The sequence below is a fragment of the Lissotriton vulgaris genome, chromosome 10, assembly GCF_964263255.1.
Source record: "Lissotriton vulgaris chromosome 10, aLisVul1.2, whole genome shotgun sequence".
In the NCBI taxonomy this organism is placed as follows: domain Eukaryota; kingdom Metazoa; phylum Chordata; class Amphibia; order Caudata; family Salamandridae; genus Lissotriton; species Lissotriton vulgaris.
The window spans coordinates 555,563,447-555,635,535 of NC_141698.1; positions in this window are offsets into that span (position 1 = coordinate 555,563,447).

The following is a 72,089-nucleotide window of genomic DNA, read 5'->3' on the forward strand; positions in this document are numbered from 1 at the left end:
GGCCCCTCTAACCCAGCCAAAACCTAACCACATCCCTCCTCAGGACCATCTATCCAGGCACCTGGGTACCTACCTGAGGATGGGGAACTCGCAATATACAAGCTCAAATTATCAGAAACACCACTAAATCTATAGGGATACTAAGAATACTCACTGATAACTAAGGACATCCATGCCCTACACCACACTCATACCTTATAGTCTCGCGACCACATGGGTCCAGACTAATCTACCCTGGGGCAGTTCTGATTATCTACCATTTACACACCAGTATCCTACCTGATGTTCTCATTACACACATTAGTCTGCAGTCCCAGTGCTCTCATTTATACCCGGTCTGCAATCCAGCAGACCTACACATCCCTCCATCTTGGGTGCTCTCATTTACACACGGCTTACAATCTGGCAAGCCTCCGCACCGTATTCCTCCGGTGCTCTCATTTACACAAGCCACAATCCTGTGGGTATACACACTGACTGTAATCAGTGCTCTCACTAACGCCACTTACCAATGACGACCACTTTCCTATGAACACCTTCAGTTTTCTGTCTCTTCACTAAGGGTCTGCTACTACAATAATATTATGGGATAGCCGAATTACTTAGTGTCAACAATTCCCTAGCTCAAGGGCTCCCTGTTCTCCCTATTTATTCAGACTTACCGGAACATCTGACTAGGAGAAAAAGATTACCTATGCTTTGGAACAGAAGACGCTGTTTACAGGATTATGGGAGGGTGTACTAACTTTGTCCCTTAGTTGCAGGTCTCCTATCTCCCTAATTATTCACTATTACTTACCTGATCAGGGGTAGCATCTGTTCAAACAGTAATACCTGACTAGGAAAGGGGATTACCCTCACTGTATGGGGACAAAGATATACACACTATGTGATTGAGTTATTCCTTGATTTAAGCGCTCCTACTCCCTTCTGAAGACAGGCTAGCTTTATAATAAACACACTCATACACACTAGTTCACTAATTAAATGGGATCACTTTATTGTAACAATGATAAAGACACATACACAGATCTGTATTATAATGGACACATCCACATGTAACTGACAAAGACTATAGATAGAACACACCGCTGCAAGGAAAAGGATTAGCAATACAAAAGCCTAGGGAATAAAGATAAGATTAAGATGTAAGTGTGATTAGTTCAGACTACCTCACCTATTAGAAGGAAGATTTCTCTCTGCCTCTGGTGGGATTTGGGCTCTCTCTGTCTCCCCCTCCTTCACCACATCATCACGCCTCTGGTTCAATTGCTCCAGCTGACAGCCTTCTTTGATGCTCTCTGCACTGCTCTCTCTCCTCATCTTCAGCACTGCTCTCTCTCCTCATCTTCAGCAATCATCTGCCTTCTTTCTCCATTCCAGAACTGCACTCTATTCTGCAGCTCCAGCAGACATCCTGTTCTCTCCTCTGCAAAGATAGTACTCTGCTCTGACTCCAAGCTGAGCTGACCTCCAAGCTGCGCTGCACACAAGCTGGACTGAACTCCAAGCTGAACTGAACACAAGCTGGAATGAACTCCAAGCTGAACTGAACACAAGCTGGAATGAACTCCAAGCTGAACTGAACACAAGCTGGAATGAACTCCAAGCTGAACTGAACACAAGCTGGAATGAACACTCCTCCTCTCCTGTAGCTCGCTAATATGGAAGCTTGTCCTTTCATGGAAAGTTACGGCCAGTAACCTGCCGCCCACCAAATTCTTGTACCTCCCCGTACCAAGGACACGTTCCCAGCTGGCCAGCCTGAAGTTGTGTCTTCGGAGTGGAGAAAAATACATTCCTTCGATAAGGGCCAGCCTGAGCCGGTTCTCTCCAAGCGAACAACAGCTTTAACTATAAACTTTACCTTTACTCTAAAAAGCCTCTCAGCTCCATCAAGATGGAGTCCCTCTAGTTCTAGGCCTGTAGGCCTGAAAAGGATGAAATACCCCTTAGCTCTGTCAGAGTACCTACATAAACCATCTACTATAAGCAAGAATGTCAAAGCCAATAGGCAATAGACAGATTAGAGTCAAGAATAAGGGATCTATCATCATATTAAGCAGCTATCCTCTTCTAGGTCTGGAAAAAGGGCTTAAAAGGGCCAACACAAGCTAAGAATACCTATCCTAGATGTGAGCAAGATTAAAGTCTATATCACTGCTAAATAGAGCCAAAAACCCTGCCATTACATTCCACCCTTAGATCTTTATCTTGCGAACATCTATAAACAACAACATCCATATAAACAAACATCAACACAATCTATCAACAAATCAAAAACCAAAAAACTCTCTAAAATGAATGACAACTTAAAGAAATTCCACCTGAAACTTAATATAGGGAATACAAATCTAACAACCAACTGAAAACAAATCAAAGCACCCTTGACTTGAATGCTGAAACATATCTAAGATTTGAACTGATAAGAACAGAAACTATCCAAAGCATCCTCAAACTAAATGTGCCTCAACTTCTAGTGATAACTGGTGAAATCTAGTGATGTAGGGACTTATGTGTTGAATGAAAACAGCAAGGGGCCTAAACGGGGCCTACCTACTTCGGACAACTTAAGAACTAAATGTGTTTCAACTTCTAATGATAAAACAACAAAAGGGCCTAAATGAGGCCTACCTACTATGGTCAATTTAAGCTAATGATAACTCATGAAATCTATTGGTGTAGGGCCTTGTTTGTGGAATAAGAATAACAATGGGCCTAAATGAGGCCTACTGACATTGGTCAACTTAAGGAAACATTTGGTGAAATCTGAGAAGTAAACATGACAAACGATTCTCAAGGTCTGGGCAAACATTAATACATAATCATACTAAAAGACACACCTCCCAGGACAACCTAAAGTCTAGGGTAACCACCCTTTGATCAATCAAAGTGAAAGTGTAATAACAGGAAAATAAAGACAACCCCATTCCTACAAGAAAGCTGATGTGGCACTAAGCATTGATATATATATATATATAAATGTGGACTATATGTAAAAGCACAATATCATAAAACAGTTAGCACTTAGTTTTCATCACACTGTGGAACACATGTGTGTACCACCATTTAAAAATTCAAAAACTGTTTTGCAGAAAACAGGAAAACTATAATAGGTGACTGCATCCTAAAAAGCAAAGATAGTACTTCATAAACATCAAAACCATGAAAACATTTCTTTTTGTTTAAAAGTGGGGCCTGTTCGTAGTGATTGCAAAGAAAAACATGGGAATAATGCAGGCCAAGTAATTCTATAACAAAATCCTTTTGCGGGAAACATTATCAAAATCCAAGAAGAGAATATTATTGGCTTTGTCAAAAATATATCCAAAGTTATAATCTGGGGTTTAAACCTGACCGCTGAGGCAGCCAATATAGAATATAATTAACCCCTTCCAGGCTCATGACGAGCTCAGTCAGTGTTCAGCACAGGGGAAATTTGGGCAGTAATAGTCAATCTTTGGGGAATCAGTGTAGGTCACCACCCTGCGTCAGCATAAGCGTGGGCGGAAAATCCGTTCCGCTCGCGGATTTTGCGGATTTTCGGGAAATCCGCAATCCGCGAGATTTGCGGATTTCCCGCAAAATCCGCAAATTCGCACAGAGCGGATTTTTTTGGCGGCGCGCGGCGTTGGTGATACAATTTTTGCGGCGCGCGGCGTTTATCATCGTTTGCCGAGTTGTTTTTCTCGATATTTTGCGAGTGCTGCGCCATTTTGGATCTTGCTGTGTGATCCCGCGGGAATTTGGCGAGCGCGATTACGTCATCGCGGCTTGCCAAGTTGCACAGCGAGAGTTTGTCAACGCGAGTACGGCGAGATCACGTCTCGCGGTACTTCGCAATTGCGAGATTTGAGATGCGGCGAGCGAAAATATAAATTTGCAATTCTGCACAAGAAATCCACCAGCAAGCAGCATAAACCTTCTAGAAATGATGATTTTTATGTGAATAACTCCTTAGTTTGACATTTGCCTGCACTTTTTTAGCGAGGAGTCCATTTTGGGGAGGGGGCAGGGGGGTGGGAGGAAGGAAGTGCCCCATAGTCTTCAACTTCCTGTTCCTGTTCAGCAGGCTCCTCCCAGTGCTTTGTCCATCTCCTGGTCACTTTTCATTTGGAGGTGGACCTGGAAGGATTACTTTTTGTGGATGCTGCTGGATCTTTGGATTTGAGGCCTTTTTGACTTTGTTTGGATCACTGTTCGATTAGAAATTTTACAAGTAAGTTTGTTTGGGGCATTACAGTTGCTGCAACTAAAATTTTGGGATTTTCGATTTTTGGGCTGTTTTGGGGCCTTTTGCCCAGGGGTACTCAGTGGTGGGTGGACTGATTCTTTCTGTGGGTTGTCTTGAACTTAAACATCATGGAGGCCATAGATGAATTGGGATTGTGCTGATTTTTCTGTGTTTTTCGATTTTTTTTTTTTGTAAAATTTTGTGTTTTTCGATTTTTGACCTGTTGTTGGGGCCTTGACCAGGGGTAGTGAGTGGTGCATGGGCCTAGTCTTTCTGTGGGCTGTCTTGAACTTAAACATCATGGAGGCCATGGATGGAATGGGATTGTGCTGATTTTGCAGTGTTTTTCGATTTTTGGGCCTGTACTTGTGGCCTTTTCACCAGGGGTATTTGAGTCTAGCATGGGCCTAGTCTTTCTGTGGGCTGTCTTGAATTTAAACATCATGGAGGCCATGGATGGAATGGGATTGTGCTGATTTTGCAGTGTTTTTCGATTTTTGGGGGTGTTCATGGGGAGGGACATGCCATGTGGCTGGTGGCCATTTTGAGTGCAGCTACAGGCACTGGCCATGTGCTGGCAGGCAAGTGGCCATTTTGAATGCAGGCTTTGTTGTTAGGCCTCCAACCATTTTGCCTACTTTTCAACCTTTATTTATGCCCAGGGGTAGTGAGTCTTGCATGGGCCTAGTATTTCTGTGGGTTGTCTTGAATTTAAACATCATGGAGGCCATGGATTGAATGGGATTGTGCTGATTTTGCAGTGTTTTTCGATTTTTGGGCCTGTACTTGTGGCCTTTTCACCAGGGGTATTTGAGTCTAGCATGGGCCTAGTCTTTCTGTGGGCTGTCTTGAATTTAAACATCATGGAGGCCATGGATGGAATAGGATTGTGCTGATTTTGCAGTGTTTTTCGATTTTTGGGCCTGTACTTGTGGCCTTTTCACCAGGGGTATTTGAGTCTAGCATGGGCCTAGTCTTTCTGTGGGTTGTCTTGAATTTAAACATCATGGAGGCCATGGATTGAATGGGATTGTGCTGATTTTGCAGTGTTTTTCGATTTTTGGGGGTGTTCATGGGGAGGGACATGCCATGTGGCTGGTGGCCATTTTGAGTGCAGCTACAGGCACTGGCCATGTGCTGGCAGGCAAGTGGCCATTTTGAATGCAGGCTTTGTTGTTAGGCCTCCAACCATTTTGCCTACTTTTCAACCTTTATTTATGCCCAGGGGTAGTGAGTCTTGCATGGGCCTAGTATTTCTGTGGGTTGTCTTGAATTTAAACATCATGGAGGCCATGGATTGAATGGGATTGTGCTGATTTTGCAGTGTTTTTCGATTTTTGGGCCTGTACTTGTGGCCTTTTCACCAGGGGTATTTGAGTCTAGCATGGGCCTAGTCTTTCTGTGGGCTGTCTTGAATTTAAACATCATGGAGGCCATGGATGGAATAGGATTGTGCTGATTTTGCAGTGTTTTTCGATTTTTGGGCCTGTACTTGTGGCCTTTTCACCAGGGGTATTTGAGTCTAGCATGGGCCTAGTCTTTCTGTGGGTTGTCTTGAATTTAAACATCATGGAGGCCATGGATTGAATGGGATTGTGCTGATTTTGCAGTGTTTTTCGATTTTTGGGGGTGTTCATGGGGAGGGACATGCCATGTGGCTGGTGGCCATTTTGAGTGCAGCTACAGGCACTGGCCATGTGCTGGCAGGCAAGTGGCCATTTTGAATGCAGGCTTTGTTGTTAGGCCTCCAACCATTTTGCCTACTTTTCAACCTTTATTTATGCCCAGGGGTAGTGAGTCTTGCATGGGCCTAGTATTTCTGTGGGTTGTCTTGAATTTAAACATCATGGAGGCCATGGATTGAATGGGATTGTGCTGATTTTGCAGTGTTTTTCGATTTTTGGGCCTGTACTTGTGGCCTTTTCACCAGGGGTATTTGAGTCTAGCATGGGCCTAGTCTTTCTGTGGGCTGTCTTGAATTTAAACATCATGGAGGCCATGGATGGAATAGGATTGTGCTGATTTTGCAGTGTTTTTCGATTTTTGGGCCTGTACTTGTGGCCTTTTCACCAGGGGTATTTGAGTCTAGCATGGGCCTAGTCTTTCTGTGGGTTGTCTTGAATTTAAACATCATGGAGGCCATGGATTGAATGGGATTGTGCTGATTTTGCAGTGTTTTTCGATTTTTGGGGGTGTTCATGGGGAGGGACATGCCATGTGGCTGGTGGCCATTTTGAGTGCAGCTACAGGCACTGGCCATGTGCTGGCAGGCAAGTGGCCATTTTGAATGCAGGCTTTGTTGTTAGGCCTCCAGCCATTTTGCCTACTTTTCAACCTTTATTTATGCCCAGGGGTAGTGAGTCTTGCATGGGCCTAGTATTTCTGTGGGTTGTCTTGAATTTAAACATCATGGAGGCCATGGATTGAATGGGATTGTGCTGATTTTGCAGTGTTTTTCGATTTTTGGGCCTGTACTTGTGGCCTTTTCACCAGGGGTATTTGAGTCTAGCATGGGCCTAGTCTTTCTGTGGGCTGTCTTGAATTTAAACATCATGGAGGCCATGGATGGAATAGGATTGTGCTGATTTTGCAGTGTTTTTCGATTTTTGGGCCTGTACTTGTGGCCTTTTCACCAGGGGTATTTGAGTCTAGCATGGGCCTAGTCTTTCTGTGGGTTGTCTTGAATTTAAACATCATGGAGGCCATGGATTGAATGGGATTGTGCTGATTTTGCAGTGTTTTTCGATTTTTGGGGGTGTTCATGGGGAGGGACATGCCATGTGGCTGGTGGCCATTTTGAGTGCAGCTACAGGCACTGGCCATGTGCTGGCAGGCAAGTGGCCATTTTGAATGCAGGCTTTGTTGTTAGGCCTCCAACCATTTTGCCTACTTTTCAACCTTTATTTATGCCCAGGGGTAGTGAGTCTTGCATGGGCCTAGTCTTTCTGTGGGTTGTCTTGAATTTAAACATTATGGAGGGCATGGATGGATTGGGATTGTGCTGATTTTGCAGTGTTTTTCGATTTTTTTGTGCTCTATAACTGAACTGATGTTCCTCTGTCTTCCATTTTTTTTAGGTGCACAAGACTCAAGAGAACCACCAGTGCCAGGAAGAAGTCCTGCAGCGGTGTGTGTGTGCAGCATAACGTCACGCGACGTCACGTCTGGCCTCAGACAACTCTACAATTCGTGCAACTGCGGCCTGCTGTCTGACCTGCTCTGAAGAAGATGGCCCCGCCCCCAAAGAAAGTTCTCCGTAGCTCCTCTAGCAAGAAAGTTGCTAGTAAGGAGCAGAAGAAGCAAGTTACCAAGGAGGCTGGTGTGCCACCCGCCACTTTTTTTGGGAGCAAAAAAAAAAGTACGCCTGCAGCAGCAGGATCTGCTGGGGACCAACCTGAGAGCAGCACCCCTGCTCCATTGGGTTCAGTGCCTCCACCACCAAGGCAACTTAAGTCAAAGCCCTTGAGTGCTTCAGAGGCAGTCAGTGTACTTCTCCAATCACCATCGACCAGTGATGTTGGCTCATCGCAAGAAAGTAGCAGCAATGTCCCTGAATCAACACAGGTTGTTGTAACTCATCTGACAAGTGTTGAACAACCACAGCCGCAACAACACCATGTGCAAGTACACGCCCAAGTACATGTGGAAGGAGAGGCAGCAAAAGGAGATGCGCAAGCAAAGGTGCATGGAGGTTCACAAGTGCCCACAATAGTTGTTCCTCCCGAAGTAGGGGCACATTTGGAAATCGACATTGAAGCTGAGGTATCATTGGAAGCCACTCCTCCTGATGATCATTCATTGTCTTCCACATCCCTAGCAAGGAAAAGATCAAGGGGGGTGTCTACATCTTCTTCAAGCCCACCTCGTTCTGGTGCAAGTGATCTGTCTTGGGAACCACAACTGCGGTCTGACAGTGAGGCAGAGGCACACCATGATCTGACACCGGCACCTAAGCGTAAAAGGAAGGTCGTCCAAAAACTCAAACCTATGGAGTGTGATGAGGCTCAACAAGAAGTGACAGATACTGCTGGTGATGAAGCCTCTCACGATGACGACGAGCCAGTCATCACAAAGGTCACTGCAGCCCCACCGGGCATGCAGCAAAGAGACATTTTGACCCTATCCCGAGAAGCTGCTGAGCGTGATGATGATGTCGGCGAGGAGGCAATGGAAATGGAATCATTAGATTTGGAGTTAAGTAGTACACCAAAACCTACCGCTTCCATATTTCTTCGCAAGAAGGTACCCACCTCGTCCTCGACCTCAATTCGTGGTGGTGAAAGTGCAAAACGTACTGAAGTTCGGCAATCCACATCCTCCACTTCATCTGTCATTAGCAGCAGGACCACCACCACCAGTATCGCCGCCTCCTCCGGCCCCCGAAGACATTTCAAGTCTCCAGTTTGGGACTTCTTTAGTGTTTGCCCAAAAAAGGAAAACATAGCCATTTGTAGCCTTTGTAAGCTTCGATTTAGTCGTGGTAAGCTTGGTTCTAACTATGGTACCGGAGGCCAGAGAGGTCATCTTGAGAGAAGGCACGCTGTCGAATGGTTTCCGCACCTAGAGGCGGTCAAGAAAGCCGGAATTGCACGTAATGAAAACGTTGATTTGTCATCTGCTGATGACGAGGAGGTAGAAGAAGACGATCCAAACACTTCACTTACACCCAGTTCCCATGTCAGCAGCACACCCCATGGGAGCCACACTAAGAGTGTGGGAGAGAGTGAGACATCAATGCGGAAAAGTTCATCAGCGAGCGTAACTGGGTCGAAGAGATCATCATCATCCCGTAAATCATTGGTCCAGGGCAACATTAAAAAGATGTTGTTTACAGAAGCGCAATATGAACGCAACCACCCAATGACCCGTCTGTATAACACTAAGCTGGCTAAAATGCTAGCTCTGGACCTTCTCCCTTTTTCTTTTGTAGAAGGGGTTGGTTTTCTAGAATTAGTGACAGCGCTCTGCCCCAAATGGAAGGTTCCTAGCCGGTTCTATTTTGCCCGAGTTGCGGTTCCAGCACTACATGAAGATGTTCTGAAGGTGATTGGGGCAGCTTTGCAGAAGAGTGCTGTTCACACTATACATCTGACAACAGACATGTGGACCAGTGGCGCAGGCGCTGATTACATGTGCATCACTGCACACTGGGTCTCTTTTTCAGGGGCTAAAGCAAAGCTAAACTCAGGTGTTGACACTAACATTGTTTTTAAAGGTGCTCGGAAACATGCAACACTAGCCATGTTTGGTTTGGAGAAACGTCACACAGCAGAAAACATTTTGGATGTCTTTAACACAAAGGTCCTTAACTGTCTGTCCCCACTAAAACGCAAGGTTGGTTATGTTTCCACGGACAATGGCTCCAATATAGTTAAGGCCATGAGGGACGGTTACTATTTCAGAGTGCCGTGTTTGGCGCACTGTATAAACCTGGTTGTCCAAAAATTCTTGGGTAATAAACGCAGTGCAGCGTACAGTGTATTGGAGAACTGCCGAAAAATTTGCAAGCATTTCAGGCTTTCTTTTAAGGCCCGCAAGCAGCTGAGGAGCATGCTATATCAATGTCAAATGCCAGTGAAAGCACTCATCCAGGAGGTGGTAACACGTTGGAACTCAACCTTCTACATGCTTGAGCGTCTGTATGAGCAGTATACGCAACTCGATCAATATTTCTTGAAAGAGGGTATAGAGGAGCTGAGGATGGGTGGGCCGCAATGGAACATAGTTGAAAGCCTAACACGCATGCTTCGTCCTTTTGAGGTCTTCACGCGTGCAGTCAGCAAGGAGGACTCTAATTTGGGAAAAGCTATCCCATTGTTGTACATGCTGGAGGACCAACTGAAGGAGGTGTGTTCTGTGTTTCGAAAAGATGACAAAAAGAAAGACTCTTTGCTTCTGGCTGAGCAATTATTAGAGCTCCTACAAGGTGATGAACGTCTTAAAAAGATCCACTCAGAACAGCATTACATTTGTGCTACTATTCTGGATCCACGCTACAAAAAGGCGCTGGCAGGCAGAGCATTCTTTCCTTTTGCTGATGAAGATGTTACAAAGTACAAACGTTGGCTAGCCTTGTCAGCCAAGAAGTTTGAAACAGAACGGCTGGAAATTGAAGGAAATTGCAGTACATCAGCAGGCCATCCCCAGTCAAAACAATCCACTTCTGCACCTGTGGCTGTGGCACAAGTGACCTCTCAGCCGTTAAAGACCCGGCAACCGGATCATCTGCACGAAAGACAACAGAAACATTGGAGGCTGAAGAGGATTGGCTAGCTCTGCGTGGGTTTGGTTCTCAAAAGGTCAGAGGCACAGCAAGAGCTACGCAAAGTGGAGGAACCTTGGAGGAGGACCTTGAGTCGATGGTGAAGGACTATCTGAATGACTCCACAGAGGTCTATGTTAATTCTGACCCATTGGCGTATTGGCATGGGAAAAAAGAATTGTGGCCACAGCTCACCAACCTGGCTTTAAACTACTTGTCTTGCCCACTCGCAAGTGTGTCTTCTGAACGGGTTTTCAGTGCGGCTGGTGGGATTGTAACTCCCAAACGGAGCCGCCTCTCGCCCAAAAATGTGGAGAGGTTAACAATGATCAAGATGAATCAGCACCTCATACCACCAGATATAAGAGTACGAGAGAGCGTGCCGGATGAAGAGGAGGTGGCCAGCACCATAGATGAGGGAATTTCTACTCTGTCAGGTGGCACTGACCTCACCCTGGCTGAATTCGCAGAGTATGATGACGAAGCCTTATTCTTATTCCTGGACCGTGATACCGACTTCGAGCCCTGAAAATGAGACAACGAATCAATAACTTTCTTTTTCATCCTTATTCACTTTTATTCCTGTGTGTCTGTCTTTCTTTGTTGTGCACAGTTAATATAATTCAAACTTTAATCAGATAATCACAAAAACAAGCCCATCAGCAGAACTGTCTTCACTTGTTTGCTAATTTATTTGAAGGTGCCGCAGTCTGCATTCCTCAGGTTCACAAGTTCAGAAGAACATGCTTCTCTATCCTCCTCCTCCAGACTCCTATTTCCATCAAAGCAGAGGGCTGGTTTACGCCCAATGAAGAAAGACTCAGCACTTGTGGGGGTGTTGTTCTACCTCTTTGCAGGTGAGTTGACGGGTCTGGGGCCATTGCTGGGAAGCACTAAAAGTGGTTTGTGCCAAATTCGAGGCGGAAAATTTTTTGTGTTTTTGATGACTTGCTTGCCTTTGAGGTGCTCTTAGGGGGGGTTCCGTCTGTTTGTGGGTGAGGTTCGTGGTCTGAGAGCATTGCTGGGACACTCTAATCTTGATTGCATTTGCTTTTCAGGAAATCCGTCGTGCCAACCCCGACTTATGGCCTAGCTACGCAGCGCGTTTGGACCGAAGGCCCAGAAATATTGCAAGTATGAGATTTTGCTTTTGGCCTGTTTGGGGGTGTTATGCTTCTTGGCGGGTGGGTTGCCGGGTCTTGGGGCATTCCTGGGAAGGTCTAATACCGGGTAGAAGTGGTTGGGACAAAATCCAGGCCGATTTTTTTTTGGGCTATTTCTGACATTTTGCTCTATGTAGCGTTTTCGGGGGCCTGTTTGGGGGGCTTCCTGGTGTTTGTGGGTGAGTTTCGTGGTCTGGGAGCACTGCTGGGACACTCTAATCTTGATTGCATTTGCTTTTCAGGAAATCCGTCGTGCCAACCCCGACTTATGGCCTAGCTACGCAGCGCGTTTGGACCGAAGGCCCAGAAATATTGCAAGTATGAGATTTTGCTTTTGGCCTGTTTGGGGGTGTTATGCTTCTTGGCGGGTGGGTTGCCGGGTCTTGGGGCATTCCTGGGAAGGTCTAATACCGGGTAGAAGTGGTTGGGACAAAATCCAGGCCGATTTTTTTTTGGGCTATTTCTGACATTTTGCTCGATGTAGCGTTTTCGGGGGCCTGTTTGGGGGGCTTCCTGGTGTTTGTGGGTGAGTTTCGTGGTCTGGGAGCACTGCTGGGACACTCTAATCTTGATTGCATTTGCTTTTCAGGAAATCCGTCGTGCCAACCCCGACTTATGGCCTAGCTACGCAGCGCGTTTGGACCGAAGGCCCAGAAATATTGCAAGTATGAGATTTTGCTTTTGGCCTGTTTGGGGGTGTTATGCTTCTTGGCGGGTGGGTTGCCGGGTCTTGGGGCATTCCTGGGAAGGTCTAATACCGGGTAGAAGTGGTTGGGACAAAATCCAGGCCGATTTTTTTTTGGGCTATTTCTGACATTTTGCTCTATGTAGCGTTTTCGGGGGCCTGTTTGGGGGGCTTCCTGGTGTTTGTGGGTGAGTTTCGTGGTCTGGGAGCACTGCTGGGACACTCTAATCTTGATTGCATTTGCTTTTCAGGAAATCCGTCGTGCCAACCCCGACTTATGGCCTAGCTACGCAGCGCGTTTGGACCGAAGGCCCAGAAATATTGCAAGTATGAGATTTTGCTTTTGGCCTGTTTGGGGGTGTTATGCTTCTTGGCGGGTGGGTTGCCGGGTCTTGGGGCATTCCTGGGAAGGTCTAATACCGGGTAGAAGTGGTTGGGACAAAATCCAGGCCGATTTTTTTTTGGGCTATTTCTGACATTTTGCTCGATGTAGCGTTTTCGGGGGCCTGTTTGGGGGGCTTCCTGGTGTTTGTGGGTGAGTTTCGTGGTCTGGGAGCACTGCTGGGACACTCTAATCTTGATTGCATTTGCTTTTCAGGAAATCCGTCGTGCCAACCCCGACTTATGGCCTAGCTACGCAGCGCGTTTGGACCGAAGGCCCAGAAATATTGCAAGTATGAGATTTTGCTTTTGGCCTGTTTGGGGGTGTTATGCTTCTTGGCGGGTGGGTTGCCGGGTCTTGGGGCATTCCTGGGAAGGTCTAATACCGGGTAGAAGTGGTTGGGACAAAATCCAGGCCGATTTTTTTTTGGGCTATTTCTGACATTTTGCTCTATGTAGCGTTTTCGGGGGCCTGTTTGGGGGGCTTCCTGGTGTTTGTGGGTGAGTTTCGTGGTCTGGGAGCACTGCTGGGACACTCTAATCTTGATTGCATTTGCTTTTCAGGAAATCCGTCGTGCCAACCCCGACTTATGGCCTAGCTACGCAGCGCGTTTGGACCGAAGGCCCAGAAATATTGCAAGTATGAGATTTTGCTTTTGGCCTGTTTGGGGGTGTTATGCTTCTTGGCGGGTGGGTTGCCAGGTCTTGGGGCATTCCTGGGAAGGTCTAATACCGGGTAGAAGTGGTTGGGACAAAATCCAGGCCGATTTTTTTTTGGGCTATTTCTGACATTTTGCTCGATGTAGCGTTTTCGGGGGCCTGTTTGGGGGGCTTCCTGGTGTTTGTGGGTGAGTTTCGTGGTCTGGGAGCACTGCTGGGACACTCTAATCTTGATTGCATTTGCTTTTCAGGAAATCCGTCGTGCCAACCCCGACTTATGGCCTAGCTACGCAGCGCGTTTGGACCGAAGGCCCAGAAATATTGCAAGTATGAGATTTTGCCTTTGGCCTGTTTGGGGGTGTTATGCTTCTTGGCGGGTGGGTTGCCGGGTCTTGGGGCATTCCTGGGAAGGTCTAATACCGGGTAGAAGTGGTTGGGACAAAATCCAGGCCGATTTTTTTTTGGGCTATTTCTGACATTTTGCTCTATGTAGCGTTTTCGGGGGCCTGTTTGGGGGGCTTCCTGGTGTTTGTGGGTGAGTTTCGTGGTGTGGGAGCACTGCTGGCTATATATACTTTACTTTGCAAGAGGTTTGAAGCAAATCCATGGTGGCTGAGGGGACTTAGGGCCTAGCTGCAGAGCGCGCGCGGAGTGATTTGGGAAATTTGTGAAAAAGTGACAAAGTCCCCATTTTTGTACTTTTGCTCTTTGGCTGTTTGGGGGTCTTCTACTCGTTTTCTCCTGGGTTGACGGCTCTGGGGCCATTGCTGGGAAGCTCTAATACCGGATAAAAGTGTTTTGGACCAAATCCCAGGCGGAATTTTTTTTGTGTTTTTGATGACTTGCTTGCCTTTGAGGTGCTCTTAGGGGGGGTTCCGTCTGTTTGCGGGTGAGTTTCGTGGTCTGGGAGCACTGCTGGGACACTCTAATCTTGATTGCATTTGCTTTTCAGGAAATCCGTCATGCCAACCCCGACTTATGGCCTAGCTACGCAGCGCGTTTGGACCGAAGGCCCAGAAATATTGCAAGTATGAGATTTTGCTTTTGGCCTGTTTGGGGGTGTTACGCTTCTTGGCGGGTGGGTTGCCGGGTCTTGGGGCATTCCTGGGAAGGTCTAATACCGGGTAGAAGTGGTTGGGACAAAATCCGCGCGGAAAAGCCTTTAGTTTTGGCACTTTTTGTAACTTAGGGTTCGTTAGGGTTAGCCCTAGCAGCAGGATTGCATGTGTTTCGGGGTGTTCTAGATTTTTCAAACTGAGTTCTGGGGTCTTAGAGCACTCGTGAGAATGTGTAATTTTGGTTGCAAGTCATTTGAAGAAAATCCATGGTGGGAAAGGGGGGATTTGGCATAGTTAAAGAAAGCCTTTGCCACTATTCTTAACTTAGGGTTCGTTAGGGTTAGCAGTATTTCTATTGCATGTGTTTGAGTGGGGGGGATTTCGAGTCTTGGAGCGATGCTGGCTATGGCTACTTTTGCTTGGTTGCTTGCAAGTGGTTTGAATGCAATCCACGGTGGGTAATGGGTAATTAGGGTACTTCGGCCTACTTTTACTTTCAAAGTAAGTTTTGTCACCAGTTTTCTGCTAGGCCTCGTTTTTTGAGATTTGATTGGGGGTCTTCTACATTTTTGCGACTGGCTTTAGTAAGGGTCTGGGTGGGAGCACTGCTAGGAAGATCTAATTTTGTTCTAAAACACAGTTTACAGCCTACATACCTTATATTTATTTATCAGTGGTGTTGTAATATTATATCACTTCCTGTTTTTCGTTGAATAATTACAGGCCGGGTTTCAGTCTCTGCAATGGGGAAAAAAGGATGGAGTCAGGCTTCACAGTAGCGAGCCACAATTCAGCATCAGGCAGGCAGTGGACAGGGTGTCTTCTGGTGACCAACATCGATGGACGAAGCGTCGGCTGCAATGGAGGAGTGCCGCTAATAGGAGGATTTTTTTTCTGCGGGCAACTTACTTACCACTTCCAACAGGACCACTACAACCACATAGATACAGTATCCCTTGCCTTTTTCTCTGACTGTGACTGCATTTCTTGGCTCTCTCTCTGCTTCTACATTGATCCCTTAACACATCACTTAGTCCACTCCACTATCACATCTGCACCACACATAGTCATTTGTAAGTGCTCCTACGTAATTCGCAAGTCGCAGCACGCCCCAGGCCGTAGAGGACTGGGATGGCCCCAATGATGAAGCATGTCACCAAGGGGCAACCCTGGTGAGTGAGGGGACACCTAGAAAAAAAGCAATTTCTCCTTTTCTATCTACTATACCTTCTGTCAGGTTACGCAGCCCCTAAGCGCCTACCGTACTATGAAACTACATTTCCCATGAGTAGGCGGGAGACTTGCAGACTATTTAGTGAGACTATATGAGAGTACCCTTGTATGTTAGGACAGCACTTCACTGATGCCTGTCTTGTCTTCTGTTACAGGTATCCTTTCCCTGCTGACCCTACCTTTACCCATCCCACATTTTTTATTTTAGTTTGTTATTTTTCTCCCCCGCCTAATGCCTCGAACACCCTGTGTTTACACTTCTGGGTGTTGGTGACATTTGGAGGTGGAACCATATTTGCATCGACTGGATCACGGGGAGTAAACCTGACACCTTCCAGACCAACCCCATTGAGTGTTGTTGTGAATGGATTTATAGTGACCAGCAAGGCTCTCAGGTATCTGGCTACAGAGACCTTATGTTGAATATAGTTATCAATATTTCCACCCACGCCCTGTACTGTCGCATTCTTTCTTCCACAGTTGTCGAAAGTACTAATTACTTTTAACTGACATGCATGCAGTTACAGTAGTGTATGCACTTTCAAAGATTGATGGATAGGTTTGTACCCAAAGATTTGTTTATGTTCACAATTGTTCGTCCATGCTGTGCTACTTTTTCTTGTCTCCCAAAACCTTTCCCAAAAACCCCCGTACCCATCCATTTTTCAAACCCTAACCCTCTTCCCCCGGGCTGTGTGGTTTTGATTGATGTGTGACTAAATTACAGCAATAAATCCACACACTTACTGGGGAGGATAAGGTGATAGCAACAGGCTGGTGAAGAAATCCGAGGATATATTCTTACTCTGCTTGACAAAGACCCATGGCTAATGTCAAAGAACTTCAACCGAATTAGTTATACTTTAACATTTGTTAGGCTACAACGTGGCACTGTTCTAGTGTACTTCTGTCACCTGCTATATTCTGTATTGTACCTTTGTATTGCTCAGGAGGACAAACCAGATTTCATTTTCTTTTTTTCATAGGCAAGCAACTGCCACTGTGTCACACCACTAGTACCACCGCTATGAGGAAATTTTATCCGCCCAGGATTGCCAACCTTATTTGCTGTTTCCCGTGGAGCCAGCCCTGGGCCTAGCCCTACTTGCAAACAGAAATTACAGGTAAGATAGGCGTTTGGTTGGAGGTAGTATAATGGAGTATTAGGAGAGACGAGAGATTTGATTGACGGTAGTACTACTAAAGTCCTAGGACTATTCAGGAAAACAAACTTACTGTTATGTTAAACCCCCACCCACCAGACTCAAAAGCAGTAAAAAACAGGTATGGTCAGATAAAGTTTCAAAAAGTATATTTTTATAGCCCTAACAAAAGAATCTCCCGCAAGACCCTCCCTAACCCCAACGATTGTCCTTCAAAAGTCCCCAAAAATCACAACTCCCAATTCCCACCCCCCAAAAGTCTCTAAAAAAGGGGCAAGGGACACTATGGCAGGGTGCTGTTGGAATTAGCAGCCAGGGCATCATGCTCCTTGCGGAGGGTGGCAAGTTCGAAGCGGAGGCCCTCCACCACGTTCTTATAATTATGGACCTCCTGCTCCAGGTAGGACAGTCTGAGGGATAAGCGGCGCCGGTGTGCCTTGCAAATCCTGTGAGGGGCAGCTGCTTTCTTTGCTGCTGGGCGGTGGCGTTTGGCTTTGGTAGCCCGGCTCCGTACCGCTGGAGCACTGCGCTGGCTGGCAGCCCGCACGGAGGAGGAGGCAGCTGTCCCAGTGGACGTTGTTGTTGTTCCAGACTGCGTCTCCTCCTCCTCCAGGGACACCAGCCGCCGATATTCAGCAACAGTGGCATCCAGCCTCCGTTGCCGGGCCATTCGAGCCTGCTCCTTCCTCCTTGATGGTGTCTTGGATTTGGAAGGAGCAACTACATGAAAAAAGAAAGACATAGTCTGTAACCAATGCTCCTTAAGATTAACACAAAATGATTGAGCAGAAAGTTGTCACAGTACAAGTAGCAAATTGAAAGCACAGTGCATAACTATTGAGGACAGTATCTATGTAACCTCCGACTTCTTCATCCTTGCTCTAAAATTAGTGGGAGTTTAAGGAACAAATTCTACGAGCACTATGGACTTCTATTACAGTCGACTATGACAGTACACCACTCTTATTCTTCTTCTTCTCTCTTGTTTAGGAAAATTGGTACGTTATCTTATGCAAGCCGGCATAATGCCAGCGCAGTGAACTTGCACCCGAGAAAAACAGACGCACACCATGGTGAGTGAGACAGACTTGCGTTACTGTACCGGTCCAGTACATGCAGGTGGTGAAGCTCTTACTTTTCTATTACGGGTGGCACTGAGAATACTCTGTTAAAAGGGCTACTGCTTAATTAATTTAGCTTTCACCCTACAGTGCAAATGAGTATTAGAAAAGGAAAATGAAGAAGCTAAATTATCTGATTATCTATCACTTCACATGGGATGTATTTGATGACATATGGGATGACTTTAGGTGCTTTGCTTATTATTGAGTGAACAGTGATACCCCCACACATGAATGACGTACTACTACTAAACTAAAGTTATTAAGGGAGGTAGGGAGTGCCCACCGTAATAACTGGATATATGCTGTGCTTGCAGTTGCAATACAAACTACTGCTACTATTCATGGTAGTCTTTGGACAACGTTACAACTTCTTTTCCTTGCCTTTCCTACACTGGAACGGACGTGCGGGACGGGTGCGGTGTTACATGCTCTTCAAAGTAACACTTAGTTCATCCAGTGACCGTCTACTCTCTCTAGATTCACATATGCTATCTAAGAGTCAGATAGTACCATGAATGATCCAGGCATCCATCCATTCAAAGTATATTGCACACATACAGTTTCTGTCTCACCCACCCAGGCTGTTCTCCTTCCACCCATCCTTGCTTCATCATTCACCCAGCCATGCACCATACCATTTTCTTACCTTCCCAGCCACCTCGGGGACCAAGCAAACACATATCATTCTTCTTTGCCAGTCATCATAACATTTCTCGTGCTTCCACACTTACTTACACCCTTCTTTCGCTTTTCGTTCATCCCATCCATCAAGTTCACCTCAGATCTGATTGGGATTCTTCTCGCCAAAAACTTCACAGCTAAGTCGAAGTACATTTAGAGGAGGCTACTACCTGCTTTTTTTATAATACACCCGTGCAGAAAGCACACTCTGCAGTCTTCAATCTCAATGACTAAGGAATGTATAGCTTACCTCTGCCCGCCACCACCGTGTGAACCCTCACAGGCATGTCCTTTTCCGGCACTTGCACCGCCTCCTCCCCAGAGTTGTCCTCCTCGTCCAATGCCACCACCTCCGCGCTGGCCCCGTCTCCAGATGTTCCACCTACAAAGTACATTTAATAATGTTAGAATACACCACTCACTACTATATAATATTTGGTCTAGGAGGAAGAAAGAAATGTGAAAAAAAGTGTACAATTTAATAATTTTTGACTGTGTACTCTAGAGTAAAAATGTCCCTTTTTCCAGGGAAGGCTGTTGTCTTGCTGCACTTTTTGGCACAACTGATGAATGTTTGCTTTTTACTTTTTAACACGCACCACTTTTTCTCCTAACAGACAGAACCTTGACTTCTAAGAACACGAGCAGGATCAAGTTCAAACCAGGTGAGAGCTCAGCTCGACCACAAGAAATGTGTCCAATTAATCGTCAGCACTAAGCACTTTTCCATTTTCAGTTACACGTTCACTTTTATGACAAACTTGAATTTAATAAATGTGTTTACTTTTAATAAAGCTTTTAAACTTAAATAGACTCTGTGGTTTTTGGTCCTCCAGACTAGAGTGGATGAGCTAAAGGTTTTCGAATTTTTGCAAGCATGAGTCCGTGCCTCTGCCATCGGTGACTTTGGGAGCTAAATGACTCTGCCACACTATCTAGTCAGTAAGGAGATTGGGGGTTCAACTACAAAGTCTGTTATCACTGAGGTATGTGGAAAGTCTAACAGTTACAGCACCTATTATAATTGATAAGCTAAGCGATGCATTATTTAGTGTCCATAGTTCTGTTTGTGCAGATTTGTCCCTGCAACAGTAGTAGAATGGATTGTCCTATCCAAACCAAAAGTAAAGTAGTATCTTATTATTTCTTGGTGGTGGTCATTCACCTTTTTATTGTTGGCAATGGTCAAAGCATAAACATTTAGAATACTTGAAAAGACATTATGGACAATCCCAGAGGACTACACTCAGTGCATAGAGCTATTGCTGACTAGAATGGGAGTCCAATGGAAATGCCAAATGTGCAATCTTAGTTAGCTACACAGACAGACTAATAAGAATAATCTAGTAATACCACACGGAGTCATAGGGATAAGAATTTAGATCCTGTCTACAAGAAGATCAAAGACGATTTAGAAAAAATCGAATGAGGAACGCTAGGAAAAAATAAGTACTCTATATTAAAATTAAAACTTACTGGGGCCAGCAAAGGAGCCCTCGACTGCCCGGTCCTGGCCTGCATCGACAACAGCACCCTCCTCCTCCTCCTCCTGTGTCCTCCTCTTGCCCCTGGGGGAAGCTGATGTACAACATGAAAGAAAGAAAAACAGAAAACATGGATGATATTTATTTCTCAACCAAATCAAACATTTAAAAAAGAACTAACAAAGTAACAAAATATTTTTGCGAAATAGCAAATAGGGAACGACTCCACGGGATATATTATTGACCAATCTCATGTGGTCGACTACGTCATTACTTTAGTATTGCTTGATTTGCGGACCGTCGAATTGGAAACTACCCTATGTAACTCACTAAACAAAGTACTAAAAAGGTTTGCCTAGGATTGGCAGGCAGCAGTCCGCAGCACGCAAAGTGACAGCCAAAGTCCATCGTGATTGAAGATCAGCGACAACACTAAAGTTTCCTACTACATTCACCAGTCATTAAAATACTCAAACTATTAATCCACCACCACTATTTCTTCTTATCGCCATGTGTACAAAGGAAGGACTGGACTTGAGTCTGTAGGGGCTGATTTATAAGGCCCTTGCAGCTCTTTTGCTCCATTGTTGCGTGACTTTTGTGACGCAGCGACAGCACAAAAGAGGCGCAATGGTGCGGCGTATATTAACAACGTGACGCATCTGGGAGATGCATCACGTTGTAAAGCCCTGCGCCAATAGGGGTGTTCCGGCGCAAGGGAGGGCGTTCCTGCGCAGGAACGCATCCTAAAAGTGGCTGAGGGAAATCTACAAGATTTCAATCAGTCACTTTGAGGACAATGATGCGTGACTCAAACCCTGCGCCTGCTTGAAGCAGACGTACGGCTTGACGCAGCATTGGGGAGATAGGGCACCCCAGAGAATTGATGGAGCTGCACCATCGTTGCGACGCAACTCCAGCAATGCGCCACCTTTACGGCACAGATGCGTAACGCTTTGGTGACGTTTTGGGCCCATGGCGCGCCGCATTGTAATACGGCGCACCATGGGTGATGGTGGCGTGACGCACAATTACTGGCGCATCCCTGCAACTTTGCAGGGATGCGCCGGTAATTAAAAATCTGAACCTTAGTGTGTAGCATTGCGCAGTTCTTTCAACTACACTCATACATAATTTCACAGGCCAATGAAATGAACACAAAATCTAAAACAAATAAGCATAGTAGCAACACTACTGAGAAGGAGAGCAGTGTACCTGAAATGCACAGAAGATTTTGAAATAAAATGTACCTACAATGTAATGAGCAGCATTATTGCTCTTGGTAAAAAACAAAAATTTGCAATATAATAACACAGCAGGAGAAAACATAGTAGTAAAGACATAGCTACTACTACTCACCAAGCCCGGGGATCTCAAGGCCAAGGAGGTCGAGCAGATCTCGCTCACGGGTCAGGACATCCGTCCAGCGGTGGGTGGCCTGGTTGTAGGTGCGCCAGACCCGAGAGTGGTGGTAAATGGCCTGGCACACCTTCTCCCACCGCTTCCGGCGCTCCCGGGCCCCGTACCCGGCACTGATCTTGCCGCCTCCCATGATGGTCCTGGGGAGGCGGCGCTGAACATAAAAAATGAGTTGGGCCACCTCCTCCGGGGTAAAGATCTCCCGTGGCATCACTAGCTCCCCCCTCAAACGCCCGCACGGGAGCCGGACACGGGGTGCGGGACCCTTCCCCTTCTCGGGATGCTTCCCGGCTCCCTTCACCATGGTCTGGGCGGAAAGGAATAAAGAAAATAGAATAGGGAAGAGAAGAAAAGAAAAGATTTACAAAAGTAGTTTAAAATTAACCAAAAGTAGCAGTAAACACAAAAATATAGGGCTAGAAAAATAGAGGGATAGATAATAAGTAAAATAGATAAAAAAAAACTTCAAACAAGCAAAGGATGGCAGAGATTGACAGAGGATACAAAGACCATGCCCAGAACCATAGCAATGAATGAGAAACAAGATGGCCGCGCCCGTTCACGACCGCGCGGGTAAGTTCGCGCGAGATTTTCCTTGCGAACACGCGCGAGACTGTACTGGCAAACCGCGGACTTTGCGAGATTACACTTCGCGCCCGGAAACGGAAATACGTCAGGCAAACAAGATGGCTGCGCCCTTGAACGACCGCGAGGGTAACTTCGCGTCTTGCGCTACGAGCGGCTCGCAAAAACGCACAAAACCTTGCCAACTAACACGCCGCAAAAAAAACAAATTGCATATTCGCACGAATTTGCGGCTTCCGAATCCGATCTTGCGCGTGTTCGCACCCCGCGAACCCCGCGAAATTGCAGAAAAACGAGTTTTTCAAAAGTGAAAGCACTCGGCAGGGGCAAGAGTTCAAACTCATCATTAGTAACAATTCCCGGTAGTGCTTCCTGACTGGGGCCCCTCCAGCATTCAGTTGCTAGTTGCAACAATTGTATGACCCTGCTCTGACCCTCACAGCAGGCTCATACAATAGCTACAAGTAGGCCACAAAGAAGGTCCTGGGGAAAAAAATGCACTGCAACAGAAAGCAAAATTACAGATAAGGAAGCAGGTGCCAGACTGGAATTTTAAAACAGTGACACATTAATAAACTAACCCCAAATTAATTCATCTGAGTTGAAGCAGGGATGGTGTGCTTGCTTTTCCCCCCCATAATCTACAGTAATGATGAACCAGAGGGTGGCATTGATGTAACAGAGGGTTGCAGTGGTGAAACAGAGGGTGCTGGGAACCTGTGATGATGAACCAGACGTAGAAACAACATAATTCGCGACCGTTGCGCGACGAAATGTAAGTTCGCAATTGCGAACTGGTACGACACCCTCGCGAACTGGCAGAAATCCTTGCGAACACAAAAAAAAAAAAAAATCCGCAAATTCGCAAGAATTCGCGGATTTTGCGGATTGCGAGTTCGCAAATCCGCAAAATTCGCGAACGCGAGATCCGCAAAATTCGCCCATGCTTACGTCAGCATCCGGTAGCAAGGAAGCACGTCCTCCGCCGTTGATCCACCACCAATCCGGTCTGGTCTGGTCTGGTTCCATCTTCCAAAAATAATAAACTAACATAAAAACATGAAAATAAAAAACTAACATAATAACGGGAGTGGGGGGGGGGTGGGCCGACGCACACACCGAACACCACAACCCAGCAACCTAGGACAAGAAAACAAGTATCATTAATCTTGCAGGATAACATTTTCCATTTAAAAAGCACCCCAAGTGCTTTTCATTGTCGAAAAAAAAAAACTTAATTAAAAACATTCTTCTAAAGTCAAGACATAATTAAAATCATATACTTTTAAATTTGTTTGGGCAAAATCTAATTTTTACATACACAGCCAGAAGGGCTAAATCATACCCTAATCCTCTGTGAGACAGCCCCTCCCTTCAGAATACGCAGGAGCCAGGCTACAGTGTGAAGTAATTTGAATCACTGCCAAGGGTTGATCTCACTGCAAGGGGAAGGCACTGCCAAGCACTCGATCCAAGCATCTCTAGTCTCTAATCAGGGAAGCCTACCCAGGCCTACTGTATCTAACTAACTCCAAGGGCCAAGAGTCTGCCAACTACACTGCATGTGCAAGCATCCCTTATCAGCGGGCAATGAAGCTGTCTGCGCCGACAGCCAGGAGGAGCGAGTTAACCCCCCTTTACATAAACACACCGTCCGCGGAACAAAATTGGCTGTTAGCCAATCATAACAAGACAGGTAGTGTTCGGAGCCTGCAGAGGGAAAAAAAAACCCGTCTTCACAAACCAGCTGGTCTGCCAAGGTCGACAAACACATTCTTTGTAAGCCTTTCCCAGGCCTGATTCTTTAACTAACGAAAGCAAATTCATATGTGGATGCAAGCAATTTAAAATAATTCTGGTACAGTGTACTGCTACTTAAAAGCTCCACTTTCTAAAAAAAACTTTTATCTAATTAATTCAACTAGAGGGCAAGGGACATTTGAAACATGGGCATTTATTTAGCATGCAGATCAACACACAGAAAGGGGCAATTTGCTTCTGCACACAATACTATGCATTCCGCATTTGAAAAAACGAATTATCATGGACTATTGGGTTTAATATTTCTCTGCACATATATCTATCAGGCAGCATGTTTAATAAACACTGCTTTTATCGTGCAAGGCATTACCTTTCTATCAACAGCTTGTCAAAGTACATAGGCGAGCCTTGTAACTAAATGCAAATTAAACTAATGTAAGGGACACACAGATGGTAGTGTGTTATAGTTATCATTTTTTACAATATATTCTGCTCCACCCTAACTATACACACTAGCATCCAAAAAATAAAAATATATACTGTCAGCTGTTGAAAGAGAAATAAATTTAAAACAACATAAAATGCAGACACATTACACCATTGTATTTTGTTCAACCAGGGGCAACATGTAATTTTGCATTGCAGCATAATTTATAGCGCAAACCTTTCAATTAAACCTAATAAAAGGGCCACATTCATATATTATCAAACAGCCATTTATTTTCTAACTGAGTGGGTTAACTCACATATGCCGGTTTTGCTGCATATCAAAACATTCACATTTGAAAAAAAAAGGTTCAGCTTGCATTTGGGAAAATAATAATGAGAACACATTTATTTTAAAAGCACACGGTTGCCTTTCACTAATTAAAAGCACATGTTACCATGCACTGTTGGGCAAAAACAATAAATCACAATCTGTGAGCATTCTAAAACACCGGTTGGCATATTCCTTCCTAGATGGAAACCTTCAAAGAAATAATTAATGAAAACAGCCCGTAGCGTGCACTCTAACTGGGCCATCTTTTTAACATTTCACTCATTTTAAACATGCATTCAAAAATAATTCTCCACATGTCTGTGGATGCATATTAAGTAACACATTTAAAAGAACACTACTCTCTCCGTGCAAACCCTTATCTCAATCCGACTGGTTGATTTATAACTTACCGACCTCCAAGAATCAGACATATGAAGTCATCCGTTCCAAGGCAAACCCACACAAATTCGTAGACGCATTTCAAAAAGAATGGTAAATGAACAGAGCCCTACGCTCAGCACAAGATGTTACCTTTCCTTCAAGAAGCTGACAAAGCACGTAGGCAGACCCAGGAACCAATAAAAGTCAAAATCAAACCACCAATCATCAAAATACTCACTGACTTTTAGAGTCAGCTCAAATAACCATGCAAGTTAAACAGCATGTTTAAAATAAATACTGCCATCACAATTCAAGATATTAACCCTTTGGCAGCTCAAGCACAATCATTCCCCAATGTCCGCGGATACATGGGAAAGTCATGAGCTCATCTCTCCACGTTTACAGATAACATGTACGCACATCTTCAAAACGTTATCCCCAAGCACCCGAAAGAGATCCAGCTCTCTCCTGCCTAACGTAATGATAACATGCTCCATCCAAGCCATGACCACATGGCGCTATTCACAAGCCATATTTACAAGACAAGCACTTCAAAAATAATACAACCAAGGCGCAATTCACAAGGAACACAGCAAAGCAAAATGAGAACATGCTCCTCACAAGCCACAATTACATGGCGCTATTCACAAGCCATATTCACAAGAGAAAAAAGTCATATTACATTGAACACATTTCACATTGCACAGCATAAGCAGATGCAGCAAGCAATTTAAAAGCATTTTTCACACACATTTGTACAATTGGACCATCACAAAGATGTTACTGGCTCCTTCACGTAATGTCATCCTTCAACCCTAACAGTTCAAACACCAAAATGAAAACCATTTCTTCCACCCTGCATAAGTCAAATGCCATGATGTACTGCAATCTCCTGACACAGCAACTGTTCAAGCCCATAGGTCACACAGGCTACATAAACTGCAAAACTACACCAGATGGAACCGGCGTTCAGGGCACTCCCTCACAACACATGGGAACCTCTCCAAGCACATGGCCAGGACACACAGGAGACGTAAACGGACGACTACACCAGATGGAACTGGCGATCAGGGCACTCCCTCACAACACATGGGAAACAATCCAAGCACATGGCAGGTCACACAGGATTTGTAAACGGACCACTACGCCAGATGGAACTGGCGATCAGGGCACTCCCTCACAACACATGGGAAAACAATCCAAGCACATGGCCAGATCACACAGGATTCGTAAGATGCCGACTACGCCAGATGTAATGGCCAGATTTTCTGCTTAGATGGGATCCGCCCCTAGGGGCCCCTCTAACCCAGCCAAAACGTAACCACATCCCTCCTCAGGACCATCTATCCAGGCACCTGGGTACCTACCTGAGGATGGGGAACTCGCAATATACAAGCTCAAATTATCAGAAACACCACTAAATCTATAGGGATACTAAGAATACTCACTGATTACTAAGGACATCCATGCCCTACACCACACTCATACCTTATAGTCTCGCGACCACATGGGTCCAGACTAATCTACCCTGGGGCAGTTCTGATTATCTACCATTTACACACCAGTATCCTACCTGATGTTCTCATTACACACATGGGTCTGCAGTCCCAGTGCTCTCATTTATACCCGGTCTGCAATCCAGCAGACCTACACACCCCTCCATCTTGGGTGCTCTCATTTACACACGGCTTACAATCTGGCAAGCCTCCGCACCGTATCCCTCCGGTGCTCTCATTTACACAAGCCACAATCCTGTGGGTATACACACTGACTGTAATCAGTGCTCTCACTAACGCCACTTACCAATGACGACCACTTTCCTATGAACACCTTCAGTTTTCTGTCTCTTCACTAAGGGTCTGCTACTACAATAATATTATGGGATAGCCGAATTACTTAGTGTCAACAATTCCCTAGCTCAAGGGCTCCCTGTTCTCCCTATTTATTCAGACTTACCGGAACATCTGACTAGGAGAAAAAGGTTACCTATGCTTTGGAACAGAAGACGCTGTTTACAGGATTATGGGAGGGTGTACTAACTTTGTCCCTTAGTTGCAGGTCTCCTATCTCCCTAATTATTCACTATTACTTACCTGATCAGGGGTAGCATCTGTTCAAACAGTAATACCTGACTAGGAAAGGGGATTACCCTCACTGTATGGGGACAAAGATATACACACTATGTGATTGAGTTATTCCTTGATTTAAGCGCTCCTACTCCCTTCTGAAGACAGGCTAGCTTTATCATAAACACACTCATACACACTAGTTCACTAATTAAATGGGATCACTTTATTGTAACAATGATAAAGACACATACACAGATCTGTATTATAATGGACACATCCACATGTAACTGACAAAGACTATAGATAGAACACACCGCTGCAAGGAAAAGGATTAGCAATACAAAAGCCTAGGGAATAAAGATAAGATTAAGATGTAAGTGTGATTAGTTCAGACTACCTCACCTATTAGAAGGAAGATTTCTCTCTGCCTCTGGTGGGATTAGGGCTCTCTCTGTCTCTCCCTCCTTCACCACATCATCACGCCTCTGGTTCAATTGCTCCAGCTGACAGCCTTCTTTGATGCTCTCTGCACTGCTCTCTCTCCTCATCTTCAGCACTGCTCTCTCTCTTCATCTTCAGCAATCATCTGCCTTCTTTCTCCATTCCAGAACTGCACTCTATTCTGCAGCTCCAGCAGACATCCTGTTCTCTCCTCTGCAAAGATAGTACTCTGCTCTGACTCCAAGCTGAGCTGACCTCCAAGCTGCGCTGCACACAAGCTGGACTGAACTCCAAGCTGAACTGAACACAAGCTGGAATGAACTCCAAGCTGAACTGAACACAAGCTGGAATGAACTCCAAGCTGAACTGAACACAAGCTGGAATGAACTCCAAGCTGAACTGAACACAAGCTGGAATGAACACTCCTCCTCTCCTGTAGCTCGCTAATATGGAAGCTTGTCCTTTCATGGAAAGTTACGGCCAGTAACCTGCCGCCCACCAAATTCTTGTACCTCCCCGTACCAAGGACACGTTCCCAGCTGGCCAGCCTGAAGTTGTGTCTTCGGAGTGGAGAAAAATACATTCCTTCGATAAGGGCCAGCCTGAGCCGGTTCTCTCCAAGCGAACAACAGCTTTAACTATAAACTTTACCTTTACTCTAAAAAGCCTCTCAGCTCCATCAAGATGGAGTCCCTCTAGTTCTAGGCCTGTAGGCCTGAAAAGGATGAAATACCCCTTAGCTCTGTCAGAGTACCTACATAAACCATCTACTATAAGCAAGAATGTCAAAGCCAATAGGCAATCGACAGATTAGAGTAAAGAATAAGGGATCTATCATCATATTAAGCAGCTATCCTCTTCTAGGTCTGGAAAAAGGGCTTAAAAGGGCCAACACAAGCTAAGAATACCTATCCTAGATGTGAGCAAGATTAAAGTCTATATCACTGCTAAATAGAGCCAAAAACCCTGCCATTACAGCCGCTTCTCCCTCAGACTGTCCTACCTGGAGCAGGAGGTCCATAACTATAAGAACGTGGTGGAGGGCCTCCGCTTCGAACTTGCCACCCTCCGCAAGGAGCATGATGCCCTGGCTGCTAATTCCAACAGCACCCTGCCATAGTGTCCCTTGCCCCTTTTTTAGAGACTTTTGGGGGGTGGGAATTGGGAGTTGGGGTTTTTGGGGACTTTTGAAGGACAATCGTTGGGGTTAGGGAGGGTCTTGCGGGAGATTCTTTTGTTAGGGTTATAAAAATATACTTTTTGAAACTTTATCTGACCATACCTGTTTTTTACTGCTTTTGAGTCTGGTGGGTGGGGGTTTAACATAACAGTAAGTTTGTTTTCCTGAATAGTCCTAGGACTTTAGTAGTACTACCGTCAATCAAATCTCTCGTCTCTCCTAATACTCCATTATACTACCTCCAACCAAACGCCTATCTTACCTGTAAATCCTGTTTGCAAGTAGGGCTAGGCCCAGGGCTGGCTCCACGGGAAACAGCAAATAAGGTTGGCAATCCTGGGCGGATAAAATTTCCTCATAGCGGTGGTACTAGTGGTGTGACACAGTGGCAGTTGCTTGCCTATGAAAAAAAAGAAAATGAAATCTGGTTTGTCCTCCTGAGCAATACAACGGTACAATACAGTATATAGCAGGTGACAGAAGTACACTAGAACAGTGCCACATTGTAGTCTAACAAATGTTAAAGTAAAACTAATTCGGTTGAAGTTCTTTGACATTAGCCATGGGTCTTTGTCAAGCAGAGTAAGAATATATCCTCGGATTTCTTCACCAGCCTGTTGCTATCACCTTATCCTCCCCAGCAAGTGTGTGGATTTATTGCTGTAATTTAGTCACACATCAATCAAAACCACACAGCCCGGGGGAAGAGGGTTAGGGTTTGAAAAATGGATGGGTACGGGGGTTTTTGGGAAAGGTATTGGGAGACAAGAAAAAATAGCACAGCATGGACAAACAATTGTGAATATAAACAAATCTTTGGGTACAAACCTATCCATCAATCTTTGAAAGTGCATGCACTTCTGCATGCATGTCAGTTAAAAGTAAGTAGTACTTTCGACAACTGTGGAAGAAAGAATGCGACAGTACAGGGCGTGGGTGGAAATATTGATAACTATATTCAACATAAGGTCTCTGTAGCCAGATACCTGAGAGCCTTGCTGGTCACTATAACTCCATTCACAACAACACTCAATGGGGTTGGTCTGGAAGGTATAGTAGATAGAAAAGGAGAAATTGCTTTTTTTCTAGGTGTCCCCTCACTCACCAGGGTTGCCCCTTGGTGACATGTTTCATCATTGGGGCCATCCCAGTCCTCTACGGGCTGGGGCGTGCTGCGACTTGCGAATCACGTAGGAGCATTTACAAATGACTATGTGTGGTGCAGATGTGATAGTGGAGTGGACTAAGTGATGTGTTAAGGGATCAATTTAGAAGCAGAGAGAGATCCAAGAAATGCAGTCACAGTCAGAGAAAAAGGCAAGGGATACTGTATCTATGTTGTTGTAGTTGTCCTGTTGGAAGTGGTAAGTAAGTTGCCTGCAGAAAAAAAATCCTCTTATTAGCGGCACTCCTCCATTGCAGCCGACGCTTCGTCCATCGATGTTGGTCACCAGAAGACACCCTGTAAAAATAGCACAGCATAGACAAACAATTGAACATAAACAATTCTTTGGGTACAAACCTATCCATCAATCTTTGAAAGTGCATGCACTACTGCATGCATGTCAGTGAAAAGTAAGTAGTACTTTCGACAACTGTGGAAGAAAGAATGCGACAGTACAGGGCGTGTGTGGAATTATTGATAACTATATTCAACATAAGGTCTCTGTAGCCAGATACCTGAGAGCCTTGCTGGTCACTATAAATCCATTCACAACAACACTCAATGGGGTTGGTCTGGAAGGTATAGTAGATAGAAAAGGAGAAATTGCTTTTTTTCTAGGTGTCCCCTCACTCACCAGGGTTGCCCCTTGGTGACATGCTTCATCATTGGGGCCATCCCAGTCCTCTACGGGCTGGGGCGTGCTGCGACTTGCGAATTACGTAGGAGCACTTACAAATGACTATGTGTGGTACAGATGTGATAGTGGAGTGGACTAAGTGATGTGTTAAGGGATCAATTTAGAAGCAGAGAGAGATCCAAGAAATGCAGTCACAGTCAGAGAAAAAGGCAAGGGATACTGTATCTATGTTGTTGTAGTTGTCCTGTTGGAAGTGGTAAGTAAGTTGCCTGCAGAAAAAAAATCCTCTTATTAGCGGCACTCCTCCATTGCAGCCGACGCTTCGTCCATCGATGTTGGTCACCAGAAGACACCCTGTCCACTGCCTGCCTGATGCTGAATTGTGGCTCGCTAATGTGAAGCCTGACTCCATCCTTTTTTCCCCATTGCAGAGACTGAAACCCGGCCTGTAATTATTCAACGAAAAACAGGAAGTGATATAATATTACAACACCACTGATAAATAAATATAAGGTATGTAGGCTGTGGAGTGCAAAAAGTCACAATTTGATTTTCCTAGTAGACAGTACAATATTTTTGAAAGTGCGTACTCTGTCTGAGTCACCTTTTGAAGGATAAATAAGTAGGGGCAAATTAATGTAGCGGATCTTTCCCCTCAAGCTAGGTGTACTGTAAACTGTGTTTTAGAACAAAATTAGATCTTCCTAGCAGTGCTCCCACCCAGACCCTTACTAAAGCCAGTCGCAAAAATGTAGAAGACCCCCAATCAAATCTCAAAAAACGAGGCCTAGCAGAAAACTGGTGACAAAACTTACTTTGAAAGTAAAAGTAGTCCGAAGTACCCCCTTCCTAATTACCCCTTACCCACCGTGGATTGCATTCAAACCACTTGCAAGCAACCAAGCAAAAGTATCCATAGCCAGCATCGCTCCAAGACTCGAAATCCCCCCCACTCAAACACATGCAATAGAAATACTGCTAACCCTAACGAACCCTAAGTTAAGAATAGTGGCAAAGGCTTTCTTTAACTATGCCAAATCCCCCCTTTCCCACCATGGATTTTCTTCAAATGACTTGCAACCAAAATTACACATTATCACGAGTGCTCTAAGACCCCAGAACTCAGTTGCAAAAATCTAGAACACCCCGAAACACATGCAATCCTGCTGCTAGGGCTAACCCTAACGAACCCTAAGTTACAAAAAGTGCCAAAAGGCTTTTCCGCGAGGATTTTGTCCCAACCACTTCTACCCGGTATTAGACCTTCCCAGGAATGCCCCAAGACCCGCCAACCCACCCGCCAAGAAGCATAACACCCCCAAACAGGCCAAAAGCAAAATCTCATACTTGCAATATTTCTCGGCCTTCGGTCCAAACGCGCTGCGTAGCTAGGCCATAAGTCGGGGTTGCCACGACGGATTTCCTGAAAGGCAAATGCAATCAAGATTAGAGTGTCCCAGCAGTGCTCCCAGACAACGAAACTCACCCACAAACAGACGGAACCCCCCCTAAGAGCACCTCAAAGGCAAGCAAGTCATCAAAAACACAAAATATTTTCCGCCTGGGATTTGGTCCAAAACACTTTTATCCGGTATTAGAGCTTCCCAGCAATGGCCCCAGAGCCGTCAACCCAGGACAAAACGAGTAGAAGACCCCCAAACAGCCAAAGAGCAAAAGTACAAAAATGGGGACTTTGTCAATTTTTCACAAATTTCCCAAATCACTCCGCGCGCGCTCTGCAGCTAGGCCCTAACTCCCCTCTGCCACCATGGATTTGCTTCAAACCTCTTGCAAAGTAAAGTATATATAGCCAGCAGTGCGCCCAGATCCCGAAACCCACCCACAAACACCAGGAAGCCCCACAAACAGGCCCCCGAAAACGCTACATTGAGCAAAATGTCAGAAATAGCCAAAAAAAAAATCGGCCTGGATTTTGTCCCAACCACTTCTACCCGGTATTAGACCTTCCCAGGAATGCCCCAAGACCCGCCAACCGACCCGCCAAGAAGCATAACACCCCCAAACAGGCCAAAAGCAAAATCTCATACTTGCAATATTTCTCGGCCTTCGGTCCAAACGCGCTGCGTAGCTAGGCCATAAGTCGGGGTTGCCACAACGGATTTCCTGAAAAGCATATGCAATCAAGATTAGAGTGTCCCAGCAGTGCTCCCAGACCCCGAAACTCACCCACAAACACCAGGAAGCCCCCCAAACAGGCCCCCGAAAACGGTACATTGAGCAAAATGTCAGAAATAGCCAAAAAAAATCGGCCTGGATTTTGTCCCAATCACTTCTACCCGGTATTAGACCTTCCCAGGAATGCCCCAAGACCCGCCAACCCACCCGCCAAGAAGCATAACACCCCCAAACAGGCCAAAAGCAAAATCTCATACTTGCAATATTTCTCGGCCTTCGGTCCAAACGCGCTGCGTAGCTAGGCCATAAGTCGGGGTTGCCACGACGGATTTCCTGAAAAGCAAATGCAATCAAGATTAGAGTGTCCCAGCAGTGCTCCCAGACCACGAAACTCATCCACAAACAGAGGGAACCCCCCCTAAGAGCACCTCAAACGCAAGCAAGTCATCAAAAACACAAAAAAAAATTCCGCCTGGGATTTGGTCCAAAACACTTTTATCCGGTATTAGAGCTTCCCAGCAATGGCCCCAGAGCTGTCAACCCAGGAGAAAACGAGTAGAAGACCCCCAAACAGCCAAAGAGCAAAAGTACAAAAATGGGGACTTTGTCAATTTTTCACAAATTTCCCAAATCACTCCGCGCGCGCTCTGCAGCTAGGCCCTAACTCCCCTCTGCCACCATGGATTTGCTTAAAACCTCTTGCAAAGTAAAGTATATATAGCCAGCAGTGCGCCCAGACCCCGAAACCCACCCACAAACACCAGGAAGCCCCACAAACAGGCCCCCGAAAACGCTACATTGAGCAAAATGTCAGAAATAGCCAAAAACAAATCGGCCTGGATTTTGTCCCAACCACTTCTACCCGGTATTAGACCTTCCCAGGAATGCCCCAAGACCCGCCAACCCACCCGCCAAGAAGCATAACACCCCCAAACAGGCCAAAAGCAAAATCTCATACTTGCAATATTTCTCGGCCTTCGGTCCAAACGCGCTGCGTAGCTAGGCCATAAGTCGGGGTTGCCACGACGGATTTCCTGAAAGGCAAATGCAATCAAGATTAGAGTGTCCCAGCAGTGCTCCCAGACCACGAAACTCACCCACAAACAGACGGAACCCCCCCTAAGAGCACCTCAAAGGCAAGCAAGTCATCAAAAACACAAAATATTTTCCGCCTGGGATTTGGTCCAAAACACTTTTATCCGGTATTAGAGCTTCCCAGCAATGGCCCCAGAGCCGTCAACCCAGGACAAAACGAGTAGAAGACCCCCAAACAGCCAAAGAGCAAAAGTACAAAAATGGGGACTTTGTCAATTTTTCACAAATTTCCCAAATCACTCCGCGCGCGCTCTGCAGCTAGGCCCTAACTCCCCTCTGCCACCATGGATTTGCTTCAAACCTCTTGCAAAGTAAAGTATATATAGCCAGCAGTGCGCCCGGACCCCGAAACCCACCCACAAACACCAGGAAGCCCCACAAACAGGTCCCCGAAAACGCTACATTGAGCAAAATGTCAGAAATAGCCAAAAAAAAATCGGCCTGGATTTTGTCCCAACCACTTCTACCCGGTATTAGACCTTCCCAGGAATGCCCCAAGACCCGCCAACCCACCCGCCAAGAAGCATAACACCCCCAAACAGGCCAAAAGCAAAATCTCATACTTGCAATATTTCTCGGCCTTCGGTCCAAACGTGCTGCGTAGCTAGGCCATAAGTCGGGGTTGCCACGACGGATTTCCTGAAAAGCAAATGCAATCAAGATTAGAGTGTCCCAGCAGTGCTCCCAGACCCCGAAACTCACCCACAAACACCAGGAAGCCCCCCAAACAGGCCCCCGAAAACGCTACATTGAGCAAAATGTCAGAAATAGCCAAAAAAATATCGGCCTGGATTTTGTCCCAACCACTTCTGCCCGGTATTAGACCTTTCCAGGAATGCCCCAAGACCCGCCAACTCACCCGCCAAGAAGCATAACACCCCCAAACAGGCCAAAAGCAAAATCTCATACTTGCAATATTTCTCGGCCTTTGGTCCAAACGCGCTGCGTAGCTAGGCCATAAGTCGGGGTTGCCACGACGGATTTCCTGAAAAGCAAATGCAATCAAGATTAGAGTGTCCGAGCAGTGCTCCCAGACCACGAAACTCACCCACAATCAGACGGAACCCCCCCTAAGAGCACCTCAAAGGCAAGCAAGTCATCAAAAACACAAAAAAAGTTCCGCCTGGGATTTGGTCCAAAACACTTTTATCCGGTATTAGAGCTTCCCAGCAATGGCCCCAGAGCCGTAAACCCAGGAGAAAACGAGTAGAAGACCCCCAAACAGCCAAAGAGCAAAAGTACAAAAATGGGGACTTTGTCAATTTTTCACAAATTTCCCAAATCACTCCGCGCGCGCTCTGCAGCTAGGCCCTAACTCCCCTCTGCCACCATGGATTTGCTTCAAACCTCTTGCAAAGTAAAGTATATATAGCCAGCAGTGCGCCCAGACCCCGAAACCCACCCACAAACACCAGGAAGCCCCACAAACAGGCCCCCGAAAACGCTACATTGAACAAAATGTCAGAAATAGCCAAAAAAAAATCGGCCTGGATTTTGTCCCAACCACTTCTACCCGGTATTAGACCTTCCCAGGAATGCCCCAAGACCCGCCAACCCACCCGCCAAGAAGCATAACACCCCCAAACAGGCCAAAAGCAAAATCTCATACTTGCAATATTTCTCGGCCTTCGGTCCAAACGCGCTGCGTAGCTAGGCCATAAGTCGGGGTTGCCACGACGGATTTCCTGAAAAGCAAATGCAATCAAGATTAGAGTGTCCCAGCAGTGCTCCCAGACCATGAAACTCACCCACAAACAGACGGAACCCCCCCTAAGAGCACCTCAAAGGCAAGCAAGTCATCAAAAACACAAAAAAAATTCCGCCTGGGATTTGGTCCAAAACACTTTTATCCGGTATTAGAGCTTCCCAGCAATGGCCCCAGAGCCGTCAACTCACCTGCAAAGAGGTACAACAACACCCCCACAAGTGCTGAGTCTTTCTTCATTGGGCGTAAACCAGCCCTCTGGTTTGATGGAAATAGGAGTCTGGAGGAGGAGGATAGAGGAGCATGTTCTTCTGAACTTGTGAACCTGAGGAATGCAGACTGCGGCAACTTCAAATCAATTAGCAAACCAGTGAAGACAGTTCTGCTGATGGGCTTGATTTTGTGATTATCTGATTACAGTTTGAAATATATGAACTGTGCACAACAAAGAAAGACAGACACACAGGAATAAAAGTGAATAAGGACGAAAAAGAAAGTTATTGATTCGTTGTCTCATTTTCAGTGCTCGGTATCACGGTCCAGGAATAAGAATAAGGCTTCGTCATCATACTCTGCGAATTCAGGCAGGGTGAGCTCAGTGTCACCTGACAGAGTAGAAATTCCCTCATCTATGTTGCTGGCCACCTCCTCTTCATCCGGCACGCTTTCTCGTACTCTGAAATCTGGTGGTATGAGGTGCTGATTCATCTTGATGATTGTTAACCTCTCCACATTTTTGGGCGAGAGGCGGCTCCGTTTGGGAGTTACAATGCCACCAGCAGCACTGAAAACCCGTTCAGAAGACACGCTTGCGAGTGGGCAAGACAAGTAGTTTAAAGCCAGGTTGGTGAGCTGTGGCCACAATTCTTTTTTCCCATGCCAATACGCCAATGGGTCAGAATTAACATAGACCTCTGTTGAGTCATTCAGATAGTCCTTCACCATCGACTCAAGGTCCTCATCCAAGGTTCCTCCACTTTGCTTAGCTCTTGCTGTGCCTCTGACCTTTTGAGAACCAAACCCACGCAGAGCTAGCCAATCCTCTTCAGCCTCCAATGTTTCTGTTGTGTCTCGTGCAGATGATCCGGTTGCCGGTGTCTTTAACGGCTGAGAGGTCACTTGTGCCACAGCCACAGGTGCAGAAGTGGATTGTTTTGACTGGGGATGGCCTGCTGATGTACTGCCATTTCCTTCAATTTCCAGCCGTTCTCTTTCAAACCTCTTGGCTGACAAGGCTAGCCAACGTTTGTACTTTGGAACATGTTCATCATCAAAAGGAAAGAATGCTTGGCCTGCCAGCGCCTTTTTGTAGCGTGGATCCAGAATAGTAGCACAAATGTAATGCTCTTCTGAGTGGATCTTTTTAAGACGTTCATCACCTTGTAGGAGCTCTAATAATTTCTCAGCCAGAAGCAAAGAGTCTTGGTTTTTTTCATCTTTTTCAAACACAGAACACACCTCCTTAAGTTGGTCCTCCAGCATGTACAACAATGGGATAGCTTTTCCCAAATTAGAGTCCTCCTTGCTGACTGCACGCGTGAAGAACTCAAAAGGACGAAGCATGCGTGTCAGGCTTTGAACTATGTTCCATTGCGCCGCACCCATCCTCAGCTCCTCTGTACCCTCTGTAAGGAAATATTGATCGAGTTCCTTATACTGCTCATACAGACGCTCAAGCATGTAGAAGGTTGAGTTCCAACGTGTTACCACCTCCTGGATGAGTGCTTTCACTGGCATTTGACGTTGATATAGCAGGCTCCTCAGCTGCTTCCGGGCCTTAAAAGAATGGCTGAAATGCTTGCTCATTTTTCGGCAGGTGTCCAATACACTGTACGCTGCACTGCCTTTATTACCCAAGATTTTTTGGACACCAGGTTTATACAGTGCGCCAAACACGGCACTCTGAAATAGTCACTGTCCCTCATGGCCTTAACTATATTGGAGCCATTGTCCGTGGAAACATAACCAACCTGGCGTTTTAGTGGGGACAGCCAGTTAAGGACCTTTGTGTTAAAGACATCCAAAATGTTATCTGCTGTGTGACGTTTCTCCAAACCAAACATGGCTAGTGTTGCATGTTTCCGAGCAGCTTTAAAAACAATGTCCGCGTCAACACCTGCGTTTAGCTTTGCTTTAGCCCCGGAAAAAGAGACCCAGTGTGCAGTGATGCACATGTAATCAGCGCCTGCGCCACTGGTCCACATGTCTGTTGTCAGATGTATAGTGTGAACAGCACTCTTCTGCAAAGCTGCCCCAATCACCTTCAGAACATCTTCATGTAGTGCTGGAACCGCAACTCGGGCAAAATAGAACCGGCTAGGAACCTTCCATTTAGGGCAGAGCGCTGCCACTAATTCTAGAAAACCAACCCCTTCTACAAAAGAAAAAGGGAGAAGGTCCAGAGCTAGCATTTTAGCCAGCTTAGTGTTATACAGACGCGTCAGTGGGTGGTTGCGTTCATATTGCACTTCTGTAAACAACATCTTTTTAATGTTGCCCTGGACCAAGGATTTACGGGATGATGATGATATCTTCGACCCAGTTACGCTCGCTGATGAACTTTTCCGCATTGATGTCTCACTCTCTCCCACACTCTTAGTGTGCCTCACATGGGGTGTGCTGCTGACAGGGGTACTGGGTGTAAGTGAAGTGTTTGAATCGTCTTCTTCCTCCTCGTCATCATCAGATGAAAAATCAACGTTTTCATTACGTGCAATTCCGGCTTCCTTAAACGCCTCTAGGTGCGGAAACCATTGGACAGGGTGCGCTCTCTTAAGATGACCTCTCTGGCCTCCGGTACCATAGTTAGAACCAAGCTTACCACGACCAACTCGAAGCTTACAAATGCTACAAATGGCTACGTTTTCCATTTTTGGGCAAACACTAAAGAAGTCCCAAACTGGAGACTTGAAATGTCTTTGGGGGCCGGAGGAGGCGGCGATACTGGTGGTGGTGGTCCTGCTGCTAATGCCAGATGAAGTGGAGGATGTGGATTGCCGAACTTCAGTACGTTTTGCACTTTCACCACCATGAATTGAGGTCGAGGTGGGTACCTTCTTGCGAGGAAGAAATATGGAAGCGGTAGGTGTTGGTGTACTACTTAACTCCAAATCTAATGATTCCATTTCCATTGCCTCCTCGTCGACATCATCATCACGCTCAGCAGCTTCTCGGGATAGGGTCAAAATGTCTCTTTGCTGCATGCCCGGTGGGGCTGCAGTGACCTTTGTGATGACTGGCTCGTCGTCATCGTGAGAGGCTTCATCACCAGCAGTATCTGTCACTTCATGTTGAGCCTCATCACAATCCATAGCTATGAGTTTTTCGACGACCTTCCTTTTACGCTTAGGTACCTTTGTCAGATCATGGTGTGCCTCACTGTCAGACCGCAGTTGTGGTTCCCAAGACGGATCACTTGCATCAGAAGGAGGTGGGCTTGAAGAAGATGTAGACACCCTCCTTGATCTTTTTCTTGCTAGGGATGTGGAAGACAATGAATGATCATCAGGAGGAGTGGCTTCCAATACCTCGGCTTCATTGTCAATTTCCTGATGTGCCCCTACTTCGGGAGGAACAACTATTGTGGGCACTTGTGAACCTCCATGCACCTTTGCTTGCGTATCTCCTTTTGCTGCCTCTCCTTCCACATGTACTTGGGCGTGTACTTGCACATGGTGTTGTTGTTGCGGCTGTGGTTGTTCAACACTTGTCAGATGAGTTACAACAACCTGTGTTGATTCAGGGACATTGCTGCTACTTTCTTGCGATGAGCCAACATCACTGGTCGATGGTGATTGGAGAAGTACACTGACTGCCTCTGAAGCACTCAAGGGCTTTGACTTAAGTTGGCGTGGTGGTGGAGGCACTGAACCCAATGGAGCAGGGGTGCTGCTCCCAGCTTGGTCCCCAGCAGATCCTGCTGCTGCAGGCGTACTTTTTTTTTGCTCCCAAAAAACGTGGCGGGTGGCACACCAGCCTCCTTGGTAACTTGCTTCTTCTGCTCCTTACTAGCAACTTTCTTGCTAGAGGAGCTACGGAGAACTTTTTTTGGGGCCATCTTATTCAGAGCAGGTCAGACAGCAGGCCGCAGTTGCACGAATTGTAGAGTTGTCTGAGGCCAGACGTGACTTCGCGTGACGTTATGCTGCACACACACACCGCTGCAGGACTTCTTCCTGGCACTGGTGGTTCTCTTGAGTTTTGTGCACCTAAAAACAATGGAAGACAGAGGAACATCAGTTCAGTTATACACCACAAAAAAAATCGAAAAACACTGCAAAATCAGCACAATCCCATTCCATCCATGCCCTCCATGATGTTTAAGTTCAAGACAGCCCACAGAAAGACTAGGCCCATGCTAGACTCAAATACCCTGCCCTGGTGAAAAGGCCACAAGTACAGCCCCAAAAAACGAAAATCACTGAAAAATCAGCACAATCCCAATCCATCCATGCTCTCCATGATGTTTAAGTTCAAGACAGCCCACAGAAAGACTAGGCCCATGCAAGACTCACTACCCCTGGGCATAAAGGTTGAAAAGTAGGCAAAATGGTTGCAGGCCTAACAACAAAGCCTGCATTCAAAATGGCCACTTGCCTCTCCCAGCACATGGCCAGTGCCTGTAGCAGCACTCAAAATGGCCACCAGCCACATGGCCTGTCCCTCCCCATGAACACCCCCAAAAATCGAAAAACACTGCAAAATCAGCACAATCCCATTCCATCCATGGCCTCCATGATGTTTAAGTTCAAGACAGCCCACAGAAAGACTAGGCCCATGCTAGACTCAAATACCCCTGGTGAAAAGGCCACAAGTACAGCCCCAAAAAACGTAAATCACTGAAAAATCAGCACAATCCCAATCCATCCATGCCCTCCATGATGTTTAAGTTCAAGACAGCCCACAGAAAGACTAGGCCCATGCTAGACTCAAATACCCCTGGTGAAAAGGCCACAAGTACAGGCCCAAAAAACGAAAATCACTGAAAAATCAGCACAATCCCAATCCATCCATGCCCTCCATGATGTTTAAGTTGAAGACAGCCCACAGAAAGACTAGGCCCATGCTAGACTCAAATACCCCTGGTGAAAAGGCCACAAGTACAGGCCCAAAAAACGAAAATCACTGAAAAATCAGCACAATCCCAATCCATCCATGCCCTCCATGATGTTTAAGTTCAAGACAACCCACAGAAAGACTAGGCCCATGCAAGACTCACTACCCCTGGGCATAAAGGTTGAAAAGTAGGCAAAATGGTTGCAGGCCTAACAACAAAGCCTGCATTCAAAATGGCCACTTGCCTCTCCCAGCACATGGCCAGTGCCTGTAGCAGCACTCAAAATGGCCACCAGCCACATGGCCTGTCCCTCCCCATGAACACCCCCAAAAATCGAAAAACACTGCAAAATCAGCACAATCCCATTCCATCCATGGCCTCCATGATGTTTAAGTTCAAGACAGCCCACAGAAAGACTAGGCCCATGCTAGACTCAAATACCCCTGGTGAAAAGGCCACAAGTACAGCCCCAAAAAACGATAATCACTGAAAAATCAGCACAATCCCAATCCATCCATGCCCTCCATGATGTTTAAGTTCAAGACAGCCCACAGAAAGACTAGGCCCATGCTAGACTCAAATACCCCTGGTGAAAAGGCCACAAGTACAGGCCCAAAAAACGAAAATCACTGAAAAATCAGCACAATCCCAATCCATCCATGCCCTCCATGATGTTTAAATTCAAGACAACCCACAGAAAGACTAGGCCCATGCAAGACTCACTACCCCTGGGCATAAAGGTTGAAAAGTAGGCAAAATGGTTGCAGGCCTAACAACAAAGCCTGAATTCAAAATGGCCACTTGCCTCTCCCAGCACATGGCCAGTGCCTGTAGCAGCACTCAAAATGGCCACCAGCCACATGGCCTGTCCCTCCCCATGAACACCCCCAAAAATCGAAAAACACTGCAAAATCAGCACAATCCCATTCCATCCATGGCCTCCATGATGTTTAAGTTCAAGACAGCCCACAGAAAGACTAGGCCCATGCTAGACTCAAATACCCCTGGTGAAAAGGCCACAAGTACAGCCCCAAAAAACAAAAATCACTGAAAAATCAGCACAATCCCAATCCATCCATGCCCTCCATGATGTTTAAGTTCAAGACAGCCCACAGAAAGACTAGGCCCATGCTAGACTCAAATACCCCTGGTGAAAAGGCCACAAGTACAGGCCCAAAAAACGAAAATCACTGAAAAATCAGCACAATCCCAATCCATCCATGCCCTCCATGATGTTTAAATTCAAGACAACCCACAGAAAGACTAGGCCCATGCAAGACTCACTACCCCTGGGCATAAAGGTTGAAAAGTAGGCAAAATGGTTGCAGGCCTAACAACAAAGCCTGCATTCAAAATGGCCACTTGCCTCTCCCAGCACATGGCCAGTGCCTGTAGCAGCACTCAAAATGGCCACCAGCCACATGGCCTGTCCCTCCCCATGAACACCCCCAAAAATCGAAAAACACTGCAAAATCAGCACAATCCCATTCCATCCATGGCCTCCATGATGTTTAAGTTCAAGACAGCCCACAGAAAGACTAGGCCCATGCTAGACTCAAATACCCCTGGTGAAAAGGCCACAAGTACAGCCCCAAAAAACGAAAATCACTGAAAAATCAGCACAATCCCAATCCATCCATGCCCTCCATGATGTTTAAGTTCAAGACAGCCCACAGAAAGACTAGGCCCATGCTAGACTCAAATACCCCTGGTGAAAAGGCCATAAGTACAGGCCCAAAAAACGAAAATCACTGAAAAATCAGCACAATCCCAATCCATCCATGCCCTCCATGATGTTTAAATTCAAGACAACCCACAGAAAGACTAGGCCCATGCAAGACTCACTACCCCTGGGCATAAAGGTTGAAAAGTAGGCAAAATGGTTGCAGGCCTAACAACAAAGCCTGCATTCAAAATGGCCACTTGCCTCTCCCAGCACATGGCCAGTGCCTGTAGCAGCACTCAAAATGGCCACCAGCCACATGGCCTGTCCCTCCCCATGAACACCCCCAAAAATCGAAAAACACTGCAAAATCAGCACAATCCCATTCCATCCATGGCCTCCATGATGTTTAAGTTCAAGACAGCCCACAGAAAGACTAGGCCCATGCTAGACTCAAATACCCCTGGTGAAAAGGCCACAAGTACAGCCCCAAAAAACGATAATCACTGAAAAATCAGCACAATCCCAATCCATCCATGCCCTCCATGATGTTTAAGTTCAAGACAGCCCACAGAAAGACTAGGCCCATGCTAGACTCAAATACCCCTGGTGAAAAGGCCACAAGTACAGGCCCAAAAAACGAAAATCACTGAAAAATCAGCACAATCCCAATCCATCCATGCCCTCCATGATGTTTAAATTCAAGACAACCCACAGAAAGACTAGGCCCATGCAAGACTCACTACCCCTGGGCATAAAGGTTGAAAAGTAGGCAAAATGGTTGCAGGCCTAACAACAAAGCCTGCATTCAAAATGGCCACTTGCCTCTCCCAGCACATGGCCAGTGCCTGTAGCAGCACTCAAAATGGCCACCAGCCACATGGCCTGTCCCTCCCCATGAACACCCCCAAAAATCGAAAAACACTGCAAAATCAGCACAATCCCATTCCATCCATGGCCTCCATGATGTTTAAGTTCAAGACAGCCCACAGAAAGACTAGGCCCATGCTAGACTCAAATACCCCTGGTGAAAAGGCCACAAGTACAGCCCCAAAAAACGAAAATCACTGAAAAATCAGCACAATCCCAATCCATCCATGCCCTCCATGATGTTTAAGTTCAAGACAGCCCACAGAAAGACTAGGCCCATGCTAGACTCAAATACCCCTGGTGAAAAGGCCACAAGTACAGGCCCAAAAAACGAAAATCACTGAAAAATCAGCACAATCCCAATCCATCCATGCCCTCCATGATGTTTAAATTCAAGACAACCCACAGAAAGACTAGGCCCATGCAAGACTCACTACCCCTGGGCATAAAGGTTGAAAAGTAGGCAAAATGGTTGCAGGCCTAACAACAAAGCCTGCATTCAAAATGGCCACTTGCCTCTCCCAGCACATGGCCAGTGCCTGTAGCAGCACTCAAAATGGCCACCAGCCACATGGCCTGTCCCTCCCCATGAACACCCCCAAAAATCGAAAAACACTGCAAAATCAGCACAATCCCATTCCATCCATGGCCTCCATGATGTTTAAGTTCAAGACAGCCCACAGAAAGACTAGGCCCATGCTAGACTCAAATACCCCTGGTGAAAAGGCCACAAGTACAGCCCCAAAAAACAAAAATCACTGAAAAATCAGCACAATCCCAATCCATCCATGCCCTCCATGATGTTTAAGTTCAAGACAGCCCACAGAAAGACTAGGCCCATGCTAGACTCAAATACCCCTGGTGAAAAGGCCACAAGTACAGGCCCAAAAAACGAAAATCACTGAAAAATCAGCACAATCCCAATCCATCCATGCCCTCCATGATGTTTAAATTCAAGACAACCCACAGAAAGACTAGGCCCATGCAAGACTCACTACCCCTGGGCATAAAGGTTGAAAAGTAGGCAAAATGGTTGCAGGCCTAACAACAAAGCCTGCATTCAAAATGGCCACTTGCCTCTCCCAGCACATGGCCAGTGCCTGTAGCAGCACTCAAAATGGCCACCAGCCACATGGCCTGTCCCTCCCCATGAACACCCCCAAAAATCGAAAAACACTGCAAAATCAGCACAATCCCATTCCATCCATGGCCTCCATGATGTTTAAGTTCAAGACAGCCCACAGAAAGACTAGGCCCATGCTAGACTCAAATACCCCTGGTGAAAAGGCCACAAGTACAGCCCCAAAAAACGAAAATCACTGAAAAATCAGCACAATCCCAATCCATCCATGCCCTCCATGATGTTTAAGTTCAAGACAGCCCACAGAAAGACTAGGCCCATGCTAGACTCAAATACCCCTGGTGAAAAGGCCATAAGTACAGGCCCAAAAAACGAAAATCACTGAAAAATCAGCACAATCCCAATCCATCCATGCCCTCCATGATGTTTAAATTCAAGACAACCCACAGAAAGACTAGGCCCATGCAAGACTCACTACCCCTGGGCATAAAGGTTGAAAAGTAGGCAAAATGGTTGCAGGCCTAACAACAAAGCCTGCATTCAAAATGGCCACTTGCCTCTCCCAGCACATGGCCAGTGCCTGTAGCAGCACTCAAAATGGCCACCAGCCACATGGCCTGTCCCTCCCCATGAACACCCCCAAAAATCGAAAAACACTGCAAAATCAGCACAATCCCATTCCATCCATGGCCTCCATGATGTTTAAGTTCAAGACAGCCCACAGAAAGACTAGGCCCATGCTAGACTCAAATACCCCTGGTGAAAAGGCCACAAGTACAGGCCCAAAAAACGAAAATCACTGAAAAATCAGCACAATCCCAATCCATCCATGCCCTCCATGATGTTTAAATTCAAGACAACCCACAGAAAGACTAGGCCCATGCAAGACTCACTACCCCTGGGCATAAAGGTTGAAAAGTAGGCAAAATGGTTGCAGGCCTAACAACAAAGCCTGCATTCAAAATGGCCACTTGCCTCTCCCAGCACATGGCCAGTGCCTGTAGCAGCACTCAAAATGGCCACCAGCCACATGGCCTGTCCCTCCCCATGAACACCCCCAAAAATCGAAAAACACTGCAAAATCAGCACAATCCCATTCCATCCATGGCCTCCATGATGTTTAAGTTCAAGACAGCCCACAGAAAGACTAGGCCCATGCTAGACTCAAATACCCCTGGTGAAAAGGCCACAAGTACAGCCCCAAAAAACGAAAATCACTGAAAAATCAGCACAATCCCAATCCATCCATGCCCTCCATGATGTTTAAGTTCAAGACAGCCCACAGAAAGACTAGGCCCATGCTAGACTCAAATACCCCTGGTGAAAAGGCCACAAGTACAGGCCCAAAAAACGAAAATCACTGAAAAATCAGCCCAATCCCAATCCATCCATGCCCTCCATGATGTTTAAATTCAAGACAACCCACAGAAAGACTAGGCCCATGCAAGACTCACTACCCCTGGGCATAAAGGTTGAAAAGTAGGCAAAATGGTTGCAGGCCTAACAACAAAGCCTGCATTCAAAATGGCCACTTGCCTCTCCCAGCACATGGCCAGTGCCTGTAGCAGCACTCAAAATGGCCACCAGCCACATGGCCTGTCCCTCCCCATGAACACCCCCAAAAATCGAAAAACACTGCAAAATCAGCACAATCCCATTCCATCCATGGCCTCCATGATGTTTAAGTTCAAGACAGCCCACAGAAAGACTAGGCCCATGCTAGACTGAAATACCCCTGGTGAAAAGGCCACAAGTACAGCCCCAAAAAACGAAAATCACTGAAAAATCAGCACAATCCCAATCCATTCATGCCCTCCATGATGTTTAAGTTCAAGACAACCCACAGAAAGACTCAGTCCACCCACCACTGAGTACCCCTGGGCAAAAGGCCCCAAAACAGCCCAAAAATCGAAAATTCCAAAATTTTAGTTGCAGCAACTGTAATGCCCCAAACAAACTTACTTGTAAAATTTCTAATCCAACAGTGATCCAAAGAAAGTCAAAAAGGCCTCAAATCCAAATATCCAGCAGCATCCACAAAAAGTAATCCTTCCAGCTCCAGATCCAAATGAAAAGTGACCAGGAGATGGACAAAGCACTGGGAGGAGCCTGCTGGACAGGAACAGGAAGTTGAAGACTGTGGGGCACTTCCTTCCTCCCACCCCCCTCCCCCCCTCCCCAAAATGGACTCCTCGCTAAAAAAGTGCAGGCAAATGTCAACCTAAGGAGTTATTCAGATAAAAATCATCATTTCAAGAAGGTTTATGCTGCTTGCTGGTGGATTTCTTGTGCAGAATTGCATATTTGATATTTTCGCTTCTGCGAGATTGTTGCTGCTCGCCGCATCTCAAATCTCGCAATTGCGAAGTACCGCGAGACGTGATCTCGCCGTACTCGCGTTGACAAAGTCTCGCTGTGCAAGTTGGCAAGCCGCGATGACGTAATCGCGCTCGCCAAATTCCCGCGGGATCACACAGCAAGATCCAAAATGGCGCAGCACTCGCAAAATATCGAGAAAAACAACTCGGCAAACGATGATAAACGCCGCGCGTCGCAAAAATTGTATCACCATCGACGCGAGCCGCAAAAAAAATCCGCTGCGTGCGAATTTGCGGATTTTGCGGGAAATTCGCAAATCTCGCGGATTGCGTATTTCCCAAAAATCCGCAAAATCCGCGAGCGTAACGGATTTTCCGCCCATGCTTACCAGAGACACTGCCCCTGCTGCACTGTAGTCCTCTTTCAGACAGTACTGGCCTTCTCTGCTGGCTGCCAGATACTTGACCCTGCCATTGCCCTTTACATGCAGTGAGGAACCCACGAGGCAAATACAGTAAATTAGAGTGTGTTTATTATCCATCCAAACAATTATTTTGCAGAACTAAAAGCCTCTAGAATGAGGACTGGACCCACAACTTTTGCAAACAAATGGCTTTTATTTAAATCATAAAACTATGCAATTTGTTCTTGTTTCATTTGTCTTCTACAAACCATCACAGGGTGCCAGGATTCATTGGGTGACCCCAAACACAACAAGCACTGGCGTTGCCAATAGGTCTTGCAGTAGGAAAGTTGGAGCTATTACAATTGCAAATAACAATGCCTTTTATTTTTGTTTTCATTTTAAAAACATAAAGGGCTTTGTCATTTACAAAACCAATAGCTCCAACTTTCCTACTGCGAGACCTATTGTGCACTGCAAAGTGCGGGTGAAAGTGGCACTGCATGTGTGTGAGTGGCTTTGAGTGAGTTGCGTTGCGTGGGTGAGTGGTGTTGCATGTGTGAGTGTTGTTGCGTGGGTGAGTGGCGTTGCGTGGGTGAGTGGCGTTGCGTGGGTGAGTGGCGTTGCGTGTGTGAGTTGCGTTGCGTGGGTGAGTGGCATTGCATGGGTGAGAGTGGCGTTGCGTGTGTGAGAGTGGGCTTGCGTGGGTGTGAGTGGCATTGTGTGTCTGAAAGTGGTGCTGTGTGGGTAAAAGTGGCACTGCATGGGTGTGAGTGGCGTTGCGTGTGTGAGTGGCGTTGCGTGTGTGAGTGGCGTTGCATGTGTGAGTGGCGTTGCGTGTGTGAGTGGCGTTGCGTGGGTGAGTGGCGTTGCCTGGGTGAGTGGTGTTGCGTGGGTGAGTGGCGTTGCGTGGGTGAGTGGCGTTGCGTGGGTGAGTGGCGTTCCGTGGGTGAGTTGCATTGCATGGGTGAGAGTGGCGTTGCGTGTGTGAGAGTGGCGTTGCGTGTGTGAGAGTGGGCTTGCGTGGGTGTGAGTGGCGTGTGTCTGAAAGTGGTGCTGTGTGGGTAAAAGTGGCACTGCGTGGATTTGCGTGTGTGAGTGGATTTGCGTGTGTGAGTGGCGTTGCGTGTGTGAGTGGCGTTGCGTGTGTGAGTGGCATTGTGTGTGTGAGTGGCGTTGCGTGTGTGAGTGGCATTGAGTGTGTGAGTGGAGTTGCGTTTGTGAGTGGCGTTGCGTGTGTGAGTGGCATTGCGTGTGTGAGTGGCGTAGCGTGTGTGAGAGGCGTTGCGTGTGTGAGTGGCGTTGTGTGTCTGAAAGTGGTGCTGTGTGGGTAAAAGTGGCACTGCATGGGTGTGAGTGGCGTTGCGTGTGTGAGTGGCGTTGCGTGTGTGAGAGGCGTTGAGTGTGTGAGTGGCGTTGCATGTGTGAGTGGCGTTGCATGTGTGAGTGGCGTTGCATGTGTGAGTGGCGTTGCATGTGTGAGTGGCATTGCATGTGCGAGTGGCGTTGCATGGGTGAGTGGCGTTGCATGGGTGAGTGGCGTTGCATGGGTGAGAGTGGTGTTGCGTGTGTGAGAGTGGGCTTGCATGGGTGTGAGTGGCGTTGTGTGTCTGAAAGTGGTGCTGTGTGGGTAAAAGTGGCACTGCGTGGGTGTGAGTGGCGTTGCATGTGTGAGAGTGGGCTTGCGTGGGTGTGAGTGGCGTGTGTCTGAAAGTGGTGCTGTGTGGGTAAAAGTGGCACTGCGTGGGTGTGAGTGGATTTGCGTGTGTGAGTGGCGTTGCGTGTGTCAGTGGCGTTGCGTGTGTGAGTGGCGTTGCGTGTGTGAGTGGCGTTGCGTGAATGAGAGGCGTTGCGTGTGTGAGAGTCGTTGCGTGTGTGAGAGGCGTTGTGTGTGTGAGTGGCGTTGCGTGTGTGAGTGGCGTTGCGTGTGTGAGTGGCGTTGCATGTGTGAGTGGCGTTGCATGTGTGAGTGGCGTTGCATGGGTGAGTGGCGTTGCATGGGTGAGTGGCGTTGCATGGGTGAGTGGCATTGCATGGGTGAGAGTGGTGTTGCATGTGTGAGAGTGGGCTTGCGTGGGTGTGAGTGGCGTTGCGTGTCTGAAAGTGGCACTGCATGGGTGTGAGTGGATTTGCGTGTGTGAGTGGCGTTGCGTGTGTGAGTGGCGTTGTGTGGGTGAGTGGCGTTGCGTGGGTGAGTGGCGTTGCACGGGTGAGTGGCGTTGCGTGGGTGAGTGGCGTTGCGTGGGTGTGAGTGGCATTGCGTGTGAGAGTGGGCGTGCGTGGGTGTGAGTGGATTTGCGTGGGTGAGTGGCGTTGCGTGGGTGAGTGGCGTTGCTTGGGTAAGTGGCGTTGCGTGGGTGAGTGGCGTTGGGTGTGTGAGTGGCGTTGCGTGTGTGAGTGGCGTTGTGTGTGTGAGTGGCGTTGCGTGTGTGAGTGGCATTGCGTGTGTGAGTGGCATTGCGTGGGTGAGTGGCGTTGCATGTGTGAGTGGCATTGCATGTGTGAGTGGCATTGCATGGGTGAGAGTGGCTATGCGTGTGTGAGAGTGGGCTTGCGTGGGTGTGAGTGGCATTGTGTGTCTGAAAGTGGCACTGCGTGGGTGTGAGTGGCGTTGCGTGTGTGAGTGGCGTTGCGTGTGTGAGTGGCATTGCGTGTGTGAGTGGCGTTGAGTGTGTGAGTGGCGTTGCGTGTGTGAGTGGCGTTGCGTGTGTGAGTGATGTTGCGTGTGTGAGTGGCGTTGCGTGTGTGAGTGGTGTTGCCTTTGGGGTCTAGTGGTTCTGCCAATTATTTTAGGCATGCTCCAAGTAAAGTACTAACCCAGATTTGGACTGCAGCAGCATGGACGGGGAACTCAAACAGCTCAATGTCATCAAATCGTCAAATCAAGAGAGAAAAGTTCCCTGCTCTAATCTCATTGCTGCTCACTGATGGGATAGCTTACTGTGCAGACGCTCTGCCAGTCAGGAACTTAGCACACTGCAGCAAACCCTGCATTAGGCACTGTGCTTGCCATGATAACTACCTGATCTATAATAACATTATCGGCAGTTTGAGGGGCTTGGCAAATTCATGGGCAAAGAATGCTTCAGCTGAGCAGCCAATCTAATTTTTTACCTACACAAATATTACGCCTAAAAGCTATTTCCCAAATGAATTTGAAAGGGTGCAAACAAAGACATCTGCAGCCAATGGCACAGACTCACTAGGTGTGACAACGGGTGGAACCATGGGGCGGGGTGTTCCTGCTTGTTCCAGTGGGTGATGAGGCTGCTCCTGTGTCCTCGAGTTTTAAAGGAAGGGTGGTGTCGGAAGGGGGTTTGTGCTGGTGCTGTAGCCCGTCCAGCTTTTTCCCTTTGCCTGAATTCCGTGTGATTTGCGTGCTCTGCTTCTTGAAAGTATGAGTAGACAGCTATCTGTTGCTGCAAGACAGCATTACAGCCTACAACCTATGCTGCCACTATCAGTAATACTATACCTTCTGGGCGGAGCCTTGTGCTATGCGCGGCCATGACAGAGTTAGGCGAACTCAGCAGACTTCCGAACAGATATCTGTTTTAAAAAGATCTGTATACCCACTGCCAGAAACACCAGTCTTACAGCCTGGTTCAGTAGGAATGGAAGTCAGTCACAATTAGTTGTACGGCATTAACATAAACAAGGCAGAGGTTTGGGCGGTGCAGAGGCAACACCATTGAATGTGAGAGCAATATGGAGTTGGGTGGGGGGATGGATACGAAAGAAACGTGGAGAGGGCCGGAGGGACGTGAAAGCAACATGAAGGGCGCGGGAGCAGGGTAGGCAGTTGGGGAAGCGCACAATTCAATGCAACAGGAAAGAGGCAGGTAAAAGAGAGCAGCGCAGGTGGCGAGACGTGCATGAGGAACGCAGCGCAAAAACAAATGAACTCTCCTTCAGTTCTCAATAGGGAAGAAGTGGCAAAACATCCTAAGCTACCGAACTGGAACTGGGTTCCAGTTGCTGCATTGGCTCTCCCGTGCCTACCATAAACAAAGCTTGTACACACACTTCACAAAGCGTTTGAAAAAATAATAGATTTACCTTAAGTGTGATAACAAGCATGTGTTGGCAAAGCATCTTAATTTACAAAATCGGGTCAACGATGGTGCTGCACTGCACAGAATGAAAACAAGGCTGTGTTTGCGGGGAGAGAGAGGGGAGGTGCTGGTGTGGGAGGGGGAGGTGCTGGTGTGGGAGGAGTGCTGCTAGGGCAAGGCTGTGTTTGCGGGGAGAGAGAGGGGAGGTGCTGGTGTGGGAGGGGGGAGGTGCTGGTGTGGGAGGAGTGCTGCTACGGCAAGGCTGTGTTTGCGGGGAGAGAGAGGGGAGGTGCTGGTGTGGGAGGGGGGAGTTGCTGGTGTGGGAGGAGTGCTGCTAGGGGAGGAGAAGCCCTGGCCGTGAATGCGCGTGCATGTTTGCTCATATGATTCACGTGAACTGCAAGAAAACCGCGGGGCTGAAAGCCCTTGGTTTGAAGAGGATTTTGCCGACTTGAATTCTCCCCATTTCCCATTCCTGCGGAATGGTAAAGGCGAGACCTAAAAAACAGGCTTGGGTGGGGCTGAGGCTCCTTTGCCCCCTTATTAAATCCGCGACTGCCAAAGATGCTCTCATTCAGTTGCCTATTTTGATGGCTGTTTAAAATGTGTCAAATCTACTTTCCCTGTGGTCCTTACCGCTTTAAAGGTCAGGGTTGCAAAGCGGGCTCATTGAGTAAGCACCAGTGGGGACAGGGGTGTGCTGTTCCTTGCAATTCTCCAACCCTGCTTAAGCAAAGTGTTCCAAAAACAAATCCCACTTAACTAATGCCCGCACATTAATGAGGCCTAGTGTGCATTAATGTGCATAGCTCTGTTGCTTTACAATCAAAATTTTTATATTTATTTAATTGTAGTTTTATTTTGGGTTCTCCAGACCCAGCATAGTTTATAGGGCATGATACATATGTTTACAACGGTTACAACTATAAATTCGGACCACTGGAATTATGCAATTCTGCAGCAATGGATTTTTCCGTATAATTATGGATTTGCCACATTTGCCCCATAACCCGTCCTCTGCAGCATAATCTGCAGTTTCTAACAAAAATAGCTGACTTTTTTAGACAAATAGCATCCCATAATCTCCAGTAGTGAAGTCGGCAAAACGAACTCACTTATATATATTAATTAGGAAGGTCGATATGTGAAACACCCCTTGATTGGCACTTAGATGGTGGCCTGTTAGTAACAGCAGACCACCATCCTTGTCTTTACATTCTGAGTTTCTTAAATTATGCAATGCTTCCAAGTAAAATAAAAATCCTGTTTGAGAAGACACCAAGTGGAGACGGCAGTGGTCTAATCAACCACTGCCTTTTTGCAGTGAGGCCACCCGGCACAGTGCCCAAGACAGAAGCTTACCTATGGGGACAGCTTCCCCTTTGTAAATCTGTTACCACCTCCTCTGAGCGCTCTGTATCTTTAAATGTTTTTTTACCACAATTGTGGTCACAACCATTTGGTGTGACGTATTCTGGCACAAAACATCATTGGGTATCCCTTTCACAATCCCTAGTACTTGTAATTAGGATTGCGTCCTTAAACCCCTTACCAAATTGCAAAATTGGTTTAATACATGGAAAAAATAGTTTTCAGTTGCAATCACTGTGATTTTGCGTATTTTAGGGTTTGCGATTGAAAAATGGTTTTGTGCAGCTGACTCTAACACCTGGAAGGTCCTTACATTAACTCATGCACAATAACATCTACATACCATCATTCAGTCAAAAAAGGCATAACATTTCTCTTCAAAGCAACCGATTCCAGATGCAATTGTGTTGATACATGTCCTGAATACTTATCGGTGTTCTTCATCAATCCAAGGTCTACCCTTCCTCATCACTGTCTCATCCCTCAAACCATGTCTCTCTGGTGGCCTTGTCTGTGTCACCGCCTCAAGGGCTCTTGGTTAGGGTTTGGCGTTGACTGAAGGAGTCTTGGGCTAATTCCTGTGCTGGTTGGTGGGAGAGGACAGCAAAACTAAATGGAGTGCTTGCATTGTTCAACACTCCCTCCAGTCATCCCCTTTGATTTTGCTTTGTGCGCCCTGATTTGGCAGGGTATGTCCAGACTTGGGTCCCTTGCTCACTTTGCCACTGGATTCAAGCTAGCCTGGCTGATGATGGCTGATTAGCCAGAAACCGGTCCCAGGATGCTTGTTTCTGGTCCAGGCAAGACATGGCTTGGCAGTTCAGGCTGGACTGTTCCCATGAAGCACAGGGCCAGACTGTTTTGCATATGCCCATGTCTGAACTGGGGTGGCGGAGTGAGTTAAAGAATGATGATGGATTTAACCCAGACCAGTTGACTGGGGGTGAGTGCTTGCATTGTTCAACACTCCGTCCATCATCCCCTTTGGATTTGCTTGGTGGGAGACCATACCTCTGAATAGAAATGAAGGAAACAATAATTAGGAAATCCCCAGATTGGAAAGGGAAAAATCCTTCTACCCTGTAGTAGTAGGTAGGGCTCACCACATGTATGTAAGGAGTGGGACAAGTAAGACGGGCGAGGAGTTAAGACATGTTTCCTCCTACATATGACACTGAATTGCAGCCCGGGAAGTATTTCAGTGGGGAGCTGTGGCTGTAAGTACCCGGCTCTCAATTGCAAAACTAATGGCTTCATGTTATCTGATCCGTGAAAGAACAATTTCCTATTATTTTAATAGTTCCTCGAAAATCCAATTCTACTTAATTAAATTGAAATGCATTAATTCCATTATGTGATCACTGTCCATTTTCTCAGAACGAGAAACAAAATGGATATTACAAGTGATTGCAGCTGCTGCCTCAATCAAAGAGATGGGTAAGAGGTTAGATGCTTAGACAGAGTCCACAATGGCATCTGATGAGTGCACTTATGCAGATAGAATACTTTTATTTAGTGATCCAGCCTTATAGCAACCCACATAGCAAGGGCATTTAATTTCACTTCAGTCCTAATTTGCGGCATCTCGTGCTCATTTACTGAGACAACGGGATATCGCGGAATGTCACCTTCAGACAAATATTCTATCATGAAAATACTATCATAATCAAGTTAAGTGGCCAAAGAAATAGACATACCAAACTCATGAAATTGAAATAATTATCAATATATAATAGAGATACTTCAGTAGGACTGTCATTTATGTGTCATGGCTCTTTTGAGAGTTCGGCCAGAGTCTTCCGGAATTGTTTTTGAGGTTTGGCTAGGGTCTGCTTTATTTTCAAACCGATGGTCAAGGGATAAGATTAAAAAAAAAAGAAAAAAGAGAATACAGGGCAGAGGGGATTTAAGTGTTGATTGACTTGTTTGCAGACTATCAATGCATAAATTGCCACCATTGGTTTTAGTCCATTTTAGAGCGTGAGCTATTTACGCTAGTTTACGTACAGTTTTTTATTTTTTTATGAAAAGCAGGCCATGCAGTATTTGTGTGGGTCAAGATGAGGGTGGCTCTGTGGGTATTCTCTGGAAGGCTACAGCACATCCTGGTACTTATCATCAAAATAGAACGAAGGTAAATATAGTATTTAAAGTCACCATGTTGACCATCAATCAATCAATCCAAGAGTTTGTAAAGCGCACTACTCACCCAAAAGGGTCTCAAGGCGCTGAGGTGGGGGTGAGGTTGCACATATCCTGGGAGTTCACGGTGTTTCATCGAAGAGCCAGGTCTTCAGGTCCTTCAGGAAATTGGGGAGTGTTTGTGTATGTCATAATTGGCGATGGAGTTCATGCCTTGGCCTCAAGGAGAGAGAAGGAACGTCCTCCTGTTCTGGTCTTCTTTATGCGTGGTACCATTGCAAGGGAGAGATAGACTGAGTGGAGTGATTGCTGGGGTGCGTGAAACAAGAGGCGGTGGTTCATGTAGATGGATCCAGTGTTGTGTAGGGCCTTGTTGGCATGGGTGAGAAGCTTGAAGGTGATTCTCTTCTTGACGGTGAGCCAGTGTAGTGTTTGTAGGTGTTGGCTGATGTGGCAGTGTCGTGGTAGGTTGAGGACTAGTCTGGCGGCGGCGTTCTGGAGTTTGCGAATGAGGTTCCTGCTGATCCCGGCGGATGAGTGTGTTGCCGTAGTCCAGTCTGCTGCTGATGAAGACATGGGTGACGGTTTTCCTGTGTTCGAGGGGAATCCAGTTGTAAGCCTTACGGAGTAGGCGAAGGCTGTGGTAGCAGGAAAAGTTTACAGCGTTGATCTGGCGGTCAAATTTGAGTTTGGAGTCCAGGATGATTGGGAGGTTGTGTGCGTGGTCCGTGGGAGAAGGAGGGTTCCCAAAGGTGGGGAGCCTCCAAGTGTTGTTCCAGGTGGCAGGGTGTAGGTCCATGATGAGTACTTCGGTTTTGTTGTTGTTGAGTTGTAGGCAGCTGTTCTTCATCCACTTGGTGACTGCTTCCATTCCTTCTGGAAGTTGTGTTTGGAGATGTTGGGTTTTTTGGAGAGGGAGAGGATGAGTTGGGTGTCATCTGCGTACGATGTGAGCCTGTGTGATCTGATGATGGATGCGAGCGGGGCCATGTAGACGTTGAACAGGGTGGGGCTGATGGAGGATCCTTGCGGGAGAGGTCCAGGAGGATGCCGGTCCAGGGGCCGGATGCCGTCTTTCTCAGCGAGTAGGGTGGTTGTGGTGCTGTGGTTCTTCCTGAAGCCCGATTTAGAGGAGTTGAGGATGTTGTTTTCTTCTATGAAGGAGGCAAGTTGACTGTTGATGGCTTTTTCCATGACTTTCACCAGGAATGGGAGTAAGGATATAGAAAATCATGCTGGTTACTGAGGGCAGCCAGAAGTAGCACATTTGGCAATATTGGATGCATAGAGCAGCAACCAGCTGTGTTGCATGTCAGCCTTGACTCTAACCTGCAGCAGCTGCAATTCCTGCAGCCGTCAGGAGTGCATGCTCAGGTTGTCGTAAAAAAGCTTGTCCTTGGGGAGGAGCCACCCAGGGAATGAGTGCCAGGAATGCCCTACAGAGGCAGCTTCAACTCTGGTACCCCCACTCAGGACTCCTGGTACAATATTAATATATATTGAGACATCACTGACTTTCAAAAGGTTTCGCAGCACCGTAGGGCTACTGAGTTGACCTCCTATTTAATACAAACGTTACTGAAATTACATTTTAACCCTTTCGATGCTAATGACGGAACGGTTCCGTCATGAGCATCGGTCGAGCTGTGCTCATGACGGAACCGTTCTGTCATGACCACACCCATTTTCATTAGGGACCAGAACCGGGGGTAAATCTGCACCACATGGATGAGGTTAAATGGGGACACAAACCTTAATGTATGCCCATAATTGAAACAGTGTACAGTGACTGTGAACTATGTGTTTGGAATCGAAATTCAATGTATTTGCTCTACTGTGCACAAATAAAAGCCTAGAGGTCTGCTGACCTGGATTGTGAACTTACTCTGGGTCCAAGTGCTTCTATGAATGGGGCGGCTCTTTGAAAGCTGGTCCTAGCAGAGCTTTGGGTGACTCCTGTATTTCAGGATCAACATGTAGATGTATACCCCATAAAGTCTAAAAGTAGTGGCGGGAGAAGCCATCTTGCCACAGCCGGCTGCGAGTGACTCTCAAGATATTTGTCACCTGCAACAAACTGCATGTCTATCCATCACACCTCATCAACTACGCACTGCTACGTGATGTGTTTCATAATACGATAATTGCACCTCGGTGGTCATCGCGGACAACATGGAAACACATCTAACATAGGATCACAGAACAAATACAACCCCCTCCAAACACACACACAACAGGGTGTAGTTTGCTGGCCATGAAGGCAAATGCCTCAGTACCCCATATAGAGGTAGAAAGCAATATACAAATGCTACAAAACAATAAAACAGAAAGGGCCACCTGAATATCAAAAGCAGTAAGCGGGCATCAGGTCTGTAGACACCAAAATTGCAACAGGTGCAGTAGTACCTGGGTCAATGGATGCTAGGGGCTCTCGGACCAGAATTATGATTATTTAACATATCATAGGCTGGGAATATCAAGTCCTAAATATCGACTGGACAGAGTATTATTACAATAATATCGAGGGACAAAATATCAAAAGGTAAGTTTCAATACAATTTCCCAATTTGGCTGAGGGCCCATAGCACCCTGGCGACACTACTGGTGGTCAGCAATGGCGGCAGCGGGAGTGCACTGGAGGTGGGCATCGGCGACAGAGATGGAACACAGAATTTGCCCTTTCTAGCTCCCAACTTCTCCTGATATGGGACACCCGGTCCTGCCCACCACTGAGGGTTAAAACATTATCAACAGAAAACCCGTAATTAGAAAGTTGATGGGAAAAAAAGGGAGAGCTGAAAATATTTTAAATTAACTTGTTGTGACAACAGAAAAGTATTGCACTGGAGAAAAGTTAATTTGAAAAAGCGTAATCTTCCGGATGTGAGTTAACAATTCCAGTTACCCCTATCAAATAACATTACTTTAAATTGTTTTCTCCTAAAAATGCTGTCGAACTTTCAATTTGCATTTTTGCATTATTTTATTTGTGACAAATATATTCGAATGCCTTCGTTGAATGTGATATCTGTAAATAATGAAATCCAGTACTCATGAATCCTTGATGGAAGCTTGTTCCATTCCACAGAGTTTCCCTGAAGATGTCTCCTTTCTTATGTTTGAGATCCAGCGTGAATAATCCAGTTTAAGAATAATACCTCTCGCTTATAAAATAGTCAGACCTATTGGCATTGTCAACTTTTGTTTTCTGATGTATACACCATGCCCTCTGTCATTTACCCCTCCTTAGTCTTAGGATTGATAAGGCAGAGAAGCCTACTTTTGTCATAGAAAGGAAAAGGATTCCTTAGACAACATGGTGTGGCTGTGGTGTCCTTGGAACATGAACCATAATGGCCATATTAAATTCATGGACAGTACTACATTTTTTTTTGGGTGGAGAGGGCCATGGTAGGCCCCCCTCTAACCTTCCAAGTAGGCCTAACCATGGAAACAGAAGGAACAGATCACTGTCCAGTGGTTCTGGTCATTCTGATTCCTCAGTAGGGTCCAGTGCCTCTGCTGTGAGGAGGATGACTTCCCCTCAGAGGAGAGAGCACAAAGCTAGGATGAAGCTAGGGGAAAGAAATGGACAGTACTACATTAGACAACTGCAGGCAGCTGCCTTAAGCTGACACCACAAATGACCATCTGGAGGGGACAAGTTTCACTAACCTGACAAAAAAGGTTTTTTGCTAGGAGAAAGGGAGCACCCAAATAGCAAACTATTATGTTGCCTGGCATTCCAAAATCCTTGCGCCAGAGTGGACTGTTGCTGCTTGTAAGCTGCAAGGAAACAGGACACACTCACTTCCTTGCGACTGCAAAGACCTGCATCAGTGCTTTGAGATCACACAGGTGGTCAGTAGAAATTGATAGTTTCCTGCCTGCTGGTACCAGACGGAAATTGACAGCGGTCTTTAATGGGAAGACGCTCAAGCTGTGGAAATAGTAACTTCAGTCATCGATTGCGACTTCTACATTCGCTCTCGATGGCAGCTATTCCTCAACCCCATGCAGATCCGATGTTCTGTGGCCAGTGTACAAAGAAAAAAGTTATAAGCTTCATCTGTGCAATGAACATGGATACATTTACTGTTATAAATGGAATATGGAACAAAAGGAACCTGCAAAGAACAACAAGACTCGTAAATTGTATACGAGTTTTAGGGCCATATGTATGAACACATTTTCCCATAAAGAAAGAATGGGCAAAACCCTTTGATACATCTGGCCCTTCATTTTCTAGAAAATAATGATTAATGTAGGTATGCTTCAGTTAATGTAACCAGGCCACACCTGGCCACACTGACAATCTTTCATAAAAGTCTGCAGAAAGTGCAGGATTATTTTAGATGTACCAGCGTTCCATGTGCACGTGTCTTTCTATTTTTCAAAAATCATTCGAATTCAGCGGCAAACCATGGTCTCTGCCTGCAGGCAGCAAAAGAATGTTTCATTAGCCTCACCAGGAGGAGATGTTCTGATATTTGTGCAAGGCCACTCAGCTGAGCCTCCGTTAAAAATCTGTGCAAAAGCAGCCTATTGTTTTCGTTCATGTTTTCGTTGATAAAACGCATGTGCACTGTTAGCCAATGCAAACATGTGTTATTTTAAAATAATATTGTGATTGTTGCTCTGCACATAACATTCAGTACAACACATTTACATGATGTTAACTATGAAACATTGTGTTCTTTCTTTGTTTAAAGCATTATAAAAGACATTTTGTTTCAGAAACCACCGCTTTGCATTCATTTTACTTTTTTGTTGGTTTTTTGAAGCTTTAGTCATGATACAGTGGGTAGAGTAGCCATGGAACATTCTGAAGGCTTCCATTACAATGTACTGATCTCAAGACATGAAAACATTTCAAAGTATCATTATTATTTCAAGCGTTGATATTGAAAGTTCCACCGGTAATGGAAGATAGAAAATGCAGTAAAACAAATAAACAAATAAACAACAAATACCATCGGCATGTAAGTATAGATGACATTTGTTTGATGCAGTTTTTCATATCAGAGGAAGACAACTGTCATGGTAGTTTAGTGACTTCGCAATCATATGATAGAGCAGTATGGTGGTCTACCTACAGCAAAATAAAGGGTGTTTGATTGGGGGGAAGCAGGTATGTCTTCATTTAACCTCACTGCGGTGCACAGATATTGCATCAATGGGGACCAAATATCCTTTGGCTGTGATTGTGTGGGCATTAATTTCCAGTACAGGGGGAGCTGGCCCTGGCAGTAAATCTAATCTGCCAGCCAGTCTGTTACGTGTTGCAAAGCGCGGCGTACCCATCTCATCACCACTCTGCGCTTAGCTAACAGCAGGAGAAGCGCAGTCTGTCTACACCTGCCAGATGTTACCTTTTGCACAAATCCTAAAAATGCCACCCGACGGGAGCGCTCAAGGGGGCATCCAAGAATGCGGAGGATTCCCACCGTTTCCATAACTGGATGACAACCATAAGTGAGGAATAAATTCCCTTAAAGCGTACCATCAGAAAGGGCAATAGTAAATCATAAAGCGATCCATGGTTTATGAAAGATCTAGCACAGCAACATCTGCACTGTAAACAACTTGAACGAAGATGGAGAAGGGGATATGAATTAGCCAATTTACATATTTTCAAAAATTACCACTTAGCCCACTTCTCCTAAATATTTATATGGCTCCATTTATTTCCCTCATTGCGGCTTACGGGATTGAAGCAACATCTTATACTGATGACATTCAGCTAATCCTGTCTCTTGAAAACAACTCTATGGAATCGGATGAAAATTTTAAATCCTGTCTCACCTCGGTCATCAAATGGATGAAAAGCAACCACCTCCGTTGTACTACGGATAAGACTGAAATCCTATTGATAGGAACAATAATCCCTTTCAACCTAACGACTGGTGGCCGATAGAAGCAGCAGCCCCTCCATCCACAGTAGAAGTGGCAAAAAATCTGGGGGTATGGTTCGATTCCTCCCTCTCTTTTACATCCCACGTACTCAAGGTGGCGGGTACATGCTTCGGCCTAATCAGGGCTCTGGAAAATCCTTTGACCTGCTCCCACTTGTAGCCAGGAAAACAGTGGCAGTGGCTTTAATACTTTCACGTCTAGATTACTGCAATAGCTGGAAGAAATTACATGTGGTGCAACATGGAGCAGCTAGATTGGTCTTAAAGCTCCCCTGTAGGGCGTCAGCCTCAGCAGCCCTGAAAACTCTTCACTGGCTCCCGCTACACAAAATAATTTTGTTAAAGCTTCTCCTCACGCCCTTTAGAGCATTGCGCCAATTAGGGCCAGTATATCTGTCAGCAAGATTTATGCCATACACGACAAGGAGGACACTTAGATCCATTTCCTCAAACCTCCTCAAAGTACCAGATTTCAAACTCAAAACTAGGGGAGGGAAGTTGGTGACTGTATTACGGGAAAATCTTGGAAGTCCATGCTAAGCAAACTAATATCAATGGAATCTGAAGAACAGTTCCGGAAGGCCCTAAAGACATGGATCTTTGGAACATCTGATAAATCTTGCATCGCACTCATCTAGATCCCAATCCTTCTCTGCTGAAGCACGTTATCTGGTAGCGCCAGGAGGCTCCTTGGGGAGCGACAGTTTGCGGTTTACAAAAGCCATTTCATTTCATTTCATCAAGAGTAGTAAAAATCTCTTATAAGTAAGCAGAAATGCCTGGGCACGACCAGGCCAGATGTAAAAAGTCGGCATCTGGGAAATGGTATGTGTTTAAGCTGGAGTTCGTACTAAGTCCCATTCTCACCATTCACACTGGGGTGTAATATAGTCTGTGAACGAATTTAAAATGGATGAGGCAAAGGCAGCAATTAGGGGACAGAGCACACACCTGTGCAAAGCAGCAATGCCATTGGGCGTCAGTCAGTGGTGGTGTGATGTCGGCAGCCCAGGCTGCCCTACTGCTCAGGCGTGTATTGGTGCTGATATTTGCATGCTGGTATATAGTTTTGTGATGAGCCTACGTTGCGAGAGGGAGGTAAGAAATGCTCTGGCACATGAAATGTCGGTGTGGCATCGGTAAACCTAGTATGTAATGTGCGAATAGTGGCGCACAATAGGTAATATGTAAATATATCAAGAAGTGTGGCAGTATCGGCCGGCAAAGCATCTTGAGTTGCTATGAATGTATCAATAGGATAACTTGCGCCCATGTAGGTGAGACAAAGCCAACGCAACCTGTAACAAGTACCTGGATCATGTGTAATGGGCAGTAGAGGGTGTCCGATATGTGGCACTGAAGTTGCACAAAAATGGTCTATTTGAGCCTGACATCTCAATTCGTCCCATGCCCAAACCATGCAAGCCACTGTGTCGACTTTTGCACGCAGGCGCTTCGGAGTCTGGAACATTGCCATCTGCAGGGGGCAAGGGACCACATAGTCACATTCAAGAGCCATGTGTGCCATAAATGGTGTTGGAAACAGCCAATGATGTGTGAATTGCGGCAGGCGCAGAAATAATAAAGGTCCAGATCTGGGGCTCAAAGGCCACCCTGTTCGAAGGGGAGTGTCAGAATCTCCCTGGCAATGCATGGTGGAGAGCCTGCCCAAGCCAGCGAAACAAGACGAGACTGGCGCTAATGGCAAAAAAATAGAAGCTGGGTAAGTGGTAAAGCTTAGGCTGGACAATCATTTTTGCAATGGCCAGATGTCCCATCAAAAACAACGAGAGATGTTTCCATCTAACCAGTCTTTCGTCCAGTCGAGGTGAAAGTGACTGCATATAGTAACACCAACCTTCTTCGAGAAAAGAACGCTAGACCCCACTGCGCATGGTGGTGCCACAGACGGGCCATGAGTAGCTCCATCGTGATCACAAAAAGTATGGGTGACAGGGGGCATCCCAGCCATGTGCCACGGTTATCGCAAAAGGATCAGCTACACAACCATTAATATGCAGATGGGACGTGGGCTGAGAGTAGTGCAGGCCTACAGATTTGAGGAAGGAAGCGCTTACACTGAGGTGCTCAAGGAGAGCAAATAGTTTTGGCCATTCGAGAGAGTCGTTGCCTTAGTGGCGTCTAAAAGTACAGATGCAGCATACAGGGAAGGGTCAATAGAATGAAGTATGGCAAAGAACGTGTGAAGAATATGTGAAGTCGACCTGCGCGGACGAACCATGGCTGATCAGAACTCACCTTAGTTAGAAGTAGTGGAAGGAGTCGCGAGGCAAGCAGCTTGCGAGTATTTTGTGATCCATATTGATTAAAGAGAGTTTAACAATAAGAGCTGCGGGCAATGAGGGTGGCAAAACGCCCAATGTGAGAGCCTCAGCAATGCATGTACCTCCAGTTGGTGTGGAGCAAGTAGGGGAGCAAATTCTTTATAGAATGCAGCCGGGAGGCCATCCAGACCTGGCACCCCATCTGCAGGCATAGAGCAAATCATCTTGATAATTTCCTCATTTGTGAAGGGCTCATTGAGATATGGTCTATGCCCTTCCTAGAGCCATAAGAGGTGGACCAAGTCCAAATAATCAATGAGGCCCAGCAGGACAGAGTCCTGCCTGGTTGGATAGAGGGTCGAGAAAAAGGAATTCATAGTTCCCCGGATCACTTCAGTGCCTGTGTGATTGCCTGTACCTTCACAGCACACTTCTGCAATGTAGTCATCCATCCAAGGTGTTCGCAATAACTGAGCTAGGTTCCTACCAGGCCTATCTCCTTTTCCAAAGCGACAAGCCTATGCCTCCCGCCCCAAATAATACAGGTCCCGTTGAGCAGTATCCTCATATTATGCGCCCAGCATAGAAGCGAGCCTCCAGGTCTCGAATGTCATGCTCTAGATGTTACAAGTCCCTGCGTAGTGCACAGAGTAAGCCTGCCTGCTTAGCAATGCAGGCTCCCCTAATAACCACCTTGAAGGCCTCCCATAGGGTGGCCATGGAGATGTTCTCCATATCGTTATGGTCAAAATATTCCACAATTGCCATTTGTATATCCTCACAAAACACCTGGTCGCAAAGAGCTCCTGGAGGGAGCCGCCAAGAGAATGACCAGGAGGGAGCTTCGGGCAGCTGAAGCTCTAACAGAACTGGTGTGTGATCACTGATCAGAAAGCATGCGCAGGAAGTGGGATGCCCATGCCAACCATGAAACGGTGTCCCACGAAATGAGCCAATAATCCAAACGTGACCACGTAGCATGTGCTGTATTTATACTTGTCCCCTCTTTCAGGACTGCGTGCCAGTGCACCAAATATCTATCAAATGAAAGTCCTGCACTATAAGGTGCAATTGGGTCGCTGCACATAGATGTGGTCACCTAGAGTTGTTGGCCCTACCCAGCTCAGGTTCAGGTATTACATTGAAGTCACCCCCCACAAGGTTTTTGCCAGTCCCAGCGCTTCCGCCTGTCGCCAGATATCAGTAAAGAATTGGGGTTCATCAGTTTTGGGCCCATATTTAGCTAGTATCCTGACTGGGTGTCCTAGTATGTCACCAGCAATTAGTACGTATCTACACTGTGAGTCTAGCTTGACTGTACGCATCTTCCATGCAAGTCCCCTTCTGACCATAATCGCCACCCCATGACTATAATTGAAGTAGGTAGCAGAGTAATGCTCGCCCAGCCAGCCCGATCTAAGTCTGGTGGTGGTGCTTTCGGTGAGATGCAGCTCTTATAACAGACAGATATCTATAGATTCTCTATGTAAATATGCAAAGCCTTGACATGACTTTTGATGATCATTTTCCACGTTAATAATTTAATGGTGTGCATCGGAGCGAAACAGTATAATTGGTCAATAATGCACATACGCCCTGATCGAGTGTGTGAATAACATAGTGGTGTTGATCGAAAGAAGTGCTGATGCTAAATAACTCAAAAACCCCACTCACCCACCTCCCACAACAACCCCCCCCCCCCACCTTGGTGGTGAGCTGTCCCGACCCATCCCAACCAAACCATAAATACACAATTTATAAGGAAACATCCCATGGGACAGTGAGAAACTAGGCGACCATCCCTTACCATGCAAGGCAGGGTGGCTGAGTCAAGGATATCTATGGGCTGTATTTGAGAACCAGCAATATGCAAGAGCACAATACATACGAGAAATATCTATGTAAGGATAAAAGCAGAGTTTGCATTAACATTCAAGCTCAAATGAAACATTGCAGGCAGTCACATGAGCAATGCATATAAATCGTTACGAGGAGAGAAGCAAAAGGAATACAGCAATTACTGCTGTTGGTACTGGAAAAGTGACAGGGGAAGTCCTGGGGGCTCCCTGATCCTTGGTAATAAATTTGGTGAACTTTAGAACAGTCTTAGCATCAGTAAAAAAGTGTCCTTTTCCCTCCCATGTCACCTCCAGTCGGGTTGGGTATCGCATAGTGTATGGGATGTCCTTCTGAAGCATCTTCTTGGCGGGGAGGAACTCTTGACGGGCTGACTGAGCCGCCAAAGTAAAGTCCGATAGAAGGTTAGATTGTTACGCTGGTATTGGAGTATGCCCCGCTCCCTGACCAGGTGCAGGACTACATCTGGATCCCGATAATTCAGTAGCTGTGCCACTATTGGCCTGGTCAAGGCTCCAGGAGGAGGCCTGGGTCTCAGTGACCAGTGGGCGCGCTCGACTATGAGCACAGCAGACAAGCTGTACCTAAAGAGTTTCTGGAGCGTGGTCTCTATAAAGTCCTCCATTTTGCAATATTGGTGGACTCCAGGACTCCTTGATCCTGAGGTTGTTGCAACAGGAGTGTGCCTCCAGGTCTTCGTTTGAAGGACTAATCACCTCAAAAATTTTGTTTATTTTAAGGAGTTCTTACCCGGCCTCTACATGTGAATAATCCATATCGGAGAAACGTTGTTCCAACTGATCATGCTTGTCCACACATTGTTTGACCTGGTCCAGCCAGCTAGTAAGGATGTTCAGTTTAGTGTCTATATTTTTGAAGCTGGAATGGGCTTCGACCAGGATCTCTTTTATGTCAATGTCCTGCTGCGGCTCCCCATCAGAGCGCTCCGGCGCGGCCCCAGAGTTTGAGCACACGTCGCCTTGTCTGGTACTGCGCCTGCTTTCAAATTGCAGCTTTGTTTGTTTAGAGTCACTTTTTCCCATTATTGCTAGGAGCAGGTAAGGTATGCAAAGTGCAATAATCAGTGGTAATGGTGACAGTGAAAGCTGGGTTGACGTCCAGCAATTGAGCTCTGAAAAAGTGGATTGTGTGACGTGTGGAGTGTCACCAAAGGGGGAGGGGCCAAGGGAGCAACCCTACCACCATCACTGCCCACCGCCGAATGTCCAGGGGCCAGCTGTATAGCAATGTGAGGTTAGGCAGTGACACAGTCATACACCCTGGGTAGGTATTGCTACATTTCTACTGCCTCTGGGGGGTGTAGAGTCCTGCTCACAACAAGGCTATTAATATCTGTGGACGTTCAGGGGCAACCCCCCAGTATTGAACGGCTCAGGCCCCTATATTGGCTGCAAGTGTGGGGGATGCCAATCATCTGTTGCAGCACCATGCACTAGTAATCAGTCTCGGTACAAAAGGGGGTGGTGATGGACGGAGCATCTGAACCAATCAAACACTCACACCCAGTCAACAGATCTGGTAATCAGTCTAGCACATGTCCACCAGGGAAGCAAGGAGGGGTTAACTACAACAACTGGAGGCACTCCTTAGATCGAGGGATCCACTTACCCTGCACAAACAGGGCAATGCTGCCAGGACACAAGAGATCCACTGGTTTCCACTGGTGACTCCACATTCACCGAAGTAGGGGCGCAGCAGGATCTGTAGGCCCTGACCCAAGCCACCGCGAGATGTGCAGCCCAATCCAGCAACCGGATGGAGAGGGAGGAAGATTATGGCTTGTTGCGTCTCCTCACCTGTGGGAGTCGGCCTCACTTGGCAAATGTCCTCTTCCCTTCACACGTCACTGGCTATAACCAGTACCAGCCAGACAAGGCAGTGCTCCTTTCCCCGGGGAGGCCACCCACAGCAACTCTGTAGCGTCACAGCCACTACTCCAGCCCACAGCTTCAGGCACTCCACAGGCCGGGCACGAGGTCACGGGGCCAGTACTAGCTGCCACTCCTCTCTGTGACCAGAAGTGCCCAGGAAATCACTGGTAACCGCCCACGTCAGTCACACATGCACAGGGGGACTGAGTTACCCACACTTTAGGTTTGGAAAGCCCAGATTGAATTGGGTAACGGCTGGATTGTAGACTTGACCAGCTCAGCCCTCTTAGAGAGTGGCCATCACACAGGCAGTCTGGCCAAGCTCTGCCCCCTATTAATTTTACTTTTAGCTACAGATTAGTGAGAGTGATCTTTTGGGCTTTTCTTTAGAGATGGACTATATGTCAGTCTATTTGCAGATCATTTTAGATACTTATGATTAAGGTAATTCTTTAGATTACTTAGCTAATTACTTTTTACTTTCTATAATGATACTATTTTCAAGTAAACCTAGAATTTTGATGTGACCAGGTTTTATTTACAGCCTTTGACTAAGTATATGAGAGACTTAGATAGTCACATTCCCACCTGATGAACCTCTTAATTAGAGCATCAACAGTAGAGTTAGTGCATACACAAGGCATGCAATTGAATGGGTGATACTTCATTCCAGGGAAGATAGAAAAATAATAGGAGCAGCCTGACTGCCCCGGCCTGGCAAATTTCCTTTTGGTTAGTATCCAAAATGAAGAAATCCTTTTTGTTTGAACAAAAACAAAAAAAGACACAGCTAAAGTGGAAAAAGGGCACAAGAACAGAATGGGATACAAAACATCATGTGAGGAGAAAAATGGTCAGGATTAATGAAAAGAGAGTAGGAATGATATTTGAGCATAGATATGAGTTAAAGTAGTAGGCTGTATGTAGGTGTAAAGGTACTAGTTTATAGTGTGGAAGAGGTATTGCGTATTGGCAGAATTAATAGTACTAGAGTATAGGCACAGCCTAAGACACAGTGCTGGAGGTGGGTGTAGAGGTACTAGGCTAGAGAAAGGGGAATGGGTAGGAGTAGAGATAATAAGGGATAGTTAAGAATAGAGATAAAGAAGCATATATAGGGTAAGGGTATTACATTTTAGATAGAGGTATTGGGTATCAACATCTGTTGAGGTGCTGTGGGGGGAAGAGGATAAGGTTATAAGTAGGATAGAAGTGTTAAGGTATCGTTAGGGTAGATGTATTAGGTATCAGCATGTTTAGAGGTGCTGAGGAATGGACAAGAAACAATGGCATAATTATGTGTAGAAGTATTAGGGTATACGTAGGTCTGGAGGTGCAAAGGTACAGCACAGGGGTAGAAAAATGATGGTATACCTAGCGGTTGATATATTAGGGTAAGGGAGGAGGTGTTAGGTTAGAGGAAGTGGTATGGGTGAGATAGAGGTAATAGGGGATAGGTAGGAAAAGAGATAAAAGCAGTGTTGATGGGATAAGAGCATTACATTATAGGTAGAGGGGCTGAGTATAAACATGTGTTAAGCTGCTGAGGTGGGGAAGAGCATAATATTTATAAGTTGGATAGAGGAATTAAGGTATGTGTATTGTAAAGGTAGTAGGTATCAGCATGTTTAGAGGTGCTGATGAAAGGAAGAGGAACCAGGTTATAAGTGTAGGCGTAGTAGGGTACAGATAGGTCTGGAGGTTCAAAGGTAAAGGTAGGTGGTAGAGAAAATATACTATACATAGTGGTTGATGTACTAGGGTAAGGGGGTACTAGGGTATATACAGGAGTAGTCAGACCAGGGCTAGATAGGATTAGAGGCAAAATGAGAATAGAAGAGCTGGTCCCTGTGCCAGCTCCCCCTCTCTGCTAAGTACTGTGTTCAGCTACTGCCCGCTTCCCTCTGCCTCCTGTGTTATTCTCTGCCTTACCCTTGCTTTTGTTTTGTCACTGGAAACTTTGTGCCTGTTGATTTTTATCTGTGTCCTCTATCTCATGTGTGTGTTAGTTTTGCCTTTTGTCTTTGCTGTTCATTTATTGCTTGCCTTTACTCTTATTCAAGCCTGCAATCCGTACCGTTTTCTCCTGTGCTTATTTTGCCTTTTGTCTTGTCGTTTTGTTTATTTTGTGCCTCTTTACAGTTATTGAGTGTTATTTTTGTTGTTTTGCTCAGCTGCATCCTTCGCTCATTTTTCCCCGCTCACCCGCATCCCGGTGCCCCTCCCCTTCCTAGGAGCTACCTAATAGAGGCCAAAGGCGAACCCGCCTGCACCTGTCCGTGCCTGGATCGTGTCCAGCACCAGGAACTCTGGATCTCCCTTCACCCCAGCTCAGAGCCCTGGAACACAGGCTCAGCAACAACAGCTGCTGCCACAACTCTCCATGCTCAATAGTGAGACTTTTCGCTTGCCGCCACTGCTGTTTCTCTTGTAACACCGGAATGCCAAAACATACTGCTGCCACCACCACACCAATCAAGGCTGCGCCTGTACATCCCCACTGCCTCCTGCTCAATGCCTGATCACTCTGCAAACACACCACCGAGATCTTGGACATCATCACCTCCTTCACCTCCGACATTGCCTTCCTAACCAAGATCTGGCTCAACCCTGCAGCCGCACCACCCCACGGATGACAGCCCCCCGATCATGCAACACATAAACTTCCAACTCAAAACAAACTGCAAACCCACCATCAGAGACGCCATTGCCTACAGACCCCCAGGACCATGTCCCGGCTTCTGCTACACCATCCCCAAATTCATCCCTTCTCAAGCCATCGACTCCAAGCACTACATTTTCGTTGGAGACCTCAACTCTGACCTTGACTACCCCAATGACGCTAACAAAGCCAACCTCCTTGAAAGCATGAACAACATCAGCCATACCCAGCTAGTTTCTGACCCCACACACACTGGGCCCTATCTTCACAGTCAGCAGCAGAATCAAGTACAGCCATGTCACCGAACTCACCTGGATGGACCACTCAGTCGTCCACTTCACCATCTCACCAGCCCACAGCGCCACCACCAGGATGTCCAACATGCCACACCTCAGCTGGAACAAAGACTCAGAAATTCAATGAACTGACACCCTCAACACCTCCTACTCTGGCACCACTACTAACCTTCAACAGGCTGTCAAGATCTTCACCCCCTGGGTTTCCCACTGCACCGACAGAGTTGCCCCCATCAAATGAACAAAACTCTAGAGATCCACCAAACATGCCAGATGGTACACCATGGAACTTCGAACCGCGAAATGCAACTGGAAAGGAAATGGTGCACCAGCAAGGAGCCTGCCGACGGGACCACATTCAATGCATCATTTACCCACTACCACCAACTCCTTGAAGAGACTAGAAGGAACACCCTAGGTGTTTGCATTAGAGCCAGCTCCAACCACAACAAAGAACTCTTAAGCATCAGCAAGGAGTTCTCTAACCCCTCAGCAACTGAAAACATCATCACCCCCTTCCAGGAACTCTGCAACATCCTAGCGAACTTCCATGACAAGATCTCCATCATCTACAAACAATTTGAACACCAACCCATTGCCACTGCCTCTCTCCCACAGTCACAATCAGATCACTGCTTGGGACCAGCTCACCATGCAGAGCTCCACAGACCTCTTGCTTTCCATCCACTCAGGAGCACCCAAGGACTGCTGTCCCCACCACATGTGCAACCTCTGCAACAGGACGATCTGTCAGGAATCGCCCCTGATCGCGCCTACCGAGCAGTTAAAAACTTCAACTCCCAGAAGGCCATGGGAGGAAAAGCACGCGTCTACAATTAGATGCGCTGCCCACCAACGAGCGTGCGTAATTCTGATTGTGAGGTCCGATGTTTCCAGGAAACAGTGGGAAACGAGTTGTGGTTTTCAGCGGACCCGGAGTATCGGTGAGTTCACCTTTAGCTTCCAAGGCGGTGGTTTGGAATACTGCGGACGCCTTTGACCTTGCCTTGTGTTTTTCCAGTATTGCTTTTCAGCTCCCAAGGCGGCGGTTTGAGATATCGTGGATGCCTTCTATTGAAATTCCTGAATTTTGTGTTTAGCTTGTTAAGAATAGTAAACGGGCGGCGGTGACGTAACCGTGGAAGCCCGACCTTGGTTATACATTTGTATTTCGCTTGACAAAGTGGCCCAAAGCAGCGGTATACACACCATGGAAGCCCAGCACTTGTTTCTTGGGTGTTTTCTATGACGGCTGGTTCAGGCTGTATTTCTGGATGCTTAAAAAAGGTATTTCATCATTATTTCAAGTTCGGAGATGTCAATAAAGTAATTGCCATCTCATATTCTTTTTGGGAACAGCGGATTTTATTTTCTCCTTTGCAGTTTCTCTTAAACTACTAGTTCGAACTATGTTATATATTCTGAGTATCCCTTCCCCAGAGAACCGGTGAGCAAGGGGGTACAATCTAGGGGATTGTTACAAGTAGAAGCCTGCATGTGTGCTTTTGTGAACGCGTGTTCCCTGTGCCTCTTAGGAATTATCCATTGGAGCGCTCTGTTATGATTGCAGTTCTGACTAGAGAAAGGCAGTCCATTGGTGGATAAGGTATGCTGGTGCATTAGTGAGATCATATGAGAGTAGACTGTTATGTAGCCTATGTTTTCTGAATATTGTTGCTTTATCTTTTCCAGGCTCTCATCCCTGCTGTCCCAACCCTTTTCCTATCCCTCGCCTGATCGCCCTAAGACTCTGTAACTTTTAGTTGGAGTTTGGGGACGCCAGGAGGTGGACCCTGTTCTGCATCATCCAGATCCTGGGGAGTACCACATACTGACACGATCAGCAACAAGCTCACAGACATCTTCAAAACATCCATCACCTCGGCCACCTTCCCAGATGAGTGGAAACATGCTGAAGTCAAGCCCCTCCTCAAAAAACTGTCCACCAACCCCAAAGAGCTCAAGAAGTACCGACCCATTTTCCTGCTCCTATTTCCTGCCAAAGTCCTCTAAAAGGCCATCAGCCACCAACTCACGGAATACCTTAAGAACCACGACCTCCTGGATGCATCCCAATCCAGATTCTGCACAAACCACAGCACCGAAACCACCTTGATCACCGCCACAGATGACATCAGAGCTCTCCTAGACTGGGGAGATGTGACTGCCCTGATCCTCCTAGACCTCACAGTTGCTATTGACACTGTGTCCCACCACACCCCGATTAAAAGGCACCATCAGATCGTAATTCAAGAGGATGCCCTCAAATGGATTGAATCCTTCATCACCGGAAGAACACAAAGAATATGCCTTCCAAACTTCACTTCTAAGCCCAAGAACATCACCTGTGGTGTTCCTCAAGTCTCATCCCTCAGCCCCACTCAGTTCAATGCCTATATGACCTTGCTGGCCAGCATTGTCAGAAACCATGAACTGAACATCATCTCCTAAGCTGACAACACCTAGCTCATCCCCTCTCTGTCGGAAGACCCATCTACCAACTTCCACCTATGCATGACCAGCGTCGCAGACAGATGCAAAACAACTGCCTCAAGCTCAATACAGACAAGAAAGAAGTACTGATCTTTGGGAACAACTGCTCCCCTTGGATGACTCCTGGTGTCCTGTGGAACTAGGACTCCCACCGACCCCCACGGACCATGCCCGGAACCTTGGCATCAACTTGGACATCAAACTCACCTTGAAAAACCAGATCAACGTAATCTCCGCCTGCTTCCTTATGCTGCGCATGCTATGATA